The sequence below is a fragment of the Ictidomys tridecemlineatus genome, chromosome 3 (assembly GCF_052094955.1).
Source record: "Ictidomys tridecemlineatus isolate mIctTri1 chromosome 3, mIctTri1.hap1, whole genome shotgun sequence".
Classification (NCBI taxonomy): Eukaryota; Metazoa; Chordata; class Mammalia; order Rodentia; family Sciuridae; genus Ictidomys; species Ictidomys tridecemlineatus.
Window position 1 is genome coordinate 94,035,917 of NC_135479.1, and position 72,089 is coordinate 94,108,005.

At 39.8% G+C, this 72,089-nt stretch overlaps 1 protein-coding gene across 1 annotated transcript; it reads left to right on the plus strand.

Annotated features, from left to right (window-relative positions):
- The first annotated feature begins 3,747 nt into the window (after positions 1-3,747).
- Positions 3,748-30,233, plus strand: Cpa3 (carboxypeptidase A3). The gene is made up of 11 exons (XM_005325718.5): positions 3,748-3,969; positions 4,253-4,328; positions 7,074-7,198; positions 15,651-15,753; positions 16,253-16,354; positions 17,366-17,467; positions 19,532-19,642; positions 20,535-20,625; positions 21,682-21,884; positions 23,291-23,375; positions 29,636-30,233. The coding sequence occupies exons 1-11, from the start codon at positions 3,902-3,904 to the stop codon at positions 29,821-29,823; spliced, it is 1,254 nt and encodes a 417-aa protein (XP_005325775.2). The 5' UTR covers positions 3,748-3,901; the 3' UTR covers positions 29,824-30,233.
- The last annotated feature ends 41,856 nt before the right edge of the window (positions 30,234-72,089 follow it).

Consider the following 72,089-nt stretch of genomic DNA (forward strand, 5'->3'; position numbering starts at 1 on the left):
TTTCCTCCATCACACCCTTCCCCGCCATGATGTTCTGCCTCACGTTGGGCCCCCAGCATTGGACTGGGCCTACCATGGACTAAACCTCTGGAACCATGAGCCAAAATAAACTTTTCATCCAATAAGTTGTCCTTGCCAGGTATTTCTGTCACAGTGACAGAAAGCTGACTAAGACAACTGACTTTAAGTTTTCATTTATTGAACTCCTGCATGTTAAGAATTGAATGCTGCATGTTTATCTGCTTTTTCAAGCTGAGCTCTATGAATTGGTCAGAGTTTCCAGAAAGAAGAGAAGAAGCATGCTAAGTTACCAAGTTAATTTGGGGATTAAGCAAGGTTTTGATGAGTCTCTTAGGCCAGGTCATTGGACCAAGGTAGGCACTCGCCCCAATCTCACCTGACCCACGCACCCATAGACATGTCCAGAAATGCCACCTTTGCCGCGACTAATGAAGAAAAACTTTCTCTGCTGCATTTACAAGGTAGTTTTTTTTTGAAATGATAAGAATCCAACCTCTACAACTAAAAGCATCAAATTTTTCCTTCAACATATCCTCAATGGGATATCTAAAGCTATTCTAGCAATTTATTGGATTGAATTTTAAGGAGGAGAATTGTTTGAAGATCCTATTAAATCACAAGAGAACTTTCATTTTTTCTAGGACATTTCCTTTATAGTGATAACGTTCAAAGACATACAGAAAAGCATAGTTAAAAATAAAGTGATATTTTAAACTGTGGCTAGATAACTGTGACTACTACAAAAATCCCAGGAGTACAGAGCTCAAAAAAATGGAAAATTATTGCTGTGTGAAGCATTCAACTTTAAATTGCCTTTTAAAGAGACTATTTTCACCTATGGTACACCACAGTCTTACATAGTCACCCTAAAACAATACAATGTCCAGTAAACATTCATCCTACCCCATACATATGACAAAACCTTTTATAAGTCTTGATTTGTTAATAGAGAATTACAATGAACCTTATATGGGTGCCAAGAAATAGCACCCACTTTGATAGAAAGTTCTAGAACATTCTTGAAATCCATCTATTGTACTTTCAACAGAGACTAAACAGAATGGGGGCAGGGTGGGAAGAAGTTTAGATGCATTACATGGCCACATCTTATTCAGAAACAGACAACTATGAAATGCAACAGATATTATGGATCTAAAGATGTTCTTTTATTTATCATCAGAATCTTATCCTGAGAGATACCAGGGTCCTTAAAAACACTCATGTAGATCCCCAAAGGAAATGGAAGTGTCCTTCTCCTTAGACAGAAAATTGATGCCCTCTCCATAGTGTTAAAACCCCTCACGCAGCAAAAGAGTCAACAAAATGTACCAGAAAGCTAGAATTAAGGGAGATTTCTAGTTTTCATCTTTTCAGCTTCTCTGTATTTTGCAAAAATTATTTTCAGTGATCATTTGTAACTTTTAGAGTCTAAAACTAAAACTCCAAAAAGCAAAGTTACAGCATCAAAAAAAAAAAAAAAAACTTTTTTCTTGAAGTTGTACACATCAAAATAAATAGGGAGAGAAGTTCTATCCTCAAAGATCACAGATACTACTTCAATCTACCTTGTGGTATGTGCTAGCAATCATCAATCTGCACCCAGCAGTCACCAACACTAAGTCTCTGACCATGCCTAGAGGCCATGGGTGTGGTTCTTAGCTCCTACCAGGTACCAGTCCCCGGGTTGCACCATCTCAGCCTCACTCGCAGCACTAGTTAGGGCTGCAGCTCATGTCCCAGAGCCTCTCCAAGGGTGCAGCTTCCTAAATGCCAGCTCCATCTCTGCCTTTCCACTGTGTCTAGTCCAACACACCTTTAGTCAAAGCAGTGGAGCAAGCACTCACTTTGGTGTTTCTAGCTGATGAGCCTGGTCAAGGTCAAGCACATGAAGACAAATGCCCTCCTCTTCCTTATCTTCAGGGTTGAGATGAGGAGTCCCTCGTGGGGGAAGATCAGGAAATCTGAAGTCATATCACACACTCATCAGATGAAGAGGAAGAAAGAGCGTTTTTTCGTTGCTCTACAGATAATGGGGCATTGATATTTCTTTGATAATAAAATGCATCATGATGACTCTAAGGTGTTTCATATGTAACCATCTATACTTTCGCCGATGTGAAGAGATAGTTTTGGAAAGAAAATTATAAGTGATCTGATTTTTAAAACTCACTTTATTCTGTGAGGTTACCTTGATTCTGGGTAATGGTGTTATTCTCCAAAATAATTACCTAAGTTGTGTTCAAGACTAAAGATGCCCTTAGATGGATTTTACATGGTAGACAAATGGATTGCATCAATTCAACTTTCAAAAAGCACTTTTTTTGGCACTTACAGCATTCAGACTCTGGTTACTATGTCCGAAGAATAGACATGAAAACATGGATATTTGGGGTCTGGGGCTATGGCTCAGTGGCAGAGCTCAGTGGCAGAGTGCTTGCCTAGCACATGTGAAGCACTGGGTTTGATCCTTAGCAGCACCACATAAAAATAAATAAATAAAATATAAATAAATAAATATTTGTCCATCTACAAAAAAAGGAACATGGATGTTTTCTTTCCCTCCAGGAGTCCTCAGGCTGTGCTAGGAATCAGAGTTCCCTCCAAGGACAGGAAGAAGAAAAAGGGGAGGAGGGAAGAAGTGTTTCTTTTATTCTTTCTATAATGCTTGCTTCTTTACCCAACAGGGTGTACAGAAAACTATAACAAAAATATGGCCTCATAAATACTGCGTGGAGAACATGTTTGCTTCCTCCCCCCATATTTATAATATTTCAGCATATTCAAAATATCTTGTAAATAAAATGTTGTCAATAAATTATAATCTATACTCATATTTTGCATTATTAAGGACCTCCACCCACCAAGGTCCTGTGATCGATATCCAAATTCATCTCATGGTCGAAGAGTGAGACCTGCCTGGGACTTTTCTGGAACTAAGAGTTGGTACCTTTTCAAACACTGAAAAGAAAAACATCTCAAGTTTTTAAACCATTACTTGACATAAATACCGTGTCATTTAAGGACAACAAGATCTATGTCAGGATTTTTTAAAAAAGCATTTTTGAAACTTTGTTGAAACAGCTTGGAAAACACAAGGTTATGTAGCAATGGACATTCCTGACCTTTCAGATGGGTGTTTTGTTTTTCTCCTTCTATCTTTTCTTGGTAGAGCGGCAACATAAAATAACTTCCTTGTCCATTCTCTGCTTTTGTTTATTCTGAACATTGTATTTTGACATCCCAGTTAGTTGTGTTGAAAAATTCACTCCAGCAAGTGATAATATCTGTAGCTCTGAAGTTAATAAACAAGACTTATGACATACAGTATGGAAGAAATAAGGCAACGATCAAGCTCTCATGAAAAAAAAAAGTTTCATTAACTTGCCTGTGTAATTTTACAGGTATTGTGTATATGTGTGCATACGTTAAACATACGGTCATAGTTGAAACAAACTTTTGCTATGAAAGAAAAAAAATTTAAAACTAAAAATAACATGAACCCTTCATGTAAGCATGGTGGTAGAGTACTTTAGAACAAAAAGAATTGGGTGTCAATCAAAAAGAACAGATCAGCTCTGTTACCTTGGGCAAATATTGGATAAAGTAATTTGCCTTCCACTCTTTATCTCTAAAATGGTGTTCCCTACTGTAGAAAGTAGGTAAGGAGCACAGACATTTAAAATTTGTGTTTTTCCCTCTCTCCCTAATTACACACACACACACCCACACCCACACCCACACACACACACACACACACACACACACCATAGAGATGAAGACAGCTGGTCCCATAGAACTCTGAGAGGAAGTCAGCTGCTGCTCAAGATAAAGGCTGGGGCATAAGAGTGGCAGAGGGTCTCAAGTCAAGCAAAGAGGAACCATGAGGCTCCTCCTGCCTGTGGCTCTGCTGGCCACCACCATTGCGATTGCTCCCGTCCACTTCGACAGGTAAAGCCCACCACGCTGCATTCTAGCCTATACCTAGCTAGCATTCAGGGTTCTGGTCTTGCCTCTCACGAAGCCACCTGATCGCGTCTCTCAAACCTAACAGTGGCGATTCTTCATTTGAAACTCTTCACTGAGAAGCAGCCTCGTATAGGAAGACTTGCTCTTCAGCGCTGAATGTTCCAAACCCAGCTCTGCACTAGTGCTGTGGCCTTTGGCAGTGACTAAGACATTCCAAGGGAATGTTGCTCCAGGGCTCACATTTTCATCTTTTGCTTTCTTGAAGGGAGAAGGTGGTCCGTGTGAAGCCCCAGGATGAAAACCAAGTGAGCATCATGAAGAATTTGGCCAAAGACAATGAGGTAAGAAAAAGAGACATTGACAACCTTTTCTTTCTGTGTTTTTTTTTTAATCCTTCTTTCCTATTTCATTTTTAATGCCCTCGGTGCTACCAAAGATTCCAACAAAATGGCAGGTGCTATCTGGATAATTCAGGGATGTTTTTTGTTTTCATGGAATACTACTTGTCTTGTCCCCAAAAAGCTTTGCAAACAACACCTTTTCCCAGGTAAAATTGTAAAATAAGGAGCAGTTCAGAGCCTCTTTCCCTCCCTGCCAGTGCCTGGTGCTCCCTACTTTCCCTGCTCCCAGTCTGATCTCCATTAAACTATAAATTGATAATGTTAGAGTACTGGCTGAAATCAAGATGTGACCCTTTCCAAGAGCAGGTGCACTTTAAAAGAGAGACTGAAAATTAGATCAAGCCTTCAAAATCTAACAGTTGAACATCACCATTTTAGCAGTTCCTTGCTGCTCTGTATCCAAGGCACTCTGGGCCAGCCATCTTCCATCCGTCATCTCTAATTCATCAGCAGATTTGCAATGCCAGGGCCCTAATTTGACCCATTTAAAACAGAATAACTAAAGTTCAAGGATGGTAAATAAAATAGTCAAGAAAACCTCAGATTTCAACCCAGAACTAAATCTGGGGTTGACTCTAGCCACAAAAACTGTCATCTCCACATCAAATCAATCAAAAATTCCACATATTCTAGTGGCCAAATGTTCCCGACATACATGCTTTCCTTTCCATTCCACTACCCCGTCCATGTCCATCCTACCTCTTAGTGGGACAATTTTAATTGTCCCTTAGCTAACATTCAGGGTTCTGCTCTTGACTCCTACAAAGCCAAGTTTGCATTACACCCTAACAATGGTGTTTCTTCATTTGAAACTCTTCATTGAGAGGCTGCCTTGTATGGGAAAAACATGTTCTTCAGAGCCAGATTCTTTGGTTCAAATTCCAGCTCTGTGCTAGTTCTGTGGCCTTAGGCAGCTACTCAGCCTTGCAGCTCAATTTCCTTACCTGAGAAGGCTAATCATCCTATCTGTTCTGTAAGGTTTTTATCAAGACTAAGTAAGTTTTAGATAGCACTGAGAAGCAAGCCTGGCCATGATAATCGCCACAGAAGCATTTTTTCTCTTGATATAGGTGTAGTATTTCTCTTGGTGTAGTATTCAAAGTTGTAGATGGACACAATACCTTTATTTTATTTGTTTTTATTTTTATTTTTATGTGGTGCCGGGGACCAAACCCAGTGCCCCATGCATGCTAGACAAGCCCTCTACCACTGAGACACAATCCGGGTCCCTCAAAGTTCTTTATGATCTATCAAACTGCTGCCCTCTTTAGTCTCTTGCTTGTCCATGCTCTTTCTAGTCCTTCAAGAAATATAGATGTCAAAACTTTACCCAGCTGGTATACTTTTTCTCAAGAGCAATGTGTTTCCTCTTTTCCTGGCTGAGTCTTACTGATTCTTTGACGGGATGACTCAGCTGAAACCTCCTACAAGAAGTCCTCTCTGTACATCAATTCTCATGACCCAGTCTGGATTGTTCCTTCTGCTCCTGGGATACCTGTTTCCTCCTCTGTCAATGGTTAATATGTTGGAAACATGCAAAATGGATCTGTCTCCCACTGAACCTCTTGCTTCTTCAATAATGGCAATCCAGCTCTGTGCCTGGGGTTTAAAAATAATTATAAAGTTCACCGAGCTCTAGACTCTTACTCCATATTGCTTTGCCAGAAGAGATTTGATGGCCCTCCTAATTGCCTTTAAATCAACTATATCTCTCATATGTCTAACTCATGCTGTCACCTTTTGATCAAAATAAGCAAGCATGTTGATTGGTTCACAACAGCCTCATATGGTCCCGTAATGGACTGACCTAGAGCTACAGTGGAATTCAATTGAGAGACAGCCACACAGCTGTAGTCATGCCACCATCTTGGTGAGACAGATGGAGATGGAGCATTTTTTTCTCATCTCCTAGGCTAGGAACTTGTACTTCCTTTGGATTCACCATGGAGTATGATTTTTGAAGAGCCACAAGAATTGAAATTTTCTCAGAGTTATTTTAACCTATCCTTTTGGGTCCATTCACCAAATCCAATATTCTCACATACGAAAAGATAGAAAGAAGGAAATCAGCACTTATAAATTCCTGTATGTCCCAGACTTTGTATCATTTCACGATACTCTCAACACTCCCCAGGGAGCTCTGTTGGCCCCATTTTTCAGGAGAGAGGACTGAAATGTAGGATTTCTGTAACATTCCCAAGAAAGTATAGCTAAAGAATGACAGAACTGGGAGATTCTGCCTCCTTGTTGGATGTAAAGCTTCCAGAAATTTCAGGGTTTATAGACACATCTGGCTTTGATACCTAACTAGAGGAAGAAAAATAGAGATTTTTTCCATGTAAGTATCCAATTATAGCCATATGCTATGGCCAAATCAATTATGCAATATCAATTATTCAACTCCAAAATGATAGAAGCAAAGAGATTAACCAAAAGAGCTTCCTATTCTTTTTGCATGGGTAGATACAATATCCTGAAACAGTAATGTGTACATACAATTTCTTTCCCACCCCTTAACATTCAACAGTACTTAAACATGTTTGCAAAAATCTCATTAGCTTATTAAAAGAAGAATCCATACCTTAGTCACTCTGAACCCCAAATTTCTTTTATGGTCATCTCTTAATGAATACATGCCGGGTGAGCAAATAAGCAATGTGACTAACAGAAGACTCATCTCTGCAGCTTGACTTCTGGTATCCAGATGCCATCGACCATGTAGCTGCTAACATGACAGTGGATTTCCGAGTTAGTGGGAAAGAATTTCAATCCATCCAGTCTGCCTTGGATCAAAACAGAATGCACTATGAGTAAGTCCTTTGCAAATATTCAAATGTGTTAGATACTCAAAGCCTCAAAAGAGTTGAAATTTTAAGGAAAGTATTACAATGGAACTAGTGTTAAATTGGACCTCCCCAAAAAACAAGCTCATGAAATAAAGTTCACAGTTACTTCCAAACAGACTACGGAAGCAGCTTGTGGAGATGATACAACTTTGGCAGCTCACCTCCCAACTTGAATTTGCTGTCATCTGCAAGAATGACAATTACCTACATCTGCCATTTCTAAAACTAGCACCTTATAAGCACAGGGCCCAGGAAATCAGGCCTAGGCCATTTAGACACATGATACCACAATGTGTCCTCAGCCCAGGGTTCACAAACTGCACATCAACCATGTGCTTGGATTCAAATTCTCCTGATACATATAAGGAAACTAAGAAAAAAAAAGTGTTCATCTAGAAATTCAAATCAGAGATAAAATAATATAATAAATAAATAACTCTTTATAAGAGAAATTATTCCTCAAAGAAAACCAAAGCAAAGCAGGAGAATAAAGCTTATATCAAAGACAAGAGGCTCTCAAATAGCCAAAGATGCAGAAATGAGTCATTCTGGCCCCACAGAGAAATAAGAGGAAATTAGAATTTATCGAGCAATAACCATGGGCCTTGCACAGTCTGGACCCTGGGGCCATGAACAAGAAAGGAACCAGGCAGTGAATGTCACAAATCAATGCATAATTTAACAAAGTGTGTTTTTAGGCTTTCAAACATTCAGCAGTTTGACGTACTGAGAGGTCCCATTTTAACTTCATCTGGCCTTATCAGCCCAGGATCCTCCCTTACTGAGATTCACTGCCCAAAACTGCTAAGCAGGAGCTCTTTCTTTTCCAACTTGCTATTTCATGTCTTCACCTAATTTAGTGCTTTAGTTCAAAAGACCTTCTTCTTCTGGCTGAGATAAAGAAACCCTATTGATGACAGTGAGGTTACATGGCTGAGAGGGATTTACAGCTGCCCATCATGATTTGGTTATATTTATGACAATGCACAATATCACAAATAAATATAGATGCTATTAAAACTAAGGGAAGACATACATAAAAAAAGACCAAAAGCGTTCTTTTTCACAGTTTTAAAATAGCAGGCGATTATCCGTGGTGGTTATTGATCACTGTTTTTGTTTTCACTATTCCTTCGAGAGGAGTGTGATAGAAATGTAGAAGCTAATGAACTGAAACCAGCATTTAATCATTTTTAATTAACATATCAAAGTGTGCTTTCTATGTTTTTTAAGTGACACCATTAAAATGGGAAATAGACACTTTAGAGCTAGACCTCCAAGATTCCAGAAATTCCTAGTGCATTCTAGACTTTACCTGTTTAACAAGGTTGAGAGGAAGTCTTGATTCCACCCTGGGTAACCCTGGGCTGCTGTCTCTCTATCACTTCATGGTAGGCCTCTCTCTGTGTGCCTCCGTCACTACCCTCCTCACTTTACCTCCTTAACACCTGATGTGGATTCCCAGGGTCAATCCATCTTTACACAGTACCCAGCCCAGCTCAAATAAAGTAGTGCTCTAGTCAAGTTTTATATAAATTGGCTCAAACAGCGGGGTAAAAACTGAGAAATTCTTACATCATGTACCACCAGAAGGATAAGTTATACTCCATTTATGTGTGATGTGTCAATATACATTCTACTGTCACATCTAAGGAATGTGAACAAATTTTAGAAAGATACTTCTTTTAAAAAGATACTTTATCATCAGATAAAAAAATAAGATCTTCTGTTCTTCTTAGCATTTTTTTTTTGGTTATTTTTTTAGTTGTGGACACAACCTTTGTTTTATTTTATTTTTATGTGGTGCTGAGGTTTGAACTCAGTGCCTCACATGTGCTAGACAATTGCTGCTCCACCACTGAGCGACACTCCTCCCACAGCATTCTTATAAAAGAGACAAAAAGCCAGTTGCTCCACTTAGGTGTGAATGCTGAAGTAAATACAGAAAGACAGCTAGGTGGATGGACATTGCTCTCCAGCTTATCAACCCGGGCGCCCCCCCTCCCCCCCCCCCCCGCCCCCTTCCCCTGCCCCCTTCCCCCGCCCATCCTCTCTACCTCTCCCGGCCTAACCCTCAGACCCTTTGGAATCTAATCTGCATCCTCGCAAAGAGTGTGTTTTTCTCTTTGTTTTATGCCAAGATTTTTTTTTTTTTTTTGCTGTCTACATCGAGAAGCAAAGGGTTAATCTACCTATAAAAATTAGTTTTATCTAATTAAGACATGATTTCTAGAAATTGGCCCAAATTAGCCACAGTTGTGGGAAAGCCACATAATTAGATAGTTATCTTCCTCAAAAATATAAATATGTAAAGTGATCTGTGCAGACAAGAACTATTTAAAATCTTGTCTCAAAGTACTAATTATATAGATAATTTTATTTGCATATTAATTATATGTGTTACTTGGTGTCAGTCAGTAACAGAAGAGGGTTCTAAGAACAGAAACATCTGGTTGGACTCAGGCACTGGGCTGAATAAAACCATATTAAGAGGCTGGTTTGACACAATGATTTACTTAGACACCCTTCATTAGACAGTGCATATAAACCACTATTTAGTTTAAAGCATCTGTGTGTAATATTTTTTTAATTTTCAGAAAATTAAATTACTAAGCCAGATCTGATTTTAAAGTAGCTTGCTTACTTCCTTTTTATTTACACTTTTACAAAGTCATAAAAGGCCAAGTCCAAAAGCTAAATAATATGCATATACTCACAGACCCAAACAGACTGGCGAACAAATGTTGGACAGAAAGCACATCCATTGGACTGCGCCTCAGGGCAGGCACCATGTTTAGATGAAGCAGTTAAAAATCCTAGTGTTTCTACTAATTTTTTTACATGTAGGTAGTTGATCTTTAATATATGGTCTTTTCGGTGGTCAAAAGTCAAAATTAAAAGAGTTGTTAATGAAAGATTATTTAGAAAAAACACTATTAATATAAAAATAAAACTCAAATGGTAAGACCACAGAAGATTATATGGGAAATGTAAATGACATATAGCCCAAACTGAAACAGTGCTAATTACCTAATAATGCTCAGCCAGACCCAAGTTCATATAAGTATATACATGGTCCTATCAAATAAGTGAATCATCCTAATGATTTATCTACTATGTATTTCCATTCATTTTTTTTCTGTTCCATTTTTACGTAATATTTGCCCAAGAGCAGAGCATGTATGTAAGGCCTCCTTCAAACGCTGAAGGGGTATTGGTGGAAGTGAAACCCTCAAAATGTAATAGGTAGAAAATGGATTCTGAAGCGGGGCTGTCTGTGCCATTCAAACCAGAGGTATTTAACACTACAATTTATCTACTTCTCCCCACCTCATTTACCTCGTTCATAAAATGAAGATCATGAAACCTATTTCAGAGGGCTTTCACAAAGATTGACAGGGACCATAAAATCCCTCTATAATGCAGGTAGAGATAAGATCACTTATGCAGGGGTTTATATGAGTGTGTGCAACACACACATGCACCGCATACACACCACCCACAACATGCACACATGGAGACAGGGGATAACTAGAGGCTCACACCAGATGTTGGCTTCCCTCCTGGTGAATAAATCAGTGCCTTAAAATTTATTATCCAACACATGGTATGCCTCAGATGTTTGGGAAATCCGTATCTGTAAGCGTGGAGTTTGATGCCTGGTAACCCAATGAGGGAGCTACCAAATCAGATTTTGAGAAAACCTAAACCCATACTTTTTGAGCAGCTCCTGTCTTGTGGGCATCAGGGGAGTCCAGACCAGCTGTACAAGACACCCTAACATTGGCTCTGCCTCATGAAGCACCTTCTCCACTGCGCACGTGCACACACACACACACACCCCAGGGCCCATGGCAGTTGCCCACCCCGCCCCACAGTCCTGCTTTGATACTCTCTAAAAGCAACTTTAAAATGGTCAAAGGATTCATCTTGCTTCTTCTCCAAACCTCTTACCTGCCCCGTGACCTTAGAGGACAGACCTCCACAGGGTTGGTTGACTGGGCACACCCTGCATAGGCCTCTAAAGACGGAGGAGAACCCAGATCTGCTGCACAGAGGTTCCAGCTAGGGCAGTGACGTCAGAAGTCAGGTTCAAAGCCAGACTCCTGTATTTCCACAGCTGTGACAATTCTGGAAACAGACTTTACCTCCAGAAAGATGGGAGTGACAATGGAATTCAATGACCATTGTTGACACCGTTGATGTGAAAAAAATGTAAATGCAGAGCTGAGCAGAGTTCCCAGTACATAAAAAAGACTCAGTAAACATCAGTCACTAGGATTATGAAATCCTCAGTGATAAGTATTCATCCTGTCACCTACATTTAAGAATTTTTTAAAACAAAATAAGCCAATGTTGGAATACTAAAATAATATCTGGGAGAAGGGAATTTGGTTTCATCTGCTGAAGCCTGGCTGCTGGATAGTGGAAGGGCTCATGAAAATAACATCTGGCCCTAGTTCCTCATTTCCAGCCTTAGGCTTAATTTCCAGTCCCTATCAGCAACAATCTGGCGCCATTCCGAAGTCCTCATGCAGCTGCATTTGTGGGAAGGTCGTATGTTAGCTCACATGATTTTCTGTTTTGCTGCTGTTCTCACAAGAGCTAAATTGATATGTGTAAGTCTAAAAATATTCTTAGATACAAGCTTTCTTGTGACTAATTAATACTGCCTTGTGTTATGAATCAGCCTCTGGGATCACAACGTTTCTCTCTCACCTGATTCCTCCACTTCAATTATGCAAGTGGAGCACAAGCTATGTACTCTCTTCATAGCTTAAAGCAACTAATTATATATCTGTAGTGACCACCCAAAATAGAATGTCAAACCTCCTCCAGCTTCCGGTGAGCTTTAGTGCAACATGCCCCACCTGGGTCCAGGATTATGGTCAACACATGTACTTACTGTCTCAGAAATCCCAGATTCATAAGTCAAAAGCAAAGCACACAGAGAGTTAGAGATAATGTGCATAATAATGTGCTTGTCAGTGCTGTTAATGGGAATCAATATTCATGAGCAGTACTTGGTCCCATGTGCTAAATAAACTCTAATTAGGAGTAGACCGCATTTGTGTTCCGCATCAGAACCCAGATCCGTCAGTCAATCTGCAAGAAGAAACTAGGCAGAGAGCAGCTCTGCAGTGTCACAGGCTATTACAAGAAACTGAAGAAATCAAAGAGTCAGACAACCACATACCAGCAACTCTGGGTTAAAGATGTGCTCATTCTGGAAAGTGGTTGTCAATTTTTTGACTCGGCCCCACTATTCTGAGGCTCCCTAGAAACCTGGGGCAGGCCAAGCACTTCTCAGATTTCTCTTCTTTCTGTCCTCATCACAGTCCTGGGTGGTCTTTTGTGGCGTACTCATATAAAAGTAAGAAACTGAAGGTCAGAGAAATTCTTAAAGATCCCATTAAGCATCAAGTAGCAGAACAGTGGCTGGAACTCAAGAACGCTGACCACAGTCCTCCGCTTCCTCAACTAGATAAATGACTAGATGACTAAATTACCGGAGCAAATGCTAAAAAATTAAATGTAGCTTCCTGCATCCAGGACTCGCTGCTAACAAAAGAACAGGATACATGCATTTCATTACCAAAAGCAGGGCAATAGCTGTATTTATATGGAATCAGCGAGAAGTGAGAGAATCCAAATAAGGAAATTGTTGGACACATATAACCTCAAAAATTCTTTTTTAACCTGGGTGCAGTGGCACACATCTGTAATCCCAGTAGCTTGGGAGTCTGAGACAGAAGGATGGTGAATTCAAAGCCAGCCTCAGCAACTTAACAAGTCACTTAGCAACTCAGCAAGAAATTATCTCTAAATAAAATATTGAAAAGGGGCTGGGGATGTGGCTCAGTGGTTAAGTGACCCTGAGTTCAATCCCTAGTACCAAAAAAAAAAAAAGAAATCCTTTTTAAAATTTTTTTCTTTAAAATATTTCCATCATAATACATAGTTCTCCATACTGTAAGATAGATATTTTGAACATAGTTTACCTTGTCTGGTAAAGAATTATAATTGTAAATGTGAATTTTCATGCTGTTGTAAGAAAGTGACAGCCTTAAGAGATATAGAAACTGCCAAAGTGTGTGGGGTCATTTGGACAGAAGCAAGAGACCACTTACTCCTGTGTTCACTAAATCCTTTTGTTATAGGTGGTTTTACTCTCCTTTTCTTCTGTGGTCTATCACCTACTGATATCAGCGTGCTTGCTCTCAGCAAATCATTTTCCCAGATCCAGTAATTCACTGGAGACTCAATAAAACTTCTTAGAACTATGTGTAAAAGAAGACCAAGGCTCTTGGGAGGGTGTTTGTAAACCTCCTGTGATTGCAACATAATATTCAAAATCTCAAGGAATATAGTCATAGTCATCAATGCAACCTTACCTCAGTGGACAATAATAGATCATATAAATAAATATTGCCATATTAATCTCGAGTGGCATTCAATAGCATACTACACGGTAAAAGAAGTTTTCCTCCTGAAACAGTGAAAAAGGCATGTCCTTTCTCATTACCGTTCTTTTTGTTATTTAAAGGGTTTAGCCAATGCAATAAAGCAAGGGGGAAAAAGGAATAGTAATTGGAAAAAATAGAAATTTTAATTATTTTCAGAAAAAATAACTGCACAGAAAACCCTGAAGATACAACTAAATTTTTTTTAAAGTGAAAAGATATTTTTAAGCCAATAAAGTAGCTAACAGGTATTAGCAAAGCAATTTATGTTTTTAAGGATGGATAATAACCAACTCAAAAATGCATTCAGGAATAATACACTCATAAGACTAATTTAAAAATATATGAATAAGCAATCAAAATATACAATATTTTACCCAGGAAACAAATATATATATATATATAAATATATATATATATATATATATATATATTAGGGTCTGATATTAATAATAAAATTCTTCTCAAATTCATCCACAATTTGATAATAAATTCTATCAAAAGTTTATTTTTCTGATGATTCTAGTATTTTCCAAAATGATTCTAACAAAACATTTATTAAAGGCAAAACTATTGAAAAGAAGAACACGGAACCCCTTTATCCAATATTTAAATCATACTATATTTACATATGGCTCCTTATTACATAAGAGCTGGAGAACAGAATCGTGGATCTAAATAGAATATCCCAAAATGGACAAAACACATAAAAATATGCATGTATCATGATGAAGGTGATATTTTTGAAATATAAATCTTGAAGTCAAGTATTTCGGGTCCAAATTCCCAACTAACTCCAACACATCCAAATTGCGAGTATGTAACTTTCTAAGCAATAATTTCTCTATTTATAAGATGTGATAATATTGACAAGATTAAATAAAATCATGTATATAAAGCAGCAACGGACTCCTATGAAACAGATGCATGTCTGAGTAATGTAAGGTAGACAGTGGAAATGTAAGGTAGACAGTGGGTGTTTGTCTGGAGTTGATGGGAGAGGTCAGACCTGCAGATTCAAGCACAGCTGAACATCAGGAAACCCTTAGAGGGGAGAGCCTCCATGAGAGGAGGCTATAAGACTCAACAAGAGATGAAAACCAGAAGGTGGAGGTGTGAGCCTCTGACCTCCAATATTAGCCTCCTAGGGATTTTGCCTGCCTCTTTTTTCAGCCCCTCCAAACTGGCATAGCCATTGAAAAGCTTCAGCAGTATAGGAAAGTTGTTTAAACACTTTGTGCCTCAGTTTCCTCATCAGTGAGGTGAAGATCATGATCTCATTCGAAGAAGTGTACATAAGAAGGTTAGGTCAATACTTGGCACCTGGCAAGTGCTGTGAACCTGGTTACTAGCATCATCATCGTAACTGACCTTCAAGTTTCCCCAGCTCTCCTAGTGTGAATTAATAAGAGGTGGTCTGGGGATGCGTGCATAAAACATCCATTGCTACCTGCTCTGTGTGGGTGCTTTAGAGACGGAAAGGGAATATAGTAACAGGATAATATGAGTCACATTGTGTAATTCTAAATATTTTAGTAGCCATTTAAGAAGTAAAAAGCAATACATATAATTAATTTTAGCATTATATCTTATTTAACCAAATACACCCAAAATATTACCATGTCAATATATTATCAATAGAACACTTATGAGTGAGATATTTTCCATAGTTTTTATACCAATTCTTGAAAATCCAGTATATACTTGATATGTGCCCCATTTTAAGTGCTCCATAGCCACCTGTGACTAGAGATTATCATTGGATAGACAGCTCTAGATAAAGAGGGAGATCAGAAGTCAGACACTTGTCAAGAGGAGGTGGCTAGAAAAGAAAAAAGGGCAAACTTGATTAAAGATAGAGGAGAAGGAAGAGAAATTTTCTGCAAATAAAAGATATCTATGTTTATCTTTCTCATGATAAAATGTGTATTTTATCACCCCCTATCTAACAGAATCCTGATTGATAATCTACAAGAAGAAATCGAGAAACAGTTTGATGTTAAAGAAGCTGTCCCAGGCAGGCACAGTTATGCCAAATACAATAACTGGGACAAGGTACAGTGCAAAATGCCTATCATTTTTTTTTGGTGGTCGTTGGCAGGGGGTATCCAGGAATCGAACTCAGGGGAACTTGACCACTGAGCCACATCCCCAGCCCGATTTGTTTTGTTTTGTTTTGTTATTGAGAGACAGGGTCTCACTGGGTTGCTTAGCACCTCGCTTTTGCTGAGACTGGCTTTGAATTCTCAATCCTCAAGTCTCAGCAACCCAAGCCACTGGGAACCCCTGGGATTACAGGCATGTGCCACCCCACTCAGCCCCATTATTTTTAAAAATGTGACCTTTAGGTCTAGGATCGTGGCTCAGTGGTAGAGTGCTTGCCTCACGTGTGTGAGGCACTGGCTTTGATTCTCAGCACTGCATATAAATAAAAGAGTAAAATAAAGGTTCATTAACAACGTAAAAATTTATTTTTTAAAAAAGTGATCTTTATCATTCATTTTCATATAGTTTTCCTTTACTGTAATTCCTCAATACTGATTTTGCTCCTAAGATTGTAGCCTGGACTGAAAAAATGGTGGATAAACATCCTGAAATGGTCTCTCGTATTAAAATCGGATCCACTTTTGAAGATAATCCGCTGTACGTTCTCAAGGTAAAAATAATTCAAAAACCACCAATTCTTATTGTTATTGAAAAACTTGAATTTAAATGTGACTTCGTGACATACCTGGGCCAACAGTGAGAAGGCAAAATCTGACCTTCTGAAGAATATCTAAACTCTAGACATCAAACCAAGAATAGACGTTCACAAGTGGTTTTTCATCAAGCCAGGAAAGTACCTGAGTAAATTGTCAGAGGCTGCAGAGTGGACAAACCCAGACAACACCTCAATCCACAGCTTCCTTATGGGAGTGTGTGATGCTCCTGGTATTTCCACTCCTTTCCACCCACTAAAACTCAATGAAACTGATCAGTGAATGTCTTCAAGAGAAATTTACGTATCAGACACCGACAGAACCCCAGAACAGGAGGCATTCCAACTCATGTTGGTGAGGCATTTCCCTCTGTAACAGGGCTGATCATTGTCACTTGGTACTACTGGACTTCTGCACACTCAAAGGTACCGGTCCCAGAAGCATCCCCTCCATAACTAGGAAGTCCCTCCTTACCCTGACCGCCGTTCAGTGTCTCCAACCACCCAAAACATATTTAAAATGACAGACATCAAGTAGGAGGCGCTGTTCTTCCTCCTCATTCCAAACACAACACAAAATCTTCTCCACTCCTGGTGAAACACTCCCAGTTTATAAAAAAACAGAAAAACAAAAGGAAACAGAAGTAACTTTATAATCTACATCTCAAACATAGAATGTTAGCAATGGCATAAGAAAAAAATAATAGATTAAGTTTTTCTTAAATAAAAAACTAAAAGCAACTCTGACACTAGGAAAATTTTTTAAAAAATACAAGGTGACAGCTTGTGAATTACACACAGACATTTAAGGATCTGTGCCACCGTCTTCCCTGAGAACTATGTGCAAACACAGCTCCCATCCACCAACAGGGGAAAGAATTGCCCTGAGGCTATGAGTGAGGTTCTGGATGTCAGGGGATCAGTATGTGAATTCAGGCAAAATAGCATCTTAAGTTCATTTTTCCATAGATTGGGAAAAAAGATGAAAGAAAAAAGGCTGTCTTCATGGACTGCGGCATTCATGCACAAGAATGGATCTCCCCAGCATTCTGCCAGTGGTTTGTCTATCAGGTGAGTGCCTGGGGCACACTCACAGTTCCCCTTTGAGGGTCTAGTCGCTGCATTTTACTGAGTGGTGACACACCCTTTCCAGAGGACAGCAGTTCCAGTCACCTGGAGGAGACTACACTTGGTGCTTCCAGCCCGAACACTCTAGATTTTATTCATCATCACAGTTTTTATAAACCTGACCCCTTCCTTCAAACTTCTTGAACCCCACCTGAAAGTTTAGGAAACTAAAAGAAACACCTTTATTTTGGTAAAATACAAGGTCACAGCTTGTATTGGGGGCTATAATATGGAAGTTTTTTCTGTAGTTATTTCCCCTATATAAGTATGGGAAATCTAAAACCACTCTTTTATTATACCCTTCAGATTTTTTTCTCCAGTAAGCTCAAAATATAGTTCTTTGGTTTCAGTTTAGCAATCTCACTGGCCATGCATGAACTTGATATTTTCATACTTATATTCTCTTTCCAAGTGAAAAAAAAAGAGCTCATTTTTAAAAGATAGATCCAGTTTTATATGTTTTTTTTATTCCGCTTACTCAACTGCTGATCTATTCTGACTCTTGACATCTTTAACCTTTCTCTTTCAAACAACTTCTGCACAGAACACACTAACAGAGATGGTCTGGCCATGAACATATTTACTAGGAAGGAATCTGCCATAGAACTGAGCTCTGCCTGTAACTGTCCCTGCTGAGGACCTAGAATGCCCCCTTGCTCAATCCACAAGGGAACATGCATCATAGCTTTGTACATGACTCCCAAGAGAGGCACCTGGGAGAGTTTTTCCAACAATACTGAGAGAGATCTGTTGTAGACCCAGAAAACCCAGATAATTAGAGGAATTTCAGTCAGATATGAGAAAAGTGTTGATTGGTCAATCTCTAAATTCTTGGAAATTTTATTAATAATTTTTTTTGACTGGGGGTGTAGCTCAGGGGTACAGCATGTGCCTAGCATGCACAAGGCCCTGGATTCAATCCTCAGCCCTAAAGAAAAAAAATATTTGTAACTATTTTATTATATATCTTCTCCAATACGTCCATACTCCTGCGCCTATAGACCCAATCTAGGTTTACATAAAGGATAAGTTGTACCACTAAAGTAAGTTGTACTACAAATTTCCCATTTGGCCTTCTGTAAAATGTACCTTAAATACTATATTTGGAACCAACCCAGATGCCCTTCAATAGATGAATGGATTAAAAAAGTGGCATTTATATACCATGGAGTATTACGCAGCACTAAAAAAATGACAAAATTATGGATTTTGCAGGGAAATGGATGGCACTAGAGCAGATTATGCTAAGTGAAGCTAGCCAATCCCTAAAAAACAAATGCCAAATGTCTTCTTTGATATAATAAGAGCAACTAAGAACAGGGCAGGGAGGAAGAGCAGGAGGAAAAGATTAACATTAAACAGAGACATGAGGTGGGAGGGAAAGGGAGAGAAAAGGGAAATTGCATGGAAATGGAAGGAGACCCTCATTGTTATACAAAATTACATATAAGAGGTTGTGAGGGGAATGGGAAAATAAACAAGGAGAGAAATGAATTACAGTAGATAGGGTAGAGAGAGAAGATGGGAGGGGAGGGGGGTGGGAATAGTAGAGGATAGGAAAGGTAGCAGAATACAACAGTTACTAATATGGCATTATGTAAAATTGTGGATGTGTAACCGATGTGATTCTGCAATCTGTATTTGGGGTAAAAAATGGGAGTTCATAACCCACTTGAATCTAATGTATGAAATATGATATGTCAAGAGCTTTGTAATGTTTTGAACAACCAATAAAAAAAAAATTTTAAAAATACTATATTTGGACTGCTTCAAGTCTGAATGCTGAGCCTTTGGAGAATTTTTATTTCCATTAATCTCACTAGTCTAAATTGAGCTGTTTTCTGTAATCTGTGCAGTTTCTGGGAAAAAAAATGTGTTTGAAATCATTTGACCTTGGGCAAATGACTCAAGGAAAGATAGCTAATACTAGAACCACAACTTTCCTCCTGGTAGCTAAATTTCACACCAGTAGCCTAATTTTAATTTTTTTTCCTTCTATTCCTACAGGCAGCAAAAAGTTATGGAAAAAACAAAATTATGACCAAAATCTTGGACCGAATGAATTTTTATGTTCTTCCTGTGTTCAACGTGGATGGATATATTTGGTCATGGACACAGGTAGTACTCTTTATGTCTACACATAAATGATATACTGTTCACTGGTTTTTCATGTATATAACTTGATGGCTATGCAATAAGTTTAAGGTTTGGGTAGCTAGATAATTCCAATTCAGAAAAATTTATATTTCTGATTTCAGATTAAATCAACTATGACTTAATCCTGGTTGCATAGATGTTCTTGAAGTATGAAATTTTTGTTGCTAAAGCTAATAGCATTAAAAAATGTAATAAAGCAGTTATTATAAAGGAAGTGCATGATTATATGCTATGCCAAAAGCAGATTCTATCTAGAATAAAAGCTATGGAAAGATTTTAATGAACACATTGATTCCAAAGCTAAAGGCACTCTGGGATGGAATTGAGATAAAATAATAATTTTTAAATAAATAATAAAAAGGAGATACAAGTACCTGTATATCCATCTTTTAACAGGATATTTTATTGACCTGCCATTGCTAAAAATGATTAATACTGGACTTCCAAACATACAATCACATCAAGTTCTTTTCTGAAAATTATGGTCTAATGGTCACAATTTGACTTATCTTTTATCCAAATCTACAAATAGTAAAAGATGGAATAAAATTATCATTTAGATTATAGGCAATTCCAAAGCAACACTGATTATTTTCCAATATTGATAACTAATCTACAGTTTATAAATTAACTGAATTATTTCATCAAGGCCTAAGGAATGTTAGTATTAAAAATCATGTTTTTTAAAATATTAGAAAATGTTTAAAAAATAACATTCTTCTAGTCATAAAGGGACTCACATTAACTAGATAATTTCAAATAAAGCTGTAGACACCTACAGAGAGAATATGAGATGATCAAGTTGAAAAGTCCGAAGTGATCTCTGTAACACTTCCACCATTCAATCCCACAGGACCGCATGTGGAAAAAAAATCGTTCCAAGAACCACAACTCCAAGTGCGTGGGCACTGACCTCAACAGGAATTTTAATGTGTCTTGGCATTGTGAGTAGTCTTGAGGAAAACCACTTGAGCGTTTAGATGCTGAACTGAACTGAGCCATGTACTTATTTCAGTAATAGGAATTCCTGTGCATTAATTTTCTTATCTACTAACTGCAACATAATCGTCACTGTCAGTGCTGTAGAGGGATCAGGAAAGTCTTTCTGTGGGAGGAAGTAGGGAGAAGACTGTTCACCAAGCCGCCTCTTACTGAGTAGCTAGCTTGCTTCAAAACCAGGCACTATCCAGAGGTATAAGACTCCAGAGGATCCCTCCACTTCCCCTCCCCTTCCTGCTCTGGTAAAAGTTGAGAAATACCAGTCATTAAAACCAACCATCAAGTCATTCTTCAAATACTTAGTGGAAAGAAACATCTGGGACAAAAAAATTTCAAAACTCTTGTCACTAGGAAAATTTTTTAAAAATGCAAGGTAACAGCTTGTGAATTACTCATAGACATTGGATGGAAATGAGGTGATAAGAAGAGGCAGCTGCATCCAATACAGCATGCAGGGGCACAACTGGGACTTATCACTAGGACTTTCAGGAGAAGTTAAGATTGCTCCAATTTATGTGTTTCTTCTTTGCCTAATTTGCTTAAAAAACGTCACCTTAGCTTTTAACTCTGCTCTGCCATAATGAGTAGAATAATCGCAGCAGTGACCGCTGATTGAGAACTTCCTACTGAAATATGGCTGGGGACAGTCAGGCTGAGAGAAGGCAGGTTACAACAGGTCCCTAGGAGATAGAGCTGGAGTTGAGCTGGAACTAGGGTCTTTCTGGCTCTAGGAACTGGGACACTCCTGATGCGTTTTCCCATAGCCCAGGGAAAGGAAGAGGATGTAAACGTGGCTGATATTGCAGTGGACCAAGTCTGTTACGACAGGGCAAAGTTAGCGTGCCATGACACAGGAGGGGCCATGGGACAGGAGACCTTGAGGCAGCCCTGTAAACAGGGCGAGACCAAAGAGCTTAAAACATTTTGGGAGCCCACATCAGACAGGCAGGCTGTCCTGATGGAGACTAGATGGTGATCTTGTCCACCCGTGTCCCCTGCAGCTTCTCCTAACACCGATGACCCATGTCAGGACACCTATCGGGGCCCTGCTCCAGAGTCGGAGAAAGAGACAAAAGCTGTTGCTGACTTCATTCGCAGCCACCTGAAATCAGTCAGGGCCTACATCTCCTTCCATTCCTACTCCCAAATGCTACTGTTTCCCTACGGCTACACGTTAAAGCTGCCACCCAACCACGAGGACCTGGTAGGTAGAGAACAATCTGTGGTTTATCGGGGGCACCACCACTGACTTTCAGTCCGTTCTTCATTAACTCGGGTTACGCTGAAGGAACTTCACAATTCAAACACCTAGGACACGAACTAATGAAGTTTGCTGGGGATTTGAAATGATGATCTTGAATTTCTCATCTGATAAAAGTATATAGATAATAACATCTTTCAATGTGATTCTAAGGAAAAAAAAAAGAAAAGAAAAATAAATGTTTGGCTTCTAGAGCAGAATTCTACCACGATATAGCTCAGTATTTACCGTGGGACATTCTATAAAACCACACAGCCACAGCCCAATAGCTCTGTTCCCCAGGTACCATATTTGAGAAGATCTGTTGTATTTCTATCCTACCAATCAAATTAGAAATGATATTAACTCTCTATCTAAAGAAAGAACATCCTGAATGTTGTGAAGCTTTGTCACTAGGAATACTCTCTTTCCTAAAGTGTGATCTCTTGAACCTGTTATTTGTCTTTCCATGAAAGCTGATTTGATCATGTCTGCCTGTGAGTTTCAATGAATCACAGGAACTGACAAGATAAATGGTTGGATAGGTAGATAAATACCTTGAATTGCTACAGAAGAAAGAAAGAAAGTTGATAAGGATCAATGCCCTGGTTCCCTCTGTGGTTAGCAAATATAACACATTCAGTAAAAGATGTGGTTCAAATGCTGCCTCAAACAGTTCATTTAGAAATAAAAAAAGAGGTTCCAATTTTCCTTTTGACCTCAGCCAACTGTATTCAGAACACTAGCATTATATTTAAGAAAATTAGGTTAGGAATAAAAAATATATGTATGCACAACAGTGACCATTTATTTTAAGCAAAAGTTCTTACACAGAAAACTAATTAATCATTGATCTATTTCTTAGTTATATGTAGACTTACAGAAATCTTCATTTAGAGTACAAATATGTGAGTGACTATATTCCATTAAAGTTCATTGCAACAATCATTCTTATAACACAAAACACTAATGTTTATTAAAAATCACTCTGGAGGTGAAACCTTAATTTAATAGAATTACTTTAAAGAGGAATCAACAATCCTTCCTCCTTGGGCAAAATTAAGTCAGATGAGTGGAGAAAGTCCCGCAGCCATGTGTGTGAGAGAACAAGATGGCATTCTATAAAAGAAAGGGAAGGCAGAGATGGAAGAAAGACAAAAACACAAAATGAGATACAGTGTCACTGTCTATAATTGATTTCACATTTAGAAGTCCTGGTTATGACAACTTACCCGAATGAGAATAAGTCATTTAATCGTTTATTTTGATCTTCAAATGCCAAACAACCTATAAAATTGATTTTTTAATCCCTAGAAAATTAGTGATATTTACATAGTTCTCTATTATTCCTTTCTAACTTTTCTCTCCAGGCCAAAGTTGCTAGGATTGGCACTGATGTTCTATCAACTCGATATGAAACCCAGTACATTTATGGCCCAATAGCATCGACAGCTTGTAAGTTTTTCTTATCACTTTGACTTTTTCCTAACTTTTTTTTTTATAAATATGAAAGAAAACTATCAAACTTATAAATTGGGAGTAGGAATCTGGAATTACTCATTTGAACTCCAATTTTCACAGGAGATTCTGAATTATGTGTGAATCTAAGAGCTAGATTATGCCTGTGTGGGGGGAAAGATTTTCCTGACACAGACAATATGAACTTGTTTAAACTTTTACAAGGTTATGAGGTTGACAGAAATGATTAAATGAATACAAATTCACAGCTTAATTTAATCCATCCACCTTCCTGTTCTTTTTTAACTATTTAATTTTAACCAGACTCTTTCTCCCGTGGCATTATCTCCATGAAAGCACAATCTCTCCTCTAATTCCTGGTGGGAAAATGGATGCACATTCAGTTTCAGCCATGTTTAACATGGAAAGCCAGTTACTTGTCCCTCCAACCTGCCCTTCTCATCAGGGTCAACTGGTACTTGTATGGTGGAATAGGAAAGTCTACCATGGGATCTAATTCTATTGCTCTTCTTTTATATTCTCAGCACCACCTCTTACTCTTCACTATTTTTATAATTTCATAGTTTTGTGTGTTCTTGAATTGTTAACTTAGAATTCTTGGTCTAGATTATTTTTGTCACGTATTCCATGCACAAGGAATTAGCAAACTTTTTCTGCAAAGGGCTAGTTAGTAGTCTTGGCTTTGTTGCAATTACTCAACTGGAGCATTTAGCTCAGAAGCAGCCACAGATGATAAGTTAACAAATGTGCATGACTATGTTCCCATAAAACCTCATTACCAAAGCAGGAGAATGACCATAATTTTCAAAACCCTCATACTATACACTCAGTGCTATCTGTACCAGTTTATTGATATTTTCTTACAGATTAGCCCTGTGCTTAGCCTTTGGATTTCATGATCTCAATTAGTCTTCATGAATCCCTACAAAGTGAGCAGTACTATGTACCATTTCTAGAAATTGGCAAATCCAGGACTCAATTTCAGGCTTTAGCAAAACCAAACCATCTTGACCCACTGTGCATATTACTCATTTGGTTTTTTGGTCATTTGGTTTTTGTAACGGAAATAACAGAGCTTTTTATTTTCAAGCAACAAAATCAACAACAATTCATTTGATTTTCACCCAAGACCATTAATTCTGACCCTGGGAAGTAAGATAATTTCTTCTTTATAGAAACCTCTCACTGACCTTAGTTTGGGAAGACTTTAGTAAAAATTTCTTTTTCCACCAAACCAAGTTCAAGATTTAGTTCTTACTATTTCCAAACTTTACAGAAAAATCCTCCATAAGACTATTTACAAATCCCAAAGTTTTTAACCAAACTTAATTCCTCAGAAGTAAGGATAATGCTTCCAATGTCTCCTCATACCCCTAACACACAGCCCAGAGCAGGGCATGGAACACTGCAGAATTTACTCCCATAACTCACACAATGGGAGGGGTACCTGACTTATCCACAACCATTTCCTTTACCCAAGCTAGGAGTATAAACATGGCAACTAATGATGTGTGTTCTCAATAATTGCTGTGGAATTTTAAACTACAAGAGTCATCACATATCATTTGTAGAGTTTAATTGTTGGAAGTTCCTTTGCTAGAATTGGAAAAATGACAAAAAAAAAAAAAAAAAACAGACAAGTCCTGTACCTAGAGAGCATTCATCAGCAATCACCTATCAAATAGTCATTGCTAAAGGGCTGAAGCAACAGTGACACACATGAACCTCTCATCCAAAAAGATCCTACTACCTCAAAGCCTATGCTGGGTATCATTGCACATGCAGATGAATGACAAAAAAAAAATTAAAACACAGGTGATATATACCCAGCTACATGAGTAGACAGAAAGTGAGCAAGATAAAGAACAAGAGAGACTGGCACATCAGTTTAAGTGGCTGCCTACAAAGTAGAAACTGAGAAAGAGGAGGGCTAGGTACGGCTCCCAGGGATCAGGTAAGAGCCACTCCTCTGAGCAGGGAAGACATGCAGATGTCCCTGGGGGCAAGGAACAAGGGCTTCCAAATAGTAGCCAAGTTTGCAAAAGGCAATGAGAGCATCAGAGGATTATCTGTGTGCATGCATGCACACGTGAAAGAGCTCTGGAGTCGGACATGGCATGGTGTCCCCATTCCATCACAATCTCTCAGTGAACAAGAATTCTCAGGAGGCCTACCTAAAGCCTGGCATCTTTGAGCTTTGGGGGACAGGGGAGAGTGAAGACATAGTACCTGCTCTCAACAAAGAACCCTCCTGCCTGGAAGGAGCAGGCAGACAAGGCAACAATGGCTCTGTGCCATCCTGTGTCCCTTTCAAAATGGGAGGATGGGGTCAAGAGGGAGTGCTATCCTATTCACCTGTGTGCAAGTGTCTTTTTTTAATTTATTATATTATACTAAAACAGTTTTTTTCAGAAATTCAGATTTGGAAAGAATTGCCTCTTTCCTATAAGGCTGACGCAGCTCAATAGATGTCCAAAATTTCTAGGAGTAACTGCTTTAATAAAGCATCTAATTGAATGTTAATCAAACATTCATGAGAAAGCAGAGAGTAGCAAAGCAGTTGACTTGGTAAGAATAGGAAATGAAAGCACCTCGTGATTGAAGTTTAGTCATCCCAGTGTCCTGGTTGTCACTTAACAAGTCCCAGGATTTGGGAAACAGCCAGCTCTTGCCAGTATTTTCCTCTCTGATTTGATGAGGGCAGAAGAAAAGGACTCTGCAGACATGTTTCAAGCCCACATCATGGAGAGATCTCTGGCCCTCAGAAGAAAAGAAATATTTGAACCTAAGAAGCAAATATATCACAGAAGTTAAAATGGCAAATGTTAGAACCCAGGGGGGCAACTGAAGAAATGATGTAGTCCATGGCCCTTGAGCCTGACTTCCCATTAGAATCATCAGAGAGCTTTTAAATGGCTTGGGGGACCCAGAGAATCTGATTCCACCCATCTGGGGTAAAGCCCAGGCATTTGCATTTTTTTAAGCTACACAAAACAATTCTAAGATGAAAGTAAAAGGGTCAGGAAACACTGATCTAGGCTCAACCCTCCTTTAGAGTCTAAGAAACTGAATTATAGTAAAATTCCATCACTTCAGGGCAGAAGAAGAACAAAAATGAGCATTTCAGACAAGAGTGAAAATGTTATACCAACTATTCAGCCCCAAAACATCCATATTTAGATGGACCCGTGTGTAAATAATGATGTTAAAAGATTGTGAAATGTCTGCATTGATATTAACATCATACCCAATCCTCCACCATCTTAAAGATAACTACATACAGTCCTTAGTGAGCACAAATAGTTATTTGAATTGATAGGAACCAGCTAGCTTGCATCATTGGTAACATCTCCCTGGGAGTCACATCATGAATTACAAAGCTGATTCCAAAGTGCCCTTCTTGCTGCTTTCTCCACGCACCAAATGCTAAATGTGCTCCTCCTTCTCAGCCAGCGCTCCTTTCCATATTCTATGCCATGCTACATTTTGAAAACAAGAAAGTTGAAACTCATAGACTAGGACACCCAATCTCTACTTCCTAAGAGACATTCAAACTGAGATGACATTGTGGGGCACCAGAAGGGCAGAAAAAATATTTTAATTTACACTCACATATCTCTGGCTTCAGCTTTCACTTAAAATAGAATTTTCACTTAATTTTGCTATGTCAATGCAGGTCATTATATGTAATGCATTTCAATAATACTTTGCAAAATTTTACAATTTTCTAGAAAATTCCATATCAAGTAAGTAGTAGACACAGCCCATATTAAGTCACAAGCATCATTCTATATGGATTCCTTTGCACTGGAATCAGATTCCTAGCTTGGTACAGTTTCCTTTTTATTCATTTTGACTGCATTACAGTAAGTCCCTTGCTTCTAGTGTGTCCTTTGAAAGGAATAGGAAGTGATTTATTTCCAAAAGTTGAGATGTTAAGAATGTGTTGTTAATGTGTTAAGAATAAATTATCTTCTAGAACTAATAGAAGACTTTATTGGATGGACTATAGGTTGGCACAAGGGAAGTAGTAAAACACAGTGATTAACAGCATGAACTCTGAAGACACACAGCCTGGTTTGAATCCTGATTCAAGCATCTATCAACTACGTCTTTCAGAAAGTTCCTTAATCCCTCTGTGCCTAAATTCCTCTTCTACAAAGTGGTACTTACATAATAAGTTAGGATAGGAATTAATTAAAATGATTTAACCATGCAGAAATCACTTAGAAGGAGGGTGCCTGATATTTAGAGAAGTGATAGTTATTATATTTTATAAATATATGCTATAACTTAATGAGTACACATGGAGCTAAATAAAAGACTATCATGTTCAGCAAATTACATTCTAGAATAATATATTCTTATAAGCAAAAAGCTTTCAATATTGCCTTTATTATATGCTTTAATATAGTTCTTGTTTTGTAAATTTGTCTAGAAGATGCACAAAGTGGCATCGTAAAAGAAATGTATTATACTCTATAACATCACACAATTATGAAAAATCACAAATTACATATATTCTCAGTCACCGCTGCTAATCTTAATGAGAAATTTCACATAAAGCAAAGCTCTGGAAATGGAATAGCCATATCCTCTCACCCTTTGAAATCAGAGCAGTTCAATCAACTGCAAATGGAGAGTTGACACAGCTAAAATCTGGCCAAGTTCATTGCACACTCTGAATTGCTACACCAGACACAATACCTCTTGACCTTACCTTCTTTCCTACTGAACTCTTCTTGTGCTTTCTTCCTAATGGATTTAAACCCAACTAGCTAAAAATGCAGCCTTCCAGAATCCTGGACATGTTTCTCAGCTCACTGCTGCATGATTCCCAGGGGTAGTGACTTCCTGGGCCCTTTTCCTGCCATTCCTTAGCTCCCTTAAAGCTTTGCACTTTCCTGGTTCTCCTTTGCTTTCTCCTCTTTCTTCGCTGTCTCTGGTGACCACCTCTAAAATAGATGTTCTGACAAACAGGGCACAATGCACAGGTTTTTCCCAAGATTCTCCCTCTGGGTCCCTCCTCTTCCTTCTGACCCTTTCTCACCAGGAATCCCTCTCCATCCCTTCAGGCCATCATCCCCCATTTGACACCTGAAGGCACCAGGTGACCCATCGCCATTGACAAGCATGTTGTGAAATGTCATCTCCTCACCAAGCACCCTGTTTCTTCTTATAAATCTCTATAAGCCACTGTTCCTTTCAAGGTTTACTTGCATATAGACTGGGAACTTGACATCTCTCCCCTAATCTGTAACTTCCTGAAGAATTTTGTGGGATAAAAGAGTCACAGAATTGGATCAAGTACTTTATACCACCCACCCTCTCTGGGGCCAAGTACCATGAGTTGGACACATTAAATGCTCAATAAATATTTATTGGCTGACTTGAGAGCCAACTCTCTCTGCCCTCCAAATATTCCTCTTCCTTTCCTCTTCACAGTTTTGAAATCCTACCTTCCAAACCCACACTGTTAATATCAGCTAACCTTGTTAACTGTCCTAGAACATAATTTTACATACAAAAATACATTTTACTACATAAAGTTAAATATACCTAAATGCATTTACAATATGTGTATGTACTTATATTTATTATGTAACCTCTATGCGTGTGATATATATATATATAAAACATCTAGATGTACATGTTTTCAATATTCTACCAAATAATAACATCTTTCATAAAACTAAACCTAACATGGGAAAATGAATTATACTGTAAGCCTGACATGGGAAGTTTGAAATAAGGAATTAAATACCTACTTAAAAAAAAATTTAAGCCTTCCTGGCCTTTTGACTATAAAATGGTTCACCTTAATAACATGGATATGGAGAGATTAAGCTCTTACAGAGCTTGTGTGTGAAGTTTCCTTGGTGGCTTTCAACCACCAGTGACTCACAGTGGATTTCCTCAGCTGCTTGTATTTGCTCAGAACACCACTGACAGCAGCCAAGTGTACCCAGAAAATAAAGTCAGTTTAGTACTGACCCAAACAAAATGTGACTTTCTAAAAGCAGCACATATCTAAACTGTGTAGTGAATTACAAACTCACGATTATGTTTTACCATGCACTCTGTACTATTCAGACCATGATTCTCATTCTTTACTGCAGTTAACTGTACACATAATTATTTTTTATTGCTAATTTTACACCAGTGATTTCCATTTCAAGAAAAAAAAAGCGTTAGTGTTTGACTCTAATTAAATATTTACTGCTTATGTTTTGCAGACCCGACATCAGGTTCTTCTTTAGACTGGGCTTACAATCTGGGCATCAAACACACATTTGCCTTTGAGCTCCGTGATAAAGGCAGATTTGGTTTTCTCCTTCCAGAATCTCGGATAAAGTCAACCTGTAAAGAGACTATGCTGGCTGTCAAGTTTATTGCCAAGTACATCCTCAGGCATACTTCCTAAACAACGGCTCTCAGTTTAGAAAACACCAATAAATCTGTGTGTGTGTGTGTGTGTGTGCACACGCATACACACTCATGTGCCTTTGTCAGAAAGTCACTCTTAGCTATGCCTAGATGCAGATTCACATCACCTGAGTCCATCTTTATTCACCCAAATCCTGCATTTTTTCTTTTTGCTTTTATTGGCTCCCAGTAGCACCTTAATAAAATAGCTTTAACTGAAACTATCTAATCATCTTTCTTTGCTTTAAGGGAAACATGAACCAGAAAAGAATATGATTTTGAGTATTTTTTAAAAGTAATATACAGTGAAACACAGAAAAGAAATGAAAACCTTCCCCAGAATCTGATTGTTACGGTGTGGCTTCATCATTTCATGAGCTAATAAGATTAAAATGAAATGCATTCTAATGCTTTAAAAATGCTGTTTTTGATAGACTGTTCTCTGCATTTTTCCAATAGCGTTAATAGTCAAGATTAATGTTTCTTATTCAGCCTGTTAATAAGAAAGAATATCTTCATTTTTCAAAAACATAATTTGCCCACATATTTTTTCTGATAGAAGGAAACATTGTTTATAGAGATGAATCTCAGTGCTTTATACAACCAACCCAGTTCTCATCGCTATAACATATATTAAACTCAAAACAGTTTAATTTAACCTGCTGTAATCAGAGGAACAGAGGAAACCACCCGCCAAAACATCTCTCAGCAGTGACAGACACAACTATGGCCTTGCCCTCCTGATGGAAAGAGAGGAGACCAGGAGATGCATTAGGAGATAAATAGTCTGGTCAACCACTGGCAATCATGGTAACTTGGTACCAGTGTTCAGTCTGTTAGCCTGTTGTTTAAGATGCTCTTCCAAAATACTTTTCCCCCAAATATTGATCCCTTAATATTCTCAACATTGACCCCTTGTCAAAGGACAACAGTGGTGGTATCTACATTCTGGAAATTCAGAACACAAATGGCCCCCACAGGCTGAATTTAAAGGACAGGAAGAGAGTACCTTGACTTCCCATAAACTTATTTCTCCAAACACTCTGACAATAGACTCTGAGGATCCTGAAAGGTCCTGAGAAATATACTCAACAAATAACCTGGAACATTCCTCATGAATCCTTTAGGTACTGCCAGAAGCATGGACATCATTAAATCTCCAAGATGATGGCATTTCTGATAGTGAGGAGGTAGGCAAAATGTTCTCATGCAAAATTTCCTCATGCAAATTTTTCTCATGCAAAATTGTCTAGAAAAAAATAAATATTAAAAAAACAAAATTTCATTACAGGTCGAGGTCTTTCACAAGAAAGGTCTTTCACAAGAAAGTGAAAGACAAAATTTTGTCTGAGAATATGTTGTCTCACAAAAAAAATATAATACCTATACCTAAATATTTAGCATTCCAAACTGGTTTCAGAACATAGGAGTGTCAATTTATTCCCTTAAATATGCCATGTGGGAATTATAGACTCGTTCACACTTACTCAGCTGAGAAAGGGTTTTTAACTCAGCTCTACCCCTAAATTCACATAAATATCTCTAATTCCAGTAGGATTTTAGATGGAGGAGGTGAGAGAGAATTCCAGTTGTTGAAGATGTTCTATGTCCATCCAGTATTATTTGTAAAAGACACAAAAGTTTTATATACAACTTATTTGAGCTATTATTCAGTTTGATATTTATTTTCTTAGGAAAAAAAAATTATCTGACTAGCTAAAAGTTAAAAATCCTACAAGATCATTCTTTATCCTAATCAAATAGTTTTTTGAATGGCTTTCTATGGTATGTTTGCCTCTTTGACTTCATATGAAAATGAAAATAAATATGTGAAGGAAGACATATGCATTAAAGTTTAAAAACTCAAGTTTCATTTTTATGAAAATGTTTGGGCAATCTGTGCTGAGTCTTCCCATACACTTCCCCTTTATCAGGAAAAGGGCGTAGTGCTCAAGTTACAAGTTCTGCTATCTCCTATAATATTCTTGATAATATATCCTAATAAAAAAATCTTCTAAATCAACATTTCTTTTCCAATTTTCCTATTAAATTCACTTGAGGGACATTTTTTTCATGTTTCGAAAATTTGTTATTTGAGAGCAATGGTCTCGTGCTGAGATACACAACTCACTTCCATGAGGAAATTAACCATGTAATAAATGAACTTCCAGTGAGAAGCATGAGTCTAAACTGATTTTTAAATGTCCTGTCAAAAGTTCCTCCTTATATCCCACACACCATTCTTTGATCACAGGAATACTCAACGGCTAAGCAAACATTAGACCTCCAGAAGGGAGTTACTATTTCTCATGGAACACAAACCCTTATGGCTAATTTAAACAAAAAAGCAAAGATTTAATCTCCAGAGAAAGATAGAAGGTGTTATAGAGAGCATGCAAGTTCTCTCAGTTTATTTTGACATTCCAAATGGATGGATATTGGTCTCCCCTGTCAGGGGATAAGTCAGGGACAGATAACTCATCTTAATTCCACCATGTGGTTCTCACTACTATAAACTAGCAATTTATATTTAATATAGAAAATGTAAATGAGATTTCCTAAAGAAGACTATGCATTGGCCCAAAAAAATCTACAATGTGGTGTTATAATATTAAATTAATGTCAAAGTTCCCTGATTTCATGCATTATGAAGCAACAGCAGTAAGTAATCTTGGTTGAACACTTATTTATCTGAGTATCTGTAAGAACCAATGGAGTCCCATAAACCATACCTGACCACCTGGACCTTCACTACTGCATGGCATCCTCTAAAATCCATTCTTCTCTCTTTCCTTTTCCTCTTCCTTCACTCTATTCTCCCTTATAGGAGATCTCCCAACTTTGAACTAGACACATGGCCATCCAAATAAAATCTCCAAAACTTCCTTGCAAATCATAGCAGCCATTGTATTGTTCTGGCCTATGAGTTTTAAGAAGCATCATGTGCTACAGTCTAGGAGGCTCAGTTCCAAGACCTCTGGAACACTCACTTGGGCCCTTCATCTTGTTCTCTTCTCTTTGGGCTATAATACAATTATGATGGCTAATGGTTGTCCATCATTTTGGACCCTAAGTGATCTTGAGAATCAAAGCAAAGAAACCGTTAGGAGAAGCCTGGAACCATAGAACTTCACCAACTAGAGATGCTAATCAAGGTCTACACCACCTAGGACTTAAATGTGACAAATAGGGGTTATAGGTACAGTTCAGTGGTAGAGCATGTCCCTGATTTGAACAAGGCCCTGGGTTCGATTCTGAGCACAGAAGAAGAAGGAGAAAGAGGAGAAAGAAAAGAGAAAGGAAGGTCTTAATTAATCTACTGTTGATTTGAATCACTGTTGTTCCCAATGAAGCCTAATCCTAATTAATGCAACAATACAGGAACAATTGGGAAACCAGTTCCAGATGTGCCCTAGGTGGACACTTTTGGAGGATGCTATGGTGTTCCGCAAAATCATGGGAGTAGAAACCAGGAGGTGGAGATTGGAATCCTGATTCTACCACTGAACAACAATCAGCCAGCTACCATCACCTTTGCCTGCCAGACCCATCTATTAGGTTTTTGTTAGAATTTGAGATAATAGATGCTAATCAAGTTAAGCCAATGATTTCCATATTATTTGTATTTGGGACAAAGTACATGGTCTTGTAATGAACTGGCTCAGGTGTTTCTTCTTGTGAAAGAATTGGATGGTACCAAAACAAACAGAGCAACATCATATTTTCACACATAAAAGTGTGAAAATGCCAACTCCAGTCTTTTTTAAAGTTTCTCATTGACTTCCTTTTTGTTATTGTGCTTATTACTATTAGTTTCTTCTTTCCCTTTTTAATGATCTTCAGGAAAAAAATATAAAAACTTCCATTTGGTGTATGGAAAATATAAAATATTTCCAATGATCAAAAACAGGAAAATCAAAAATCTTAAAATTTCATAAAATCATTAACCTGCTGATTTGTTATGAAATCATGATCCTTGACAAGGATGTGATTTTTTTTTAATTGTGCACAGTACAGTACTGAAACTTTACGCAGATACCTCAAAAAAATCAACACATTGAAATGAAAAAAGAAGCAGTGAACCCCCCTTAGGAAAGAATAAATCTACAAGGAATGATCTGAAGTTCAGATTACATCTGGTGACAGAGGATGTTTCCTTTTCATTCGGCTGGTAACATGCAGAAAATTATGGGCAGAACTCAAATTAGGGGAAACAAATACACGAGCCCTTCCAAACCACAAGGTTTTATTGTGCAAAACCACATTAAAAGCAACATTTTCTACATAGTGAGGCTAATATGAATACAAAGCAAAGTGTCAAAGATTCTCCTGTACTCATCTTTCTCCTTTTTACACAATTGTATTTCATGATTAAAATACCCAGCCATTTTTCTATAATGATTCATAATAGCATCTTGAAAATTTCGGCAGCACATAGGCTACTGTCAGAATTTTCTTAGGCAAAGCTTTTGGGAGATTCTCTTGCATTTCATTGTCACAAAATCCATTATACCAGGACAGATCTCAGCCCGCCTGAGTAATGTCTATCTGAGGGTTATAATTTTGTCATAAAAATTTGCTCTCACATGAACTTAGCATAAAAGGTCTCCGTCCAGAAAATAGGAATTGAAATGGATATATTATCACTTGAACTGCTTTTTTACTCACTTATCCTTCAATTACAAGCCTTAAGTTCACTGGTGTCAAGAGAGGTTAAACCAGAAAAATGTAAAACAATTTTTGAAATATGTGAGGGAAATTTGACACTTAATGTTCCAAATGCATTATTATTGCCATGGTATCCCTGAAGTGTGCTACTGATTCGTTTCACATTGTGGATTTAAAGGCATGTAAAAGACTATTCATGAAACAAAGAAAAAATCCATATGTATCATTTCATATGTAAAATATTTTTCAAGAGCTCCGGTTTCTTTTTTTATTTAAAGACGCCAATATCATGTTTTTTAAATCCCTGTTTTGCAAAACTTAAATTTCAAGATGTAATTAAATTTTAATGGGGCAAAGAATGGAGAAGTGAGAAGGGTAAGTTTTGAGATATGCAATCATACTGGCAGTAATGAGTATATAAAAAGTAACATTTGCATAATACTAGAAAATTTTTAAATTGCCTTATGTGTATGCCTGCATTTGATCACAAGTCGATGTGACTTGGTTGGGGGAAGATTACTAGTATTTATTTATTTATTAATATTTATTTTTTAGTTGTAGGTAGACACATACCTTTATTTTGTTTTCATGTGGTGTGAGGATCAAACCCAGTGCCTCATGCATGCTAGGCAAGTGCTCTTCCTCTGAGCCACAATATGTTAGAACCATAACTCAAAAGTGCTTTAGTGACTCGCCTATAAAAAGTTGCAAATTGAAAACTAGATTTTCACACTTCAAAGTTCAGATTCATTCTATTACTCTGAACTGCCTCAAGGTGGTCACCTTTCTAGAGAAAGCAGAGAGAATGGTTACCTAACCTGTCAATCATCAATTACCCATCTAATTCTCACTCCATGCTAAAGGTACATTATCATAATGACCCATTAGATACTCTTCCAGGTGACCTAGACCAGGGTCTCTCACCCTTCGTTTGCACTGGATTCACCCAGGAGGGTTATTAAAGCACAAATTGCTAGCCGTGATCCCAGAGTTTCTAATACAACAAGTGTAAGGAAAGGCCCCCAAGTCTCCATTTTTAATGTTTTAACATCAGGTCATGCTGATGCTGCTGGCCCAAGAACCACACTTTGAGAATCACAGAATAATTCCAAATTTTCCTTCTATTTTTCAGTGTTTGTTTTACCAATAATTTTTTGTGATTTCTAAGCTTATTGACAAAAAATAACACTCATAGGCTGTATCGTCAAAGTATAGACAAATCAAAAACAAATGAACTAAGGATAACATTTCCATTTAATTCTTGTCTTCTATAACAAAACCAGGTGTTTGAACAATATTTCAAATCCATTGCATATTTAAATTATCCACAAATGTAGCAAAATAATCAAGTATAATAAAGGATCCCTGCTTTGAAATTTAAGTGATTCTATAAATTTTAAGATATTAAGAATTAACTTTATCTATTCACATTTATATTTTATGCATTAAGTTATTGAAATTTTTCTCAGTCCCTGGTGCTTCCTGTTGCCCTTGCCTCCTCCCTCCCCCCATTCCTGTACTCTACTGATCTTCATTCTATTTATTTATTGTTTTTCAATTGGTGCTTTGTAGATACACATAAAGGTGAAATTCACTGTGTATATTTATTCATGCAGAGTGTAATTTCTCAAATTCCTTTTGCAATGAATTTTTTAATGCTTTTATTGTTATCTTAAATGTTATATCCAACTCTAGTTTTGGAACATTTAAAAAATTTTTAAAAAGTGACTTCTCCTAAGGCCTAGAGGCTGTGGCTACATCCAGTTAAGGAAACCAGAAACTATTGTAAGAATTCCTCTGCATGTGAACAGCAACTGTCTAATAGAAAAACTGGGGAATTCTGTGCAGACCATTTACAGAGTGGTTTTGGAGTGCATAGCATTCTTTTCCAGAAGAGAAAGAAACGGCTTCAGCTGATGTAAATCCTGCGCTGTCCTGGAGACAAGAGATGAGATAACCTGAGGATGCTCGCTTGAACTTGCTACCATCCCCTGATGTTGCCACCTGACAGAGCTTAGTTGTGTCTGTCCCAATCAATCTTTTACAAACACAGAGAAAGGAAGAAGTGGTAAGAAGCATGTGTATAGTCATTTGGGCAAAAGACTGGGGTAAAAAAAAGAACCAGGAGGAAAAAAAAATACAAAATCCAATTTTCCCTAGCCCCCTCCCTAAACCTCCACTCTCCCCCAGAATTACCTAAATGCTCTGCCTCTAAGCCTCACGATAACCCAGCTGTCCCTTCCCTTCAGCCTGCACAAAGCAAGTCTCTGAGAGGAGTTGCCTTTCTTCAGACTTTGGACCAGGGCAGCCTCCTGATTTTGGATTATCTAGTATATTCCCTATTTATGTATTTATTTTCTATAAAATAACCATATGGAGATTAAATATCTTTTATTTCTTGATCTTATTTAAAACCAAATATGTTTTCAATATAATGTGTGTGTGCTGGGGATTGAAATTCGAGTCTTGCACACACTAAGTACATGTCTACCAGTAAGCTATACCCTAGCTCCACTGATAAAAACTTAAATATTAAAGAATACACAAAGAGCCCGGGCACAATGGTGAAGTCCTGCAATCCAGAGACTCTGTAGACTAAGGCGGGAGGATCACATGCAAGGCCGGCCTCAACAATTAGACCCTGAGCAACTTATCAAGATTGTGTCTCAAAGGAAAAAATAAGAAGGGCTGAGAATGTAGCTCAGTGGTAGAGCATCCCTGGGTTCAATATCTAGAACTGCAAAAAATAAAAATAAAAAAAAGAAAAGAATACACAAGCAACATCTGAATATACAACAGATGTTATGGAGGGCAAGGGCTTAGGCCATTGGAAGGCAGATTTGAATAGAGGTTCACCACTTACTAGCCATGGCCTATGGGCCATCTGTGAAATGCAGGTAATGATACCTGTGTCCAGAGATTCTTGTGAAAATTGAAAATAAGCAGAGAAAAATATGTGGGTGACCAATTGTTCCCAGTTTGCTAAAAGGGGGGTACGGAGTTCCAGAATGCAGGATTTGCACTGCCAGGCCAAGATATCCCAGGCAACAGGGTGTCTCCAGTTGTGGTGAAACTTTTCTGGGGCAAAAATAACATACATAGCATACATTAGGACTACTTCTCTCCCCTGCCTATTTTCCAGAAGCCATCAGATAAAATATATACTAATACTCATCAAGAGTTTTCACTTGGCTATTATGTTAAATACTTCATACAGATCATATTAATTATCCTGAACCCTAAGATCTAAATGCCATTCTGATCACTCCATTTTGACAGATACCAAAAGGGAGGCACAGAGTCATTCAAGGTAACCCAGCTCAAAAATCTAGTAAAACAAAAATTCAAACCCATGCAATCAAATTTCAGAATGGGTGCAGAACACTCTTTCTCCTCATTCCAACAGAATGAGCATCTCCTAGGAACCTGTTAGAAATGCAGAATCTCAGGGCCACAGCCAGACCACAGCCAGACTCGCCAGACTCGAATCTGTGTTGAACCACTAGGCTACATCACCTGAAGCCTAGACTCTGGGTTATAATCTAGGATCTTGAACTACAGAGAAGAATAGCAAACTCTCAGTCCATCCACCCAAATCTAAAGCTCAGCATCTGTAAAAGCCACAGAGAGACCACCTGAAGGAAACAGAAGTTGAACGTTCTAAAAATCTAACCACGTCTCGGACCAAGAACTAGACTTCAGTGCATTAGCTGAGTAAATCTGAAACTGAAATAAACCCAAACAATGCTTTCTTAAAACACAGGGTTAGTTTGCTTCTTTTATTACTTCAACATATACCTGTTTATATACACCCGGCCTGCCCTGCTCCAAATACAAATGCTCTAGGAAGCTGGGACACACAGAGTCCAAAACATTAAAAGCATTTTGGAAAGAAACTTGAAGCTGATCTACTTTTTTGTGCTGTTCAAGTTGGTGCATTTCCCATAAACTAGAAATATGAGGAAAATTCATAATGAGGAGGCTTTGCTCGTGGTTAGCATGGATTTGAAGTTTTAAATATAAATATAAATTAACAAGTATTTAATGTTCTTTTCAAAGACAGGATCTTAGCAGTGATAGTCTATCAAGCACTCTTCTCCAAAGCTGAAAGCACAGCAATAAAACCTCATTCCAGGCTGAAACCAGACACACGAAGTCAGAAGCGATGAAGTCATTATCATTTGCTAGATTAAAAACACTCAGTCTCAATAACAACGCAGACCCAGTTCAGAGTAACAGCTTCAGTCTATCAGAGTAAATATTTTATGTGCCAAAATATGTTGGGTACACAGTCTATACCAAATTATGTGTTTAATTAGCGGCTTTTCCTCAGATGCCTTCATACCCAGGCCATCTCTCCTATATGACTTATTTTTCCATATAAAGTGAATAAAATAGTCACTGGAAACAACAGCTCATTTTGGAAATAAAACCATAGTTCCACTTTCAAATTCCTCAACTTAAATCGAAAGATTTTTTTTCCTTAGACTTTATATTAATGATACATAAATATCTTACTTTTTTCATTAAATTGAAATTAAACTTTCAAGCTTTTAGAGAAGTGAAACTTCTGGAACTCCACACCAAGTGCATTGCATCCTGACTGTATTCCATCTCTCAAAGATGCTATGAAACAGGGATGGTTAACCACCATCCCCAGAGAAGAAAAACCAGATCAGCCGTGGTTGCCTGCTAATGGCAGCGTTAGGATTTGAACCCCAGTCTGAGATCCAAACACAATGGCTTCCAAAAGTGACACGAAGTCAATCAGATCCTCTGGAGCCGGAAGGAAACTGCTTTCCCTCTCACAAGTGGGAGGTTGCAGACAACATAGACTCACAAAGGACAAAACTCTGAGGCACACACAAAGCTCTGAAGTCCCTCCATGCCACTCTATGGAAGTATCATGATAGCCCAAGGGAAATCAATAGTTCTAGTTCTCCCCAGAAGATGCAGAAAAGAGGTGCTTGGCTCCAGTGGGTAGAAGTCCTCTCAAAAGCTGGTGGGCATTGCACAGCAGGAAAACTCCGTAAGCAAATTCCAGCACTGTGACACAAAGGCTTGGTCCCAGGTGCATGAACCATACTACATCTGTCTGCCCCAGCACGAGCCACAAGGTGTTCCCTTTGTAGGTTCCACTATGTCTAGACTCTTATCCAAATTTGCTGAGCTCTTCATGCCCAAGTTCCCAACAAGCTGCTCCAAGTACTTGCCAAGCATCTTTCTTGGCAAACTTCAAGAACCCAGACAATTCAGTTGCCGTTGAGAAATAAGATCACACTTTAAAATGGCATTTGCTTGAAAGTACCAGGCTCCAAGGAGATTGCATCTTCAGAGGTACTTAGCAACACAGCTCCCTGGTTTAAAGTCTACCCATTCTTTAGAGCATTGCTCAGACCTGGCTCCTAGGGCCTTTCCAAAAGGGTTCAGGCCACAAAATCTCTCTTCTCTTTCAATTGCCCCCAGAGTTTGATTTGCTAATTTGGTAAACAGCCCCTTGTAGGATTGCATCTAAACTTTTGGAAAAGAGCTCTCATCATATGAGCTTCTTTTTTATTCCCCAAAGCATCTAACACATCTGTGAAATAGTAAGGAGAAGAGTGATGGGATGTTGGCAGGCTGCAGGGGCAGGGCTTCCCGGGATAGCAACACCTACATCGAAGCAACCAAGTCCAGAATGTGATCAGGAGTAACCAGTTCCTCCAGGCCAATGCATTTCAGCCAGACTCTCTGGGGACTCACTTCTACAGGAGATGGCCAAGTTCTTGATTTACTACAGACTGAGCGGGACTTGCTGTGAAATCAGACAATGTAGAGTTAAGACACTTGGTCAAGACAGACAGCACCCACCCCCATGCAATTGTTAAAGAAGCAGCAATGCAAATGACAGGCAGAATAAAAGCTGTAAAATCATGCAAGGTCTCATGCATTTTGATCTGGCAAGTGACCCACCAAGTCTCAGCTTTTGCATTTTGTGTAGAAGAAAACAAAACCAAAACCAGCAGAGCTCTTTCCCAGTCGTCTCTGTGCCTTTGTCACTGTTCCAGCTCTTTATTCAAAACATTGAGGATGCCTCTGTTCTTCCACCTCAGGAAGCCTGGGAGTTGGGGGATGGGGGATAGTGAAAGTTCCCAGGGGTGGAGTTGATGACCGTAGAGGACCATCTGCTCCCAGAGATCTCCTTCTAAATATGCGCTCATTTCATCCACATCCTAGTCTTGGGTTCTATTTTCAGTGGAACCTAAACTAAGAGAAAAATGACATCAGGAGAAATTGCCAAATCATCCAAAAGAGACGCAAGAGAGACTAGTGTGATTAATTCATGCAGTACACAGGAGTTCACTGCTGGAAGAAAATAATACTTTCTCCTAATTTTTCACTCTCCATATCTCCAGTAAGTGTTTCTCATTAACAGATTCTGACCCAGAATTCTGTTGGCAAGAGATTCTGGGAAATGTCCTTCCTAGGCTTCTCACCTAAAATGTAGTCCTACCTGCATCTTTAATACAACATTCCTTAACAGAGTGATGCATTCATAGTCCCTCCTATGTGACTTCACAGTGCCTTCTACCGCGGGAGGAATGCAAAAGCCAGCCCACTTGCTGTGGAGCTTGGGTGGATGACCAGCTTGGGCTAATGCAATGTTAGGAGATATTTTAAACATCCTTGTGTGGTTTGGCCAGCCTGCTTGCATTTCTGAGGTCTTCCAGAGGAATTGCATGTCCCAGGTGGTGACTGGCACAGGTGAAACAAATGGAAACCCAACCCACAGCCTGGAGCCAAGGTCATCCATCATTCCTGGAGCCAGTGAGCCACAGATAACCCATGCACCCCTGAGGGAGAGAGTGAAAGTTTTGTATTGTTGACTCACCAGAATTTGAGATTGCTTTTCATGTAACAAAAATGAATCCAGGGATCACATGTTTAATATCACAAACAAGCTTGGCACATACTAACCATAATTCAATCAAGAATATTGTAAGCCATGATGCACTATAAATATGCACTATAAAAATGCATCACATTCAAAACTATGTTTAAAGATAATAGTAGGAGTAAAGTGCTGTGTGGCCCTTGATCTGTAAAAAATAAAAAATGTCGCATATTTCCTAGATCAAATTAAGCCTAGTGTGAGCACCAGGTATTGGGGTTGACAAGCAGTCTAATAGCTGTCCTTCTATCCTGATTATCTTGCATAATGCAAAACCCTGGGCATTACATAGTTCCAAACAGAGTGGAAGGGACAGACTTTCAGGCAATTATAAAAGTTAACACTAACTTCAAAAAATATTTTGCATGTTTGTTGGACACATAAGACCTCCAAATATATGATGAAGACGTGCTCTCTATATTGTTAAAATCTGAGAGAGTAAATGTCACCCATTGTCTTAATTTATATTTATATTCCTAATTACTTAAATTAGAATTAGAATTAAGAGGATTTTACAGGGCTATTTGGAAGTAATAGTGGTTTTAAAAAAATGAGATGGTCTATCACCATTTTAATTTAATGTATCCTTAAAAAATGTAATCAGAGTAGTGTAAAAAGACAGAAGAGGATTTGTCTTAAGTGATGTACAAGAAGTTTGTGCATATGCAATTAAGTATATATCAGAATAAGTGTGTAGAAAACCATTCAAAGAGCAGTACCATTCTTCGAAGGGCAATTTGGCAAGACTTCTCAAGGACCATAAAGTGTTTACATCCATGCTTCAGAACCTCATTCTTAGGAATAAATCTAAACTAATAAATTTTAAAAGATATATTTATAAAGATGTTCTGTTGGTCTCCAGTAATGAAGAGTAAAAGTAAACTGAACATTCTACACCAGCACAGGTTGGGAACAATTGAGCATATAATTTTAAGATATTATGCAATGTTAAAAAATAACAAAGTAGAACGATTAAAAAAAGAGAGAGAGAAAAACAAGAGAAGTGAACACAAAATAAAGGAAGGTTAAGAAACATAACAGCACAAACATGTGATTGGAAAGGGAACACAGATGAAGAGCTTGGGTACAGTGTTTTAAGTTTTACCCTGATATTTATAGATGAAACATCTTTTGTAAAATTAAAATCATCAGACAAAACTACATGCTAATTTTCACTGGGGAAAAAAAAAATTGGTGTTTTAAAATGGTAGCCAGTGGTGGGTGGGTTCACTTGCAGATCCTACTGGGACAGTGAACAGGCACCACCGTGGGCTTTCACTTCAAAGATCAGCCAAACACACCCAGAAAGGTGCAAGAAGTCCCTGAGATTATGTTATAGGAATTAAAGTATATGTCAATTTGAACCCCACTATTATACATATAGTGCACTAATAAAAAATTTAAAAAAGAAAAAAACAATCCATGAGATAAAATCAGAGGGTTGTGCTTTAAATAGACATTGGAGGAAAAGTGTGGCTTTGTTCAGCCTGAGAGGCAGCCCAGTAGACCACAGAGAAGGTAAAACAGAAAAGATACTATTGGGACAAGCAGTACCCAACCCACACACCTAGAGCCATTCAGACCTCTAATCCAAGTGATCTCAAAGAAATAAAGGCAGCCCAGCACTGGAAGTTATCCTGAGACAGTACGTGAAATGAGGTCCTGTGGGGGAATTTGCTGCACTTAAGGACGATCCCAAACTAAAGCTGCTCTTTCTTGAAGGACAGAGAGCACAGGGCTTCCCTGAGCTGTTTTTTTAGAGTGTAGAGTGATAGACCCTGCTGTTCACCCCCAAGCCTCTGCATTCTAGACTCCTGCATGCACCCACCCTCCCCTCACTGACTACGCGGACAGAGACAGGGTCTGGCCTCCCCGGTATCACTGCCCCATAAACCTAAAGGATAAGCTTTGGAAGAACACAAACATCTAGGTTCAGATTCCAATATAAGCCAAAATATTTGAACCAATAATTTTAAGTCAGTTTAATGAACACATCTAAAAAAAAACATATCCATATGATAGAAAATGAAGTTATTTTAAAGTAAAGTTACAATAGTTAAAATAAAGGTCACAAAGATGGGACACCTTCTTAAGAGTACATCATGGGAAGGAGGAAAGAAGGACAGAGACAAGAGAAACAGAAAGGCCAGGAGGTATAAGAATCAGAGCCCAGCAGCCAAGATCCAAATGGTCAGAACAGCAGAAATAAAATGGAACAAATACTTGAAGAAATACTGTAGTTAAGTATTGCAGATTTTTTTTAAAGGCCCAACACCTGTAGAGCCCTAAAGAAAAGAAAAACATTCACACTGCGTTAAGCTAAAATTTAAGAGTAAATTTAGTTTAAAAGACAAAGATGAAAAGAAAATTCTAAAAGTCAACCCAAAGAAAGTGTCACATTGAAGGAATAAGAACCAAATTATTTAAAAGTAAAGCTGTCTATGAGAAGACAATGTGAGAATGTTTCTGAAGTATTGAAGGAAAAAAATTAGGATTTAGAATTTTATAGCCTAAATATCAGTCAAATCAGAGAGGTTAAATGTAACTCAGGAATGTAAGTCTTCAGAGGTTTTCCATGCAAGGTCCCAGGTAGAAAACGTTGAGGATAAAAATCTTTTCATTTCCCTTCTTAATTTGTTTTTTTTTAATTTGTTCTTTTTAGATGTACATGACAGTGGAGTGTATTTTGACATATTATACATACATGGAGTATAACTTTGAGGATAAGTTTCTTTCTTTTTTTCTTTTTTTTTTCTTTTTTGTACCAGGGATTGAACCACTGAGCCACATCCCCATCCCTTTTTTAAAAGTATTTTATTTAGAAACAAGGTCTTGCTAAGTTGGTTAGGGTCTCACTAGATTGCTGAGGCTGGCTTTGAACTCATGATCCTCCTGCCTCAGCCTCCCAAACTGCTAGGATTACAGGTGTGCGCTACTGTGCCCAGGGAGGATAAAATTCTTAAGAGAACAAATGAATATAAAGATGCTGCCAGCAATCTATGAATAAGAAGTCACACACCCTGATTTAGTTGTTTGCTATCCTAAAATAGAGAAGAGAGAGAGAGAGAGAGAGAGAGAGAGAGAGAGAGAGGATGCTATTATGAAGTAAAAGAGGAAACTTGTGTGCAAGTTCCTTCTCTCATCAAGACCTGATATACTCACAATAACCCTGACTTAAAAGTTTAGAGTCCCCCAAGATGTTGAAAGCTGAGTTCTCCCAAGGGCTGGGAGAAGAGCAAAGCCCTGTGGTTACCAAGCTGGACATGCACTCCACCAGCTCGACAGGAGCAGCATCTTGCTCCAGAGCGCAGTAACCACGTCATTGAGCTCACTGCTTGGCGGGGTCAGCATGAGCATCAGGTGAAGACCCCACGACCACTGGGAACCACAGGGCACTTACATTCTGGTGCTCATCTCATTGTGACCTTACCAGTTTCCAGAACGGCATTCTTAGTAGATACAGCATCAGGTTAAAGAGAGGAAGGAATGAAGTAGATGAAAAGAAGTAGAAATAAAGCGCGGGGGGGGGGGGGGGGGGCACAGAAATAACAAGTTGAGATATTTAAAACTGGGCAGAACCTCTTAATAATCAGCATAAGGAGGAGTATGGATGGAATTTTAAAGACATAATTCACAGTATGGATTTTACAAAAAACCAAACTATGCTTTTTATAAAAGACCCAAAACATGAGGAAATACAAAGGTTAAAAGTAAAAAGAGAGAAAATGAAATTATCAAGCAAACACAACAAAGTGAAAGTTGTTGTAGCTGTGACAATCACATGGAAAACAAATGTTATAGTAAACTGTAGTTTAGGGACAGATAATTCAATTCACTACCCAATTCAGTCCTCTAAGAAAATAAAGCTTAAATATGCTCTTACCTAATAAAATCAACTTAAATTATATGAAGAAAACTTTATTGGAACTCCAGGGACAGAGTAATAAAACCACCATTATAGTGAGAGAAATCAGCACAGCCTCTCGACTATTCAAATACACAATTCAAGTGGGAAAAAACACAGAAAAGATATGCAAGATCCACTCAACACAATCTTAAAAATTATTGTAGTGAATATATATATGAAACTCTGCTTCCAACAACTAGAATAACATATGTTTTTCACAAGTCCATATAACTATTTATAAAAATTTATTATGGATTATATTCTAAAGAAAGTCTCAACATTTTTACCAAAAGAAACATGCAGTTAAGTCAAACATCAATAAAATAAATACTGGAGCCAGGCACAGTAGGACACATCTGTAATCACAGCACCTCAGAAGGGCTGATGCAGGAGGTTCACAAGTTCAAGGATAGTCTTTGCAATTTAATGAGAGTATCTTAAAAATAAAATTAGAAGGACTGAGGATATAGCTAAGTGGTAAGAACTCTATGAGTTCCATCCCCAGTACTGATAATAATAATAATAATAATAATAAATATATTTTAATTCCCACTTATTTGAAAAAAATCCTAATAGCTCACAAGTTAAAAATGGAATAAAAATGTTGAAATACCTAAAAGTGGCTTAAAATGTTTAAAACCACATATCAAAATGTGCAGCAAAAATAAGGATCTAGGGGAAATTTATGACCTTAAACATGAATACTAGGTGGAAAAAAGAAGGCCACAAAATTAATAAATTAACTCCCCAACATAAGAATTTAGGAAAAAAGCAACAAAGCCAGGTATAGTGGCACAAGACTATAATCCCAGCAGCCCAGAGGCTGAGGCAGGAGGATCACAAGTTCAAAGCCAGCCTCAGCAACTTAGCAAGGCCCTAAGCAACTCAGCAAGACTGTGTCTTTAAATAATATACAAAAAGGGCTAAGGATATGGCTCAGTGATTAAGCACCTTTGGGTCAATCCCTGGAACAAAAAAAGAGAGAGAGAGAGAGAGAGAGAGAGAGAGAGAGAGAGAAGAAGGAAAAGAAATAAAATAAAAGAATAAAACTAAAGGAAATATAAGGAAAGAGATAAAAGAAAATAAAACAGAATAAAATAAATAAAATAAAACGGATAAAACCAAATATTAACAATTTTGAAAAATTAACAAAATGAACAAAGTTTGGCAAAATTAATCAAGACAAGAAGAGAGAAAATACAAATGGTCTTATGAATAAAAAAAGAAAAAGTACAGAAAAACTAAATATTAAAATGATTTTTAAAAAAAAAAAAAAAAGAGTTCTTTGAAACAAGATGGAAAATCGGGGATGACATTGACCCTTGTACCAGAAGCAAAAAAACAAAACTCTAAATATACTCTCGAGTCACTTAAAGACTGGGAGACGGTCCTAAGAAGGGCCTTGTTGGGCAGTTGTCATCGCAAGGACATCATAATGTGCACTGCTGAGGCAGCTAAGGCCATCAGTTCTTTGGAACCTCCATCATATACGCAGTCCAGCGCTGACCAAAGTGACCTCATGCAGCACTGGACCACACCTGAAGGACAGTGTTCCGATGTTGCTCATCCCACAACAGTGACACCAATGACTGAGAGAAAGAGGAGGAAAGTCCCACCGCCACCCTAGCCCATGGTCTGGAGAGGGTCACATACACTAACGGGGACATACACTACCACAGTCACTGTGGAAAACAGCTAGCCTTATCCACCATGGTGGAAGACACAGCCTGCAGCCCGCCGGCCCTCTCCAGGTGGACCTCTAGGAGCTCCTGGACAAACCTCATGGGAGCGACACTCGTGTCCATGCCATCGTCGCTCACAATGGTGACAGCTGGGAAATGCCCCAACCCCCATTCTCAGGACAGTGAGGATGAAGCCAGGGCCGGTGGACATAGCCGTCAAAACTGAGGAAGGCAACAGGGACACACGGCCACGTGGGTAACTCCCAGCAGTACTGCAGGAATGTAAAAGGAATTCCATCCAGAGCACTGCCAGCATGGGATTCTTCCTAAAGAAAAGTCAAATAAGGCTGGGTATCGTGCCTGGCATGCATGAGGCCCTCCTGGGTTCAATCCCCAGCACCACCACCAAAAAAAAAAAAAAAAAAAAACCCTCATAGGAGCAAATAGAGATGTAATTCACCAATATAGAAAAGAAACCAGCTTCCACTTCTAGGAAGATGGATGGACGTGCCTTTCACTATTCCTCTCACTGTGGGCAACTAAAATCTCTGAGTATAATTCATAAAGCAAATGTGAATGACCCTGAAGGGTGCAGGCACTAAAGTGGACTGGCCAGGGATGTTCAATCCAAGATTCTTTTTTTTTTTTTCTTTATCCCCAGGGAAGTTCTTTTATAAACCACCATAATCTGAGTGTTTATCTGTCAGGACAGCAGTGTCCAGCTCAGTATGAGTCATACAGGTGTTGAAATAAAATAAAAGCCCCCCCCCAGCAGTGACATAGCCTTGCAGCAGTGAAGACCAGAACTGGTCATTAGTAGCCCAAACCTGGGAGGAACGGCCACTGGTCACAAAGCCTGTAGAAATGCACTGAGAAACACAAGCGGTGACCCATGAATGTGCTGGCACCAAGCTGCAGCAAACCCGATGGTTGAAAAGAAGGTGGCAAGATGCTTGTCCCCTCCCCACTGTCTGCCCTGGCTCAGAAACACCAAGACACTGCCAAACAGAGATTGGAGCAGCAGTCCCGCCAAGCCAGGCTCTCAAAGCCACCTCCACATCCAGGCGGCTTCTCCTCAGCCACCCCTACCCCGGCCTCCTGGTAAAAGATCCTACAGACACAGGCTAGTCCTTTTGTAACCTTCCCACCTCCTTCTCCCTGCCTCACTACCCTGCTCCAAATATGTTGTCTGTTGTTTCTGTCCATATTTTTATATTTTTATGTGCATTTGTTCCAAAGTAATATGTATTAGTAATATATAATAATACTATATAACTATGGATTATATATCATATTTGTATATATAATAATACATAATTATATATTATATATCATGTGTTTATATGCATATATAATATATAATATTAGTAAAAGATTTTCCTAAACATGAGCATATTAGGGTTCTCCAGAGAATAAGAGCAATATGGTATATGGAAGTGTATGATGAGATTTGTTGTAGGAATCGGCAATCTCAACATTGAGGCCAAGAATTGTTATCAATGTGAATAAATAGAGAACACAAAGTCAAATGAAAGAGTTAGTTTCAAGACTCATAGAATAGGCCTGTGAGGTGGCTAAATTTGTGTCACCTTGCCTGGGCCAGGGGGTGCTCAGAATGCTAGGAAAAACAAAACCTCACAGTGTGAAGAGCAGGTGACAGTGTGTGACATGGGTGGGCCTCATCTTACCCACCGAGGTCTGAACAGAACAAAAAGGGAAAAGCTGAGCTCCACCTTCTCCTGCCCTTGGTCAGCGGTCAGCACTCCTGGTTTCAGTCTTTTGGACACAGACTGGGTCTTATACCACCCCACCCCCACCCCATCCTGAGCCTTCGACTCAAATGGAGTTAAGTCACTGGCTGCCCGACTCTAGCCTTCAGACAGCCTGTACTGAACCGCTCAGCCTCCATAACTGTGAGAGTCCATTCCCACAAGTCCTGGAATGAGACATAGGTGTCAGTTATGTGTTATGTCCTTGTGTGGCTCAATAGTGTTAATAGTACAAAAATAATTGGTTTATTTCTGAAATTGATTATCACAAGGTGACCAAGCTTGCTCTTGGTAAGTATTAATGAGAAATCTAATGGGCTGGGGTGTGGCTCAGTGGTGGAGCGCTTACCTGGTATGTATAAGGCACTGGGTTCGACCCTCAGCACCACATAAAAATAAATAAATTAAATAAAGGTATTGTGTCCATCTACAACTAAAAAATATTTTTTAAAAAAGAAAGGGAAAAAATAAATCTAAGAGTAGACTATTCCATGTTCACGCAGACAATGAAAAATAAAGCTCATATGGTCTTTAACTAGTCCAACCAGTATTATTTTTAATTTACTTCCTCTAGGACAAAGGACTATACCAGAGAGTCTTAAATGTCTTAAATGTCAATGACTCAAAAGACTTTTTAAAATATATATGATAAAGAAAATCTTCTTCTATTTAATTCTTTTTTTCTTTCTTTTTTTTTTTTCTTTCTTGGTACCAAAGATTGAACCCAGGGGTGCTTGACCACTAATCCACATCCCCAGCCCTTTTTTGTATTTTATTTAGAGACAGGGTCTCACTGAGTTGCTTAAGGCCTAAGTTGCTAAGATTGGCTTTGAACTCGAGATCCTCCCACCTCAGCCTCCTGAGCCGATGGGATTACTCACGTGTGCCAGCATGCCCAGCTATACAATTCTTTTTAATATCAGAAATATAAAGAATATTAAAATTAATGCATAATGGGAGATTTTTAAAATAATGGCTTATGTTGTTAAACAAAGGACTGGAATCATCAGAATATGAGGTACAAGGTATTATTAATTAGAACAGAAACAATGGTAACAATAGAAAGGAGAACATTACATTTTCCTTTCACTTGAAGTTCTGGGTAGGGTACATGGGGCAGTGGGTTTTGGAATAGTACATGTGAGTTTGTTTCTTTGTTTCTTTTGAATTCTAAAGATCAGCAACCTATGGGAAGTCATGATCTTCAAATGTCAATCTCCTGTATTTCACCAAAGAATTTCTTCATGAAGGGAAAATTACATGCTATTCACAGTCTTGGGTGCTGTAAATGGCACTTGGATGTTGTACTCTTTTAGTAAAAATTGAATTTGAACCCAAGTGCAAAACAAAATGAAATAAATCCCCTTCAGTTCCCTGCTATTGAAACAATTTAGATATTGCATTAACAATCAGAGTTCTCCAGAGAAACAAAACCAAGAGGCTGTGTAAATATGTTTATACATGGAAAGATTTATTTTAAGAAAGAAGTCTAACACGGTTGTGGAGTCTAAAAAGTCCAAAATCTACAGGATAGGCCAACAGTCTGTGGATCCCTGGAAGAATTAATGAGGCAACTCCACTCCAGAACAAATATGCTGGGAAATTCCCTCGTCTGGAATAGGTCAGTCTTTTTCCTTAAGATCTTCAACTGATTGGATGAGGCTCACCCACAATGTAGAGAATAAACTACTTTTCTCAGCCCACTAAATCAAATATTAATCTTATCCAAGAAATACCTTCATAGTACCATCCAGATGTATTTGACTAAACATCTGGATACTGTGACCTTGCCAAGTTAACACATAAAATTAACCATCAGAGTATCATAGATACTTTGAATGGTTTTCAAAAACTAACTGACACTATAGTAAAATCTTCCAGGAAACACTTCCGGAAGGAAAAAAAAACAACTGATCTAAAACATGATAGGATTAATTCTGTAGAATACACAAGGAAAGAGAAAAAAATTCCTTTTTTTTTCCCAAATAAAACCCTTTTTGAACACTATAAATCAAATTTTAAAAAATAAAGTGATGCAATTTCGTATCATACATTATTCTGACATCTGAACGTGGAGTTGGGTTTTGTCTCCTGAGTTTTCAATAGACAAGAATAGACTTTACATAATTTCTAACTTTGCTAAGAGGCTAGAAGGTCATCTCTACCAACATGTTTTTTCAATATTGTTCCTCAGTTTGAACTAAATTCTTTTTATATTTGAATCTCAAAAAGAAAAAATATATATTGACTATGTAAAAACACTATAAAAAGTTCTCATTTCTATTGAAAATGGAATCTCTTTTTTATTCTAGTATTTCGAGAACAGAATGACTGTTTAACACCAGCTAAAAATCAACCATCCGGCACCCATAAAACATCAATGGAATCCTAAATAGTTTTATTGAAGTTTGACAATTGTATCTGGGCTTTTTTTTTTCCTTTTTTTTTTTTTCCGTATCTTCTCCACATATTTCTTCTTTAAAAGGAAATAGCTCAAAAAAAGGTATCCAGTGACTCCCTGTTTCCCTGCCAGTTGTCTGACTGGCTGGAACGATGTTCTATGAGCTCTGTGTATAAAGTGCCAAGTTTTCAGGCCAGTCCATGAGGAACTAGAGAAGCAGCGGGCGGGGTGAGTGACACCAACAACCAGGCCACCCAGGGGCCACAAGGCTGGTTTCCCCCCTGCTGTATTTCCCTGAGCCCAGCAGTGCCCTGCACATGTACTGGCCACTGCTCAGGTCAAAGGCTCTCTGCCTCCTTCCCTCTGACCCATGGAATGACACCCATTAGTGGAATGTTTCAACCATGACCTTGAACTTGGTGTGGATTCCCAATGATTTAATTAGAACTGTTTTTTTTTTTTTCTCCTTTCCCCTGTAATCGACAAGATTTTTGTTTTTATTTTCTATTTAGGATATTTCTCTATAACTACTTTTATTCTTAAACTTCAGTTTTTTTTCCCTTTATTGTTCTCAATTCCTTATCTTTACCCTGTCCTTTTATTCTAAACTTATATAACATGGGCTTTTGGTCTTTTATGCAAAATTTTCATCTCTTTTACTCTGCTATTTTTAATCTTGAATTCTTCATATCTTTAAGCCCACTATTTTCTCTATGATTTCAATTCCCAACCTTTCATCTTTATTGAAAACTAATTATCACCAGTGGATACTTTTTTCTTTTTAATTTTTTTTTCTGCTTCTAAAATTGATGTTGTATTATCCTGGTAATACTTTACAGGTACAGGACTCCTGTGATAGGAGGCCTCACTCAGAGTGACTGAGCAAAAGGGTTGGGGGTGGAACATCACCAGTTTATGTCACTGAAAATGTCTGTCTATAGCTGTGGTTTTAAGCATGGCCAAGTTGAAAGTCCTACCAGCCTTCCCCAGGACCCTGCATCTCCCTCACTACTGCCTCCCCCATCCCACTCCCCCAGGCTGGCAGGAGGAGACCAGCCTCAGCCCTAACAGCCTGCAGCAAGTCCCTCAGGAGGGGCCCCCTCTTGTTCCACCCAGGACCAGGGATTCACTCTGATGGGCTCTAAGATGGACCATATCTCCTCCCCAGACCTGAAGAAATGGCTGCGACCAGAGAGTTTGCCACTGACTCTGTCCTCTCCCAGAGCAGAGGGTGGGTCAGCCAAAGGATCTTGGTTGACAAATGGGGGAGGAAGATTCCCCGCAGGAGAGAGAGGATGATGGGTAGGCAAGGATCATCCACACCTCCTCCTGTTAACCCATGCACCGCACCGCACTTGGGTTCATGTTATTTAAAAGGCTCAGCAGGATGCCTGACCTCACAGGGGTCTAGTGAGCACACAAGGTCACATCACGGCAGGCTGGAGGCTTTGTCTCGGCCTCTTCCTCAGTCACCTCTTCTCCAGCTCACCGTCACCGTGGGTGCCCTCACCCATTTGCAAATAATTCTCAAAAAGAAAAAAAAAGAATTAAAAAAAAAAAAAACTTCCAGGACCATAAGTTTCATTGAGAAGTTGAACATTAAAGTACAACAGAGCAGCCTCCTTATACCCCACACTACCCAGGCTTTAAACAGACACCCACATGAGCTCCCGTTTTACAGTGGAGCATGTACAGCTGAGAGGGGTTGAGAGGACTCCTTCCTTGAGGAGATATCCTCCTGCAACACCACCAGCCTGCCCTCAGACGCGGGGGTTGAACCAACATCAAGCATCTGGCAACAGTGATATTTTTTAGATCCAGCAGAATCCCCAGAGTGTGTTTCTCAATGGCAAAAACTCCTCCCCTAAAAAGGCAGAGACTGCATCTCTGACCACCCATATTACCACTCACCCCTTCCCCCTTTCGTGTCTTTTAATGTCAGGTATTCGTGAATACCTTGAATCCAGTCCGTGCATCTCCTTTCATCAGAGCTCCGTCCCTCCCAATGGCATTTAGTCCCATCAGGATGACAGGGTTACAGTCTCCCTATCAAGTCACCATACACACTGAATCCCTCTGTGGTGACACCATGGTTCTGTACTCAACCCCTCCAAGAGTAACACTAATCATGCACGGGAAATATGCATGACACAAGATACAGGTATAAACATGCTCATGGACTTTAGCGACCTCTCTTTTCTTGCTCTTTTCTGGAATCCTCTCCTGGTGTTCTGGGGATCACTTCTATTGCTTCAAGACATGTGTAAAGGATCACAGCAAATGTCAATGGCTACACCATGGTGCAATTGCATCTTGACTTAATGCCTCCACAATTACATAAATCCCAAACCCCAGGGTTCAGCCTTGAGCCAAAAACATGCCACATCTCCATGACACGGAAGAGCTTAACCTTGAAATGCATCACACCAAATGGAACCCCATTTCTTGCCAAAAACTTTGCAGACATCTGTCACAACATCGATCTCCCTTCAAGCAACAGTATCAGCAGCCCTCTCTGGTTTCTTCAGTTCCAGGTCTGGCCCAGGGCTCTCCTCCTCCATCCTCCTACTGGTCTTCCTCCAAAGTCACAGAAAGTCCAGGAAGCCCCAACTTTCCAACAGCAATTATACTTACCACCGGTAAGAAATTCCTTCCACACATATGAAATCGACCGGTATCTTTCAGGGCTCTTTCTTAACACAGCATTCTACACAAGCACCAAACTGTTTTAGCTGCTTTAATTTTAAATTGTGTTTGAGGTTTTTTTTTTTTTTAAAGTAATGCATCCACATCTTGGTTTTTCTTTAAGTTCAAAAGGGTATAGAGGGAACTGTACATTTTCTTTCCAAACCACTCCCTACCTGTAACACCCTTTCCTCAGAGATAACTCCTAAAAATGGTTCATTGTGTTTTCCCAAGACCTGCTCTTTATTCAGAGAGAAAGAGCTCCAATTTATGGAGAATAACTAACCCAGTGGACTATGAATTGACATTGCTGGATTTTTATTTCCAATCACTACCTTCAAGTGAGCTCTGAAGAAACCCTCTTCTCCTCCCATTTGACTTCTCAGGCAGGTCCTATACCTTCATGGACAGTTTCAATTAAATTCACTTTAATTTGATTTAAAACTCACATGTCACATTCAGTTTACATCTCATCTCCTCTCTTCCCCAGGAAAGACCTGTGATGGCCTCACGGGACATGGGGTGAGGAAGAGCCTACCTTCATAGTGGGGCAGAGTCCAGAGAAGGGGAGCCCTGTTCTCCTTCCCAAGCAGGCATTTCAGACTGAAAGCTGGGCCGGGAGGAGCAGGATACGCAAAGACGCTCTGACATTGTGGGTGAGCTGAGCTTGGGATATTTGGAGGCTCCTCGGGTCTTATTGAGCTCATCTAGCTCTACCTGCCACCTGCAGAGGGGAGGTCTCCTGCACCTACCTTCTGCCCCACTAAAAGGCTAGGAGCCTCTTATGAGCTGGATTGTGACCCCCAAAATTCATATATTGAATCCCGGACTCCAATATCTCAGATTGTGACGGCATTTAGAGGTAGGAAAAGACTTAATTGAAATGGAACGGTTAGGTTGAGCCCCAATCCTGTCTAGCTGCTGACCTTTTAAAAGAGGAAATAGGGCACAGCGGCACGCACCTGTAATCCTAGCATCTGGTGAGGCTGAGGCAGGAGGATCAAGAGTTCAAAGCCAGCCTCAGCCATTTAGCAAGGCCCTAAGCAACCTGTCTCTAAATAAAATATAAAAAGAGCTGGGGATGTGGCTCACTGGTTAAGCACCCCTGAGTTCAATCCCTGGTACCAATAAATAAATAAAAGAGGAAACAGACATACAAAGCAATATGGGGGTCCTGTGCATCCAGAGGAGAGGCCATGTGAGGACACAGCATCGGCAAGCTAAGGAGAGAGATCTCAGGAGAAACTAAATCTGTTGACGTCTTGATCTTGGACTTTTAGTCTCCAAAACTGTGAGAAAATCATCTTCTGTTGTTTACGTCAGCTAACCTGTAGTAATCTGTTATGGCTCAGCCCTAACAAACCAGGGTGTTCCCCAACTCCTGTGCACCCACTGGGACCAGAAGCTGTCTGAACCGCCTCAGGGCCTCATGGCGACTCTTCCCCTCATGCTTCTTGCCATGAAGATCCAGTATCCTGCAAATTCATCTTCAGATTTTCCAAAGGACCTGGGGAGGTGCAGGTGGGGCCACTCCCCTCCCCAGCTCCTCCAGACTAAGTAACTCTCTATCCCATCTTGCCTCTCTGCAGTGAATGATTTCAGCCAGCCTTCTGCTTGCAGAATTCACCAGATCAGGAGGAGGAGTAGCTGTGTCAGTCTGCCTCCTGTCCCAGGGACAGCTGTCCAGCTCTCCCAGGAAGTTGTCTGTCTGCAATGGAGATTCTCGTGGAGCCTCCAGGTAAAGATGCACAGGTGGGCAATGCCGGACCCCCACCCTGCACCCCTTTACTGTATCTTGGGAGACACTGATCTTATTCCCTAATCTTTTTAAATAACCAGGCAGGGGCAGAGGTGATGGCTGGGGTGTCCCCAGTTCAACCCCTCTTGGTTAAACCACAGGGAAGGGCCTGGCCTGGACTACTGGCAGCTCTGTTAACATGTGGGCACCGAACACCTTCTTGTTCTCAACTCTTAACATCATCTACCAATTCAGGATCAATAAGAAAAGCCCAGGTAGGCATAGTGGAGCACACCTGTAATCCCAGAACCTTAGGAGGCTGAGGCAGGAGGATTGCGAGTTCAACTTCAGCCTCAGCAAACTAGTGAGTTGCCCTAGGCCACTTACAGAGACCCTGTCAAAAATTAAAAATTTTTTAAAAAAGGGATGGGGATGTGGCTCCATGGTTAAGCACTCCCAAGTTCAATCCCTGGTACCAAAAGAATAAAAAAAGAAAAGCCCCACTCCACATGCATGTAGATGTTCCAATTTTTTTTTTCTCAGAGCTGCAAAGGAAATAAACTCTTATTTGGACTATAACTAAACTGATCTGCAACGTCAGCCCCTGCATTATAAGTTGTAGCACATGAATCAACTTAGTGCTATTTGGTTTGAATCTTTTTCCAATTCTTTAATTTAAAAAGTCCCTTTGGGGCTAGGAATGGGACACGGTGATAGCGTGCTTACCTAGCATATGCAAGGCATTGGGGGGTGATCCCCAGCACTGCAAAAAAAAATAAAATAAAAACGTCTCGGGGCTGGGGATGTGGCTCAAGCGGTAGCACGCTTGCCTGGTGTGCGTGCCGCCCGGGTTCGATCCTCAGCACCACATACAAACAAAGATGTTGTGTCCGCCAAAAACTGAAAAATAAATATTGAAATTCTCTCTCTCTCTCCTCTCTCTCTCTCCCTCTCTCACTCTCTCTTAAAAAAAAAAGTCTCTTCAGGTAATGCTCAATCTCTTGAGATAACTGCTCAGTCTTTTGCTACAAAAACAATGTTTTTTTTATCAGGACTTGGGGAGCGCAGGTGGGTATCAGAATTCATGTCACTTTGTGAAGGTGTCTAAATACATCATAGGAGGAACTTCTAGAAGTGTGATTTTTGTGTCAAATACCATCCAATAAATTCAATAAGTATTTAGGAGAATAGTCATCCTTCAGCATATATAGGGGTTTTGGTACCAAGATTCCCCAAGATATCAACCTCTGTGGATGCTCAGACCCTTTATATGAAATGGTTCAGTGCTTAGTAAAAACTATGAACATCTTCCCATATACTTTACCTTTTTTTTAAATTTTGTGGTGTTGGGGATTGAACCCAGGGCCTTGTGCATACAAGGCAAGCACTCTACCAACTGAGCTATATCCCCAGGCCCTTCCCATATACTTTAAATCATTTTCATATTACTTATAAATCCTAAAACAATGTAAGTACCATGTAAATAGTTGCTATGCTGCATTGTTTGGGAAATAAAGACAGGAAAAAAGAATCTTTACATATTCAGTAAAAAACACAATTTTTCTGATCATTTTTCTATCTGCAGCTGATTCAATCCATGGAAGTAGAGCCCGTGGGTGCAGAAGGCCAACTTTATATTTATAAATAAATATGTATTTGAAAACTCTCCAGCCCGTATTCAGAAATGCACCAATAAACCAAACAGGGAAATAAATTCCTGCTCTGTGGAGTTTACATTGTCATTGAGAGAAACAAACAAAAACATAATGGATAAGCCAGGCACTCAGTACGTTGAAAAGATGAAAATAGCTACAGAAATAAATGAGAAGAGTAGAAGGAGTGGGATCAGGCTTAAATCAACTCAGAGGAGGCCTCTGGAGAAGCAAAACTTCCAGCAAAGACCTGAAGGAGGTGAGGAACGTGGGCCTGCAGAGAACAAGGGAAGCTGGGTCCAGACAGTGGGACCCCTGAGCAGAGCCCCTGAGAAGGGAGGATCCTCAGAGGTTCCCAGAGAATCGAGGGCCACTGTGGCTGGAGAAGAGGCAGCAAGAGGAACAAGAAAAGGGATCAACTCCAAGCGGGGGGCCCTCATGACATATGGCCTGGAGTCACAGGTCTGGCTTTTTGTCTTAGCTTTGTCTCTGCTATGAATAAAGGACCCGACCAGAACCACTGTAAAGAGGTTTATTTGGGGGCTCACAGTTTCATTGGTCTGAGTCCATAGAAGGCCGGCTCCATTCCTCAGGGCTGCAAGCAAGGCAGAACATCGTGGCAGAAGAGTGTGGCAGAAGGACGTGGCTCACAGGACGAGCAGGAAGCAGAGAGAGAGGTTTCCACTCTCCACATATAAAATATAGACCCCAGAGCCACCTCCTCCAGCCACAACCCCCACCTCAGTTACCACTCAGTTCATCCCATCAGGGGATTGATTCACTGATTGGGTGAGGACTCTTAGGACCCAATCATTTCTCCTCTGAATTTTCTTGCATTGTCTCACACTTGTGGACACCTCATATCCAGACAGTAACACTTTTGCTGTTAGTAATATGGAAAAACATTGAACATGACCTTGCTTTTGTCTTCAGACTCTTATTCTGAATGTGTACTGTGCGTAGACCTTGGGAGGCAAAAATAGAAGCAGGGGAGTGGGGAGAGAATCCACTACAAGTGACAGACAGCCTCTGAGCAGCTGCAGAATCTGGTCAGTCCCACTAGATGTGAATGGGCATGGCAGAGGGTGCCCAACTGCCTACCACAGCAACCACACCACTCCACCTCCCCGCAACAGAGCTCCTGTCTGCTTATACCCAATGCAGCATGCTTCCAAGGTCCTGAGGCTTTGACTCAATGACAGGTAAAAATAAATAAATAAAATAAAAACACAAGACATGACCGGTAGCACCCATCCAGCACCCAAAGCAACATCTGGCCCAGAATAAGAGCTAAGGCGAAACCAGTTCAAGCTCAGGAGAAAGCAAATGAAAACCAGGCAACTGGAGAATTCAAATAACCTCAAGTTTGGTTTCTTTGTTTGGTTTCTTTGTTTATCATTTGTTTTGGAGTGATCAGCAAGTTGGGAGAAATGTCCTAAACAGAGCAGGACACAACCAATCCACTGAATCAATTCAATTCCGCTAAAGGCCTAAGAGCCAAGGAACAGAAATGAGAGACTGGTAGATATTAACTCAGCATCAGGACCACTGCCTTGGGTGATGCCCTTTTTGCAAATTCAGAGGGTGGGGAGAGGAAGCTCCTTCCTCAGACATTTCCAAACCATTTACCAGGAAAGTATTGTAATAAATCTCCAGTGGCTCCAATGTGAATGGAGTCTTCACCATGGTGCAGTGTACATTCTAGCCAACCACACAGAGCCACCTTCCCTCTCCAGCTGAAAGGTTGTTTTTCTATCTTTATGCAATATGTGGCATAATCCTTATCAGGAAATTTTTAACAGCAAAAGAAAGGAGAATGGTTTAAGCCATGTCCATCCTTCTTCCTGTTGTAGTAGGTTGAAAAATCTTAATGCTTATCAGATTTTTAACATAAATTTTGGAATATTCATTTCACGTCAGTTGTGACTATTCCAAAATGCGATTTCAACAAAAGGCACCTAATTGAAAAAGTTCAAGTTGCTTCACAGTCAAGAATGTTAATGTGATCTAATGTTGGAAGAGCGACGTTATTAACCCCTCCATTTTGAAAGTAACTTCTGGAGAGATTTAACAAAACCCGGAAGGCTCAGAAAACATTTCTGCAACAATTGAGGACCACAGAAGTAAGGATACGACAGAGCTCAAAGCAGTTTGGCTGAAACAAAACACAAACTAAACTTCTGGATTGGGGAGTTTTTTTTTTTTCTTTCCCCTCAAATTATTTTCTTTTCATCACAAAATAGAAAACCTCTTTGTTTCACGTCTCCAGCTGGGCACCCGTGGGCATTCATTCTGGTTTGGTCTTGGCTAAATGCAGAGAAACACAGAGGACCTGTTTCAAGTTGATGCCGCTGGGTCGTCATGAATTCATCACTATACTGTCACAAATGTCCTCCTACGGAGCTTTTCATTGCCTAGTGGTACCAAAAGAAAAGAGCCAGTATTGTTTATGAAATGGCTGTGAAACAGATATTTGATTCTTTTTTTTTCCTTCTGAATCCATTATAAGCAATGGAAGCAAAAGAAGGAGGAAGAAATCAAAAAGAAGGGCAGTCACTTCAGACGTGTCAAACAGAGCAAGAAGAAGAAGAGAGGACAGAAGAGTTGGAGGAGACAAGAAAAAGGTGGAAGAAGAGAAGGAAGAGAGGGAGGGAAGAAAATCTCAGTCCCCCCTCCATACACCTGGGATGTAAACAGACACTAAAGTACCTTTGTTTTATATTTCTTTTTTCTTACCTTAAAGGGCAAATGTGTATGTCTTGGCCAGCTGCAAAACCTGTTTTTATTATAGAATAAGCCCTATATATTCATCTGAAACTTCCTTTCCCAAAGTTGTGCTATCTATATTTTTATCGGAACCAGAATTTTGGTTTCTAGGTAACCAAAAATAGGAGGTACCTTAGCCTTGGAAAAACCAGAACATCTCTCCATCCTTATGTGCTTCCTGACCCTGGGTAGGAGGAGGAGACCAGGAGCTTGGAATGGGAAATCGAAGAAAGCACTACCTGCCCTTCAGCAGAGAACTCTGGAGGGGTGCCCAGGACACAGGTGTCCCACCTCCACTGAACTCAACTCAAGGTAGGTCCTCCCTGGAGGCCGCACCGCGTCAGATCTCACAGCAGCTCCTGGGCCTGGGCCGTGATCTCAGGGCTCCTTCTCACTTCATCCAAAGCCAGCGACAGCAGCTCCTCTCCCTTCCAAGCCTCCACCCAAAGGCTCTAAGTCCCTCCCCACCCACAGTCCCAGCCATCCCAGCCTTATCCAACCTCCTTCCACCAAGCCTCTGCCATCCCTTAGGAACCCAAGGCAGAATTTTAAAAAGGCCACCGAGAATTCATACTTTAGTTCCCGGGCTTCATTTCAAGAAAACAACAACAACAACAAAACAAAAAAAAATCAAATTTTCTTTGTTACCCTATGAAACTGTGACCACACCTAATGACATCATGCTTTATAAACAGATTCCTGTCTGAGGATGAGATGAAGCACCACAAGTTGGACCTTTTTTCTACTTAGCTATCAGTTAGATGGCTACTAGTTTGGATCCTGACGAGGGTTATCTAGAAGTGTGATGCTGCAGAGGCACCTGGGGTCCCTTCCCCCTCCCAACCTTCTTCCCTGCCCACAGACAAGTGCCCCATCCTGGGCCTCTCTTGGCCAGGGTGCTGGACAATGCAGGCCTTGCTGGAGGTGACAGAATGACTTTGCAAAGGGCAAGACGCAGGGCCCATGGAGACCTGCAGGCCCCAGGGGAGGCAGCAGAGCTATTCCTTGTCCCAGGGTCTTTCTTCTCAGCTCTGCAGTGGGCTGTCCTTGTCTTCTTCACTCCCCCTAGAAACAGCCTCTGGACCCTGGAGCAATTCTTCATCTGATTCTTTGGATGAAAGTGAGGCAACAAAACTCGTGAGGTCAGAACTGCCCAGAAACATCCAACCGGTCATTCTGAGTTTTAATTGAATGAGATGAAACCTTGATGCCCTGTCCTAAGACCTCTCTCCTTCTCACCCAGACCCTCCCTCCCAGTCAGGACACTGGGTTTCACAGAAGGACTTGCCGTGGAAGACCAAGACAGAAAGGACGATGTTCCATCACCTACAAACAGGGTCTCATTTAATTTTCCAAAGAAGCCTGCCAGGCACATTTCATCACCCACCAGTTTTCAAAGAAAATTCAGGCTCAAAGACAGCTATGTGACTTTCCTAACTCTTCTTAGTCTGGAAAAGGTGAGATTAGAATTAGAAATCAAGGGGCTGGGATTGTGGTTTAGTGGTAGAATGCTTACCTATGGTGTGTGAGGCACTGGGTTCAATCCTCAGCACCACATAAAAATAAATAAATAAAATAGTGTTGTATTCATCTACAACTAAATATATATATATATATATATATATATATATATATATATATATATATAAAGAATTTAGAAACCAAGTCTTCGTGGGCTGTGAAGGTGAAGAACTCTATGAAGATCCAAGTGTACAATGACAAGGAGGTTGGATGTGCAGCATCTAGAAAGTGCACACCCCATTTAAAGAAATTCAGATTTTAAAACCTGTCAAGCATTCTTCTGACCACACAGAATAGTTCTGCCTGCTGAGCAGAAACCTTCCCGGGCACCAGTTTTCAGTCTTGTCAGGTCCCCACCGTCATCTGTAGGCACCACTGTCTTTCAAATCCCGACTCCAAGTCAACTTTCTTAGCCTAGAGTTTTCCTCATTAATTGACACCCCTGTGCATCCCTTTAATTGTATGTGCAATTTGCATAACATTATGAGTTTTCTTTTTATTTTTTTTTCTTTTTATTTTCAGTATCTTGAGGACAATAAGGATTTACCTGCTTCATATTTCAATTGCACATCAGTCCCCATCTTAAATTTAGTTAACCAGGAACCTCCAAGGATATATTCAGCATAACATACGACTTTGTGAAACCACCATTGTGGGATGGAAATGTTATTCATTCCTGAGTGTGCAGATTTGAGTCACGGGGATCTTTGGAAACTCCTAACAATGGGGCAGAAGTTAATTTTCTGAATTCCCGTAGTCTGAAGGAAAGGAAACATTCTGTTGTTAATTTGCAGGAACACAAATAAACCATATGGCTTTCTGAACACTGAGTCACTGTGACACCCATTTCTCACTTGCCACCCAGAAAGCTATCAACGCAGGAAGTTCACCTTCCTGACTCCGGTCCTGCTGTCATCGGCTGCCCTCTACTGGAAAAGAAGGGATATAACGGACCGTGTGGTCCAGAATCCCAGCCCCAGATACCACCTCTAGAAGACTGTGGTCACATAGAGAAATTGCCCTGTCCTTGCGGGTGGCTGGAGTTTGGAGTGACATGATACAATACGACAGATTACCGAGGAGTACAAATATATGTCTTCTATTATGTAAAGCAGATTTGTGTTGAAGTAAACTAGGGTAATGAACATGAAAATATAGAAAAGGAAGGAAGAAAGGAAGGACAGATAGATAGAAGAGACAAGGGGGAAGTCAAGATGTGATATTTACCCAAGCAACCAAAAATGTTATTTTTAAAAAATAATAATAATTTCTATTGGTGCTTTTTCTAGATCCTAAAAGTACATAAACCCTATTGTACAAATTGTTTTTATGTGTATGTTCATCTTAGGAAATACAGATAAGAGACCAAATAAGAATTAAACCACTCTTTACAAAGCAACACCCCTGGAGACCATGTGAAAATATCTTTCCAGACCTTCTTTAATGCACATGTAAACATATAATTTTGCTCTAACAAACATAGGATCCCATTTGGCATTGTGTTTCACCATCAGCTTCTTCACAGCAGTGTTCTGAGGCCCTAGAGGATTCTGTGTTCTGAAGTCACTCCTTCCCAGCAGATTTCAGGCACCAGGAGGGTGTCCCTGTGAGACTGCTCTGATAGGCAGTTCCCTGCATCCCTCCTGGGGGGGGGTCACTCATCCAACTTTTCCAGCAGGCTAGGGAGACCAATCCTAGCATATCATTCCCTATTGTAGTTAAAAGAATCAATCTGCGCATATGAAAAATAAAATGAATGCTGTCTAATGCAGTGGATTCCTCACGGTAAGTTAATTGTTTAAGATCCACTGCAGAACTGGCTACAAATATAGGCACCATATTTGAGGATATGGCACTCAGTTCCCGCTTCAATAGAGATTTTTAAATTACATTTATTTGAAAAGTATCCCCTACCAAAAAAAAAAAATGAGAGATACTTAAGAGAAAATTTCAAATGCAACCAGTCTGCAGTTATCTTAGAAGTGCAACGCCACCATCATTTCTCCAGGCATGTGTGGTTTGCCCCATGCTATAAACACAGGAGAGAGAACAGCATCCATTTACAGGAAAGCCCTGATGGTGGGAAGGAAAGACAGCATGACCAGATTTACTGTTAAAGCAAAACTACAAACTCCAGGATGGTACTTAAGCGAGCGTGATGGGAACGTATTGTTTCCTTATAATGATTTTAAATGGAAATTACAATTCAATCACAAATAAAAGTAAATTGTAGACAGTGAGGCGAACAAATCTGTTTCACTCGAATTCACGGTGATTATCAAATTAGCAGCTACTCCTTCCCCACTAACCATTTTCACTCTTCCCGGGCTCCCTAACAGCTCTGAACTGCAGCCTGGGGATGATGGTGGCACTCAACAGGGCTGCACTGTAGCTGCGCTCTCATCTCCTGTTTCCCTGTTCCTTGGTGAGGGAGAGGGAGCTCAGGGCAGCCAGAGGCATGCCTGCACCTGCTCTGAGGCTGTCAAAATTTCAGACAGGCGACAAGTGACAGGGTCCAGGCCTATCTCTTGCCAGCTGCCTCACCCATCGCCTGCTCCACATCGGCCACACTAGCCTCTCACATCACACACACTCCTGCCTGCAGCCTCCACAGCTCCTGTTCCCTCAGCACAAACACCCTTCCCACCTACATCCACCTTCAGGAGGGTCTAAGGCTCAACCAACCCAAAGGACCCTTTAAAAATAGCACCTCCTGATACTCTACCCCCTCAATCCACTCTGCTTTTTCTTCTCAAAACATTTACCACTACCTGGCATGGTCTTCTATACCCACTGTATGTTTATGAGAACCCCTATCACTGGGGAGATTTTGATGGAGGTCCGGGGTGGATTTGGCAGGGTATACTTGAAAGCTCACCAGATCCTGATGAGCACGCTGGCTAAGAGCCATTATTTTGTTGGATATTATAGCTTTGGGAGTCAGTGGTCTGGATTTAAAGTGCGACTTTACAGGTATGCACTGGTACGGTTTAGGCCCCAGCAACACAGCAGCAATAATACCCACCCTCCAGGGTTATGCTGAAGAAAACACGTTTCCCATGCATTTGAGACACCCTCCTGAGCTAGAACATGCTATATAAACATTCCTTGTAAGAGTCCTATTTCTTTCTGAAAGGGAACACCTTGTGTTTTGGAGAAAGAAAAAATAAATAAACCATAATCCACTTTAAATTAGAACCTCAACCTGTCCGAATCCGATGGTTCAGATCAGTTGCTTTCTTGTAACCTCAAAATTGTACCTCTGTCTTTATCCCTAAAAGGAAACAAGTGGAATTTGGCCAGTACTTAAAAGTCGATCTAAATAATTCCTTATTCCAAAATTGCAACTTGAGCACCGCGGTGTTGCCTATTTCGCCCCCAGAGATGTTGCCTATCTTGCCCCCAGAGTAGTGTCGTGCATACTCATTCCACCCTGTGGGGAAGGAGGCGGCCTCCCCACCCCCACCCCAGGGACCAGAGTTTCCTAAATGTGTGCTTCGCGCCTCTAGGAGGTGGCAGAGGCTCCTGCGGCCGCCGCTGACCAGTAGCGCACAGGGATGATGGACAGGCGGAGGCCGGGAAAGCCACTTCAGGACGCAGCAAGCAGAAAGAGGGCATTTGGGGAAGATTAGCTAATCCCAGGGGAGCACAAGGTGATCTCCGAAAGGACGCGATCCTGTGACAGGAGAAGCGAACGGCGAATTGATGAGGTTCCACTGTGGCCGGCAGCCCGCGTCTCCAAAGGGGTCTCCAAACCAAAGTGGCTCTGGGGTAGGAAAGGTCCTCCAGAGAACTGATCCGTGGCCGCCTTTTTTGACAGAGATGGCCAGAGACTGAAGAACACGCAGGTGGAGACGTTTGCGGTTCGTGCTTACGTAACCAAGGTAATAAATGTTTAACAGACGTGCTGGGATGCTGAACGCCGCCAGCCAGGTTTCATTGGGTCAAGAGTGACACCTAGTGGAGAACCTTTGCTAAGCTCCATTTTTCTGTTTAAAAACAGAAAACTCTGATTTAGAAAATTATTCCACAGTATAACCAAGGCGTCATCAAATCAATGTCTTTGAAAATTGAACTCAAAATCCTGTGATTTCAGTGTCTCTATTAGAACAACAGCAAAAGAGGACGAACAGATTGAGACTAGTTTGAAAGTGACCAGGAAACATGCCCCGTGTGTGAAGAAACTGGTGAGGAAACACAGTTAAAAGGATTAAAGTAAAGCTTTGCCCCAAGGTGAAAATGTTAGCGTGGTGAAATTTTTCCATCAGAAAAGAAAACAATTGGAATTTGACAGAATCTGTGGATAGTACTTTTGGGATTGAAGTTCCTTTTGTATCGGAAACAGGTAAAAATTGGTGGCCACTCTGACCAGAAATCTTGCAGAACAACTGGGCCTGGAGCAATCTGCCTCACAATTTTGCCCCACAGCCCTAAAGTTCTGCAATTCAAATCCCAGCTCATAACAAGTTGGTCCATCTGGATGCCACTCTGGGCTCCTCACCCAGATACTATCTCCATTCTCTCCTACCCTAAAATCAGGACGTATAACTTAGCACCTGCTGGGACCACACACCAGAGCCAATGCAGTTCCCCAGGAAGCTCAAGATGCTCACTAGCTGGAACCACAGAGATGTGCTCTTGCCTCTTTCGATTTTCACAAAGAATTCATTCTGCTTCCTAAATGTCCTCTGGGATGATATTCTGCTTTTTCTTCTAGGAAGAAAAAGGTGCTATTGTTCAGGAGGATGATGTTACCAGCCCCTCAATAACATGGCTGGGACTCAGCTTTCTATTCATCTTTACCTCTGCCTGACATGATGGTGGTTTTCTGTCTCCTCACACACACCACCTAACTCACCTTCTCGCAGGACTCGTCAGGCCCCAACCCGGAGTTTCTGTCCTGAGTGTTCCCACCCAAGGCCTCTTCTCCAGCTACCTCACAACGATTCCACTGGGAAGGCATCAATTCACCATGAAACTGCTCCCACTTGGGTGTCTTCGTTCTACTAGAAGCACGTACCCTATGACGCCCTCGGCTGGCCTGCCCCACCTTGCTGCTTTGTTCTGGAAACCCTGTTAAGCCTCGTGGCATGATTCACCCTTTTTTTAATTAGTTGAATCAAATTAAAATGTTTTTGACTGGGATATAAGTGTGCTCGCCTGTTTGTATTTTAATTTACACCCAGTGCTGAGACCCAGAAGCACGGTTTAAAACTCAACAATAGCTAACGGATTTCACAGCAAGCAAATACTAAGTTTAATTGCCAAGAGCTATTGATCTTCAAGGCCCAAGGAGATATCACTACCTTTTCCAAGGTTCTCAAAACTGCTTCACCGGAATCACTCAGAAAGTTTTCCCCTAGGGTACATTCCTGAGCCACACCCAAGACCTCCTGAGGTAGTCTCCAGGCAAGGTCCTAGAATCTTTTACATTGCATAAGCTCCCAGCCAGCTCTACACAGTGCTCAGGCCACAGTTTGGAATCACTGCTGCAAATAGAGGCACAAACCTCACCTCACTGGAAAACATCTGATATGGCAACTCCTGACTGTATTTCCCAGGCCAAAGTATTCATCTTGATTTTTTCCAAATCCATGTACCATCCATCTCTATTGTGATATCCCTAATATGTATATAGCAATTAGCTTGCATTTTTGCACAAATGGATTTAGTTTCTTCAATTCTATCACTACATGAAATCCTAACTTCTGTGTATGGTTGTATTTTTCTAATGCAAAAATACAACAAAACATGCTATTAAGAATTGTTTTAAATGTTCTTCTCTGTAGCAGTAAACATAATTGTTTCACCAATGGGTATATATACAGTATTTAGAAAACAGTAGTTGAAGGAAATAATCTCCAATCTCACCTTTACTTCTAAAGATTGCCCTCAGGGCAATTGTGAATAGGTACTTTTTGTACTGAAGGCTCCTTCCACACAAAAATTGAATCCATCTTCTTCTTTTAGTCAGTAATCAACTAAATGGCTGGGAGTGGGACCCAGGTATGCAGTGACTCTAATTTGAACCAGAGGTAAAAATCACCATGTCCTATACCTTTGAGAATACACTTCTCCCGATTAGGAACACCCATTCTCTCACAGGTACAGATCAGAGAAAATAAATAAATTAATGCCTTGCCTTCAGAATTGCAGGGAAATGCAATGCCCAGGGCTGCCCAAACCTGTGGCCACATACATATATATCTTTATTTCTAGTATGTAAATCTTTGAGTTTTTTTTTTTTAGTTCTTCCTTTCTTCTTATTCTCTATCTTTCCCTTTTGTAAATTAAAAATAAATGGCAGGGCTGGAAAAGCAGATCAGTGGAGGAGCACTTGCCCAGAATGTGCAAAGCTCAGGGTTCAATCCCCAGTAAAGAAAAATTTTTAAATAAAATAATATACTTTCGTCTTATACTGAAAGCAAATGTGAAAGCATGAAAAGGTAAAAAGTAAAAATAAGTAATTCAAGCAAACACGTCCAAAGATCCATAACACACATGTGGAAAGATGGCTTTTAACGTGTCGGGACATACATCAAAGCTCTTTCTAGAGCGTGAACATGAAATCCTAACTTCTGTGTATGGTTGTATTTTTCTAATGCAAAAATACAACAAAACATGCTATTAAGAATTGTTTTAAATGTTCTTCTCTGTAGCAGTAAACATAATTGTTTCACCAATGGGTATATATACAGTATTTAGAAAGAATAAGATTCTGCTGAAAGAAAAAGATTCTTTTTTTCCTCCCTTTTTGTGTTCTGAATCTGAGCTTCTAGACTCCACTGCAAAGTACATTTTGGTTGTAGAGCCAGGAACGGAAGCCAGGAGGTGCTAGCAAGCCAACATTCCGTCCAGCCAGAAGGAGCCTGGTGCCCAGGTGGGAAAGAACTTTAGAACTCTCATGCGTTTCTAAAGAAAGACAACAGCAGTTATTTGTTTTAGAAGAGGACAGTTAGTCAGTTTCGTGGTTACAGGGTGGTCTTGTCTTTATCGTGTCCCAAACACAGTCCTCACCTGAGCATGGTTCACCTTCTGTAAGCATTACCTATGTGCAACGGGAAGCCCACGTCCAGCTACCACCAGCACCATTTTGACTTTCCTAAACAGATAAAGGAATGCAGCATTAATATCCATTACACATGTACACTTTTTTGCAAATACAGGGTTATATTACCCGTCCTATTTGATAATCTTTTTTACATAGTGATATAACCACCAACAGTTTTCCACCATAGAATTGACTTTAAATGTGTGATTGGGGCTCCATTTTGCAGAGAAGCCAAACATAGTTATCTAATCCCCTGCTGCATGATATTTAGAATGTTTTCTTGTGTGTGTGTGTGTGTGTGTGTGTGTGTGTGTACCTAAGAGTATTAGCTTTGTTGGGGATGATGCAACAAAGTACCATAGATTGCATGGCTTAAATGACAAAAATGTGCTGGGTGCAGTGGTGCATGCTAGTAATCCCAGTGGCTAGGGAGGCCAAGACAGGAGGATCACAAGTTCAAGGCCAGCCTCAGCAACTTGGTGAGTCCCTCAGCAACTTCCTGAGATTCTGTCTGAAAATAAAAAATTTAAAAGGGCTGCTGATGTGGCTCAGTGGTTTAAGCATCCCTAGGTTCAATCCCAGGTACAAAAAAATAAAAAATAAAAATTTATTTTTTTCAGAATCCTAGAAGCTAGAAGTTCAAGGTCAAGATGTCAACAGGTCAGTCTCATTCTGAAGCCTGTCTCCTAGACTTGACATGGTTGTCTTTCCTCCACTGACTTCTCTGTCTTCTTGTGTATGTTTATGTTTCAATTGCCTCTTCTTATATGGACACCTATTGTATGGGTTTAGGGCCCATGCAGATGCCCTCATTTTATTTTCATTTCTCCTTTTAAGGTTATGTCTCCAAACATAATCACATTCTATAGTACTGGGGGTTAGAATTGCACCCTATGAATTTTAAGGGTCACAGTTCAGAGCAATACAGTATTTGGTGGAAGAGCAGCTTTTATATTCAACACTATATTGAACATCTGTGTCTATATTCAGAGTTGTTTACTTACGACACTTTTCTATAGGTGGGTTTGTATAGCCAAAGTGAGATCACGGATTTAAGGGATGGGCCCTGGGTGTCCATGGGTTTCACATCTATGAATGTGAACAAATTTGGATCAAAAGTATTTGGGAAAAAAAATTGTGTCTGTACTAAACAAGCTCAGACTTTTTTCTTGTTATTGTTTGCTAAGCAATAGAGCTTAACAACTATTCCCACAGTATTTACATTATATTAGGTATTGTAAGTAGTCTCAAAACAACTGAAAGTGTACGAGAGAGTGCGCAAGCTGTGTGCAAATATTATGCCACCTTACGTAAGAACCTTGAGCATCTGCAGATTTTGGTACCCACAGGGGGGTCCTGGAACCAATCGCCCATGGATACCAAGGGATGACTGTACTGTTAAATTGCCCTTGAAAGTGGTTCCAATGTACTTTCTCACCAACAGGAGAGGATAGTGACTTTGGTGTAGCTTCCTTCATTGTGCTTTGTCACATTGCGATTTTCTGTTGTTTTTTATTCCGTCTCTGGCAGATTTGCCCATCTCTGCACGAGTTCAGATGTTCCAAAGATGTTAGTGAGACCAAGACTCCAAGTTTAATGGTTTCTGGAGGTGAGAGTTTCCATAAGGAGTTAAGTAAACAAACCAAAGCCCATCAGTCCAAGGTCAACCAGGACTGGCATATCCACCCACAAAGGGCAGTATGAAGGTATGATTTTATTCATGGGAATGGTTCCTTGGTTTTTATCTCAAGCCTTTAATCTCCATTTTGTTCTTTATCACATTTCAATAAGTATTTGAAGATTCTCTTTAAACACCATCTGATTTGATATCTTTTGGTTGTAAGTCACAGAAAATTCAACTCTAGATGTTTTATTGCAAATAAATAAATAAATAAGGAGAGGAATTTATGAATTCAAAAACCCAGGGTGACAGGTTAGGCATAGGTGAGGTTGCATCCCAAGATGAAAGGCTGCCTTCAGGGCCCCCTTTGACTCCATGCTTAAGCTCGGTGGTGGCCGCTGGCCAGCATCAGGCTCCATCACGACAGTCAGAAGACGCTGCAGCCGCCAAAGGAGGAAGCCGTGAACAACCCTGCAGAGGAAAGCAGCAAATGCCATTATTCTGGCCCTCACAGAGTTCTAGAACCAGTAGGAAGTTCAAAAGCACCTCGTCTAATGATTTGCAAAAGCTTTCCATGGTGTTTTGTTTTGCTGGTAACCTTTTCTTCAAATAAGTTCTTATAATGAGTCAAATGCATAAAATAGAACTAAAAGTGAACTGCTCAAGCTGAAACAGAGGTAGGCATCCCTAGTCCGTACCCCCTCTTCCCTGAGGCACCTCCAAGAAACACACTATTGATCACTGTCTTTCTTTCTTTTTCTCTTTCTTTCTTTCTTTCTTTCTTCCTTCCTTCCTTCCTTCCTTCCTTTCTTTTATTTTTTTATTTATTTTATACTGGGGATTGAACACAGAGACACTTTACTACTGAGCCACATCCCCAGCCTTTTTATTTTTTACTTGGAGTCAGGGTCTTAATAAGTTGCTTAGGGTCTTGCCCAGTTATTGAGGCTGCCTCAAACTTGTGATCCTCCTTCCCCAGTCTTCCAAGTCTTTGGGATTGCAAGTGTGCACCATCATGCCCAGTTATTTATTCATTTATTTTTAATCTTTTTTTTTTTTTTTTGAGGCAGGATCTCACTAGATTGCTCAGGCTGGCTTCAAACTCCTGGGTTTAAAAGTGATCCTCCAGCCTCAGCCTCCCAAGTGCTGAAAGATAGGCATACACCGCCAGACCTGGCTTGATCACTCTAGACATAGGAAAACTGAGGCCCAGAGCAAATGCATGGCTCCCACACACACTTGGCCCATGAGTGACAGACCCAGTGGAACTGGGCAGCCGTCACTGGGGAGCCTCACCTCTGCTGCTTCCCAGCCTGTTTGCTCCTTGCTACCTTTCTGAGTACTGGGGTTAACTTATATTCTTGTATCAACTCTGTCCTACCAAAATGCAGAAACAGAACTGAAGGGCTCAGTTGCCCATTTCTGAGTACAAACACAGCTGTGGTCTCTCCAGCTATGGCTGGCCGCTGCCACAGGCTCAGAACCAAGCAGTCCAAAGCGAGATGGAGCCTCAACTTGTACTGCAAATCAGCTGTTCAGCACCTAATGTTTCCCAGGAGGCAGTTGAAGGACTTTGGCACTTCTTCAAGGTCCTCTTAGGAATTCTGAGTTTAGAAGATATTTTTGGACAAGGTGAAGTGTGAACAACAGAGGTAAACTGAGCCAAACCTAAAAAAATCAAGAAATAGAGGCCCTGTGAGAAAGAAAAGCTATGTGTTCCACTTTAAAGGAGAAAAATGTTTTCTTTAATATGCATGAATGAGCTTTTAAGCCAATATTGGGGAAAGACATGAAATGATGACCTAATTTACGCAGATGCTAATGGAATCTTAGGTGATTAAAATGAAAAAAAAAATAGCTAAACAAAGTAAT

Coding starts and splice junctions, on each gene's coding strand:
- Cpa3 (XM_005325718.5), top strand. CDS start 3,902: ATGAGGCTCCTCCTGCCTGTGGCTCTGCTGGCCACCACCATTGCGATT. Junction 7,199..15,650: donor CAAAACAGAATGCACTATGA/GTAAGTCCTTTG, acceptor CCTATCTAACAG/AATCCTGATTGATAATCTAC. Junction 16,355..17,365: donor ATCCGCTGTACGTTCTCAAG/GTAAAAATAATT, acceptor ATTTTTCCATAG/ATTGGGAAAAAAGATGAAAG.